Source organism: Apium graveolens, chromosome 2, assembly GCF_009905375.1.
Source record: "Apium graveolens cultivar Ventura chromosome 2, ASM990537v1, whole genome shotgun sequence".
Taxonomy (NCBI): domain Eukaryota; kingdom Viridiplantae; phylum Streptophyta; class Magnoliopsida; order Apiales; family Apiaceae; genus Apium; species Apium graveolens.
This window is the reverse complement of record NC_133648.1, coordinates 285658570-285730658: the sequence shown is the minus strand read 5'-3', so window position 1 is coordinate 285730658 and position 72089 is coordinate 285658570. Positions and strand designations below refer to the sequence as shown.

Here is a 72089-nt window from a genome sequence, read left to right as displayed (position 1 = left end):
GATTGATTATTTTTGCCTCAAGAACATGATGGTCTTGAGATTATTTAGTGTGGTGATGATGATATGTTGATTATTGGTGGTAGTATAAAGATTAAGGCATAAACGAAACTCATATCGTAACCGTAATCTCGTTAAACCGAACAAAACATAACTTTAAGTTTCTGCAGAAATTCCCGAAGATGTAAACTTCAGTTTCTTGAAAAATAACCCTTGATTATGATAGAAAATTTTATAAGGATCTTTTAGGCACTTTAATCGCTTGATTCTGATTTACGGATCAAAAGTTATGGTCGTTTTACTAAAAGTGATTTACGCGACCAAAACTGCTACAAATTACAAATTTTGAAAATATAAAGGATCGACTTAAGAATGTTCATAAATCATGAAATTTTTACAGAGAGTATATATTAAGTTTCCTAACTTCCATAAAAATTTCAAGTGAAAATAATTATTTTTCAATTTTATAAAAATATTGGAGTCGAGACCGCGCGATTAGAAATTGTAAAATCCATAAGCGGAGCCGATAACGAAAATGAAAATGAACTTAAGATACTTTGAAAAAGGAAGCGACCATGATGTGAATAAGGATTTAAAGGAATAATAAGGGTAATATAAGTTGAGAGGGTGCATAATAATTAGCGTATGAGTGCGGGTAGCCGTAAATTAGAACGGGGACTAACGAAACAAATTGTGTTTATGATTATAGATTTCCGAGCGGAACCTAGAGCATCCTCCACCTCGAGATACCCAGGCAAATTTACGAACCCAACTTCATTTACTGTTGTGTTGTGAAATGATTGTTTTATTATCATTGCATAAATATCATGCTTTCCATGATACGTAGTAATTGAACTTTTCGCATAATATAGCGATGTTGTACGATAAGTGAGTATCGTAGAATGTTTAATTCCGCTTTAAGCGTGACGTATAAGTATAAGACCGTGAGTCGGTCGGGATTTTAAGATAAAAACCCGGTGATCATCCCGGTGATATTATAGGATGATTAAAAGTCCATAGTAGTACGGTTTGAAAGGACTCAACGTCCACTTACAAAATACTAAACACCTCTAACTTTTATTAAAATGATTTCTAAAGATCATATTCCCTCAACTATACTTTATCATTAGAATAATAAATATCTATTTACTATTCATTTATTATGGGAGAAGTATTCTCCAGTGAATATTTATTTCAGACTCGATTAAATATTATAGATTATTAAATTACTTAAACATAAATTAGTTGATGAATATTATTTTAAATATTCTTTTAAAAGTATAATTATTCGAGATATAATTATTCAACGATTAATATTTGATTATTAAGTATTAGTTATTTAATGGTTTAATAATGATTTAAAAATCATAGAACTTGATTCAAAATACTTTCTGATTTTCGGAAAATCATGCGAAGTATTATAGATCATCGGAGAATATTATCTGGACTTATTTTAAATATTTGGATTATAGTTTCAAAAGAAACTCCCCCTTATATAACAAATATGTTGACACCGGTGAACTCACATCCCTAGTACTTCCTCCAAAAATTCTCAGAAGTATATATATATACATACAAATCAAAGTGTACCTATCAACAAGTAATATGCTTGAGGAACAATATAAGTTCCAGATTGATGATGAGATTCTTACAAGGACAAGGAGGGGTAGACTCCAGTATTTTGTGGACTGGGGAGACTACCAATTTACTACCACATGAGAAGGTACCTTATATACTGATGAACATGTGGAGTATGTGTATCTAAGAGAGATGGATGCAAAACTGTGTCTTGAGAGGGATAGACACGAAGTGTGTACCTGAGAGGGACGAACACAGAAAAGGCCCAAATATGGCCATGGTGATAACCAATAATAAAAGGGAATCGTCCATCTAATGTAGAAAAGGTTATTATTTCCGTAGTACGAATGATCATCGTATACAGTGGCTCCGGTGAATGTCCTATTCTTCCAATTGGAATTGTGATGCAATATCGTAACCCAAGCCTAGGTGCTGGGTTTACTATTAAGGTATTAATAGGATAATAAAATCCACTAAAGATTTATTTTCATAAGAAGGTGTGTATCACCAAGGAAAACTATTTCCGAATAAAACATAATTATCATATATGATGTTTTACGTGATTTACCATACAGTCATTTTCATACTTTACATTTTTACGCTGGGCATTATAGCTCACACTTGTTTTCTTAAATTGACACAACACAATAGTGAATCAAGATGCCTACCATGAGAACCACAGCCAGGAAATGGGTAGGAAATGGCCAGTGGTTCCGTAGGTTATTTGGTGTTGTACCACAGGTAGTCCGAATAAGCTGGATTGGTTTTCAGTTGTTTTTAGTTCGGCTTATTTATAAGTATGACTTATGTAAGGTAATAAATATAAACGTATATTTGGCCGACGTACTAGCCTTACTTAAAGGTTATTCCCCGGTAAGACTTAATTACTTTTGGGTTGTAATAATTATCACTTTGTGGTTGATCTACTCTAGTAATGAATGGTTCGTTTCCAAGACAATAACCTGTAAGTGTGTGTATGTGATAAGTGTGGGGTCTTAAAGTGTGAGTATTTATATATTATGATGCGAGGTATGTGGTTTATAGTGATTGAGATGGCGTGGCCTCTGAGATCCCAGACCCTGGATTTTGGGGCGCCACATATGTTCTATTGGATGATCATTATGCTCCGGCCGGTGTCAAGGAAGCGGAGAATGGTATTTCATAGTCTTACTCAGAACGGGAACTATCTGCATTGTCGTAATCTCTCAGTAACTAGCCTTTTATTTTTTAAATTTTTTTTTGCTTCTATGATGTCTTTGTTAGGAGTTGTCCCACATCATTTGTGAGAGGGGCAAAATTGCTAGAATATAAGCAGCCAGAAAACTCCATTAGTATGAGGCCTTTTGAGAGTGACCAAAAATAAACCCGTACGTGCTCGGTCTAAAGCGGACAATATCATACTAATGTGGAGTTAAGTCCCTCTTAGCAAGACTGACACATGGTATCAGGGCTTCAGGTTATAACTGGTCCAAAAACAATCTCACGTCAGCTCCAGAATGGACCTAGGAGGAGGCAGATGGGCTACCCAGTATGGGCTAAAGAAAAAACAGGTGGGCATTCTAGTATGGGCCTAGGGGGAGTAGATAGCCAGATGGACTTCCAGTATGGTTCAAGGTGGAGCTATATCACACAATCAGGAGGCAAAATCGACAGGTGTCGGGTCTGATGTGTGAAGGGGAGATTTTTAGGAATTTTCCCTTATCATTTGTGGGAGGGGCAGATTGCTAGAATATAAGCAGCCAGATAACTCCATTAGTACGAGGCCTTTTGGAAGTGACCCAAAAAATAAACCTGTGCGGACTCAACCCAAAGCAGACAATATCATACTAATGTGGAGTTAAGGCCCGCTTAGCAAGCCTAACAGTCTTTAACTTTTTGCAATCATTTTAAAGCTTCACGAAGAGTGTTAGCCCAATAGTGCATTTTAGGTCAATCCCGAGCACACCTTAGATCGCTCTAGTTAATCTATCTGTGTTAGTCTTTGTAGACTTCCTTACTTATTATCCTCTAACTAAGACAGCAAGAATAACTATCACTAGGACATAATTTAGAATTATTTCCTCGTTTATCTTATTTGAGTCGAGCTTCTACTATATTTATTAAACGGTCACAAGGCAAGAAGGTTAGGTTAATGGTGGCATAGAGGTCAGTAGTCGATCCAGGTCTAAAGTCGGAACATTGAATTATGGTACGTAAGTCATAATATTCCATTTTTTTATTTATGCGATTCTTGATTCATGAGTACCAGGTTGTACCCCATGACTCAGTTGTACCAGCAGCTCCTGTAGCTCAAGCTATTGACTCTACTGCTATTGAGTTAGCTCTTTCAAGAAGTGTTAGTGAATCTGTTAATACACCAGCTGCCTTTAAAGTTCTAAATGAAAAGAAGAAAAATATGTTGATGAAGATCTTTCAGGTATAACACATATTAGACCTTCTTAGCTTTCATTTCATCAATAGGGCCCTGGTTGGTCGCTTTTCTTGGTTGAGATTGATGCGTGAAAATCATAAAAAAAGATCTTTCTATTCGCACCTCGGATCAAGAGGATGTATAGCTTGTCAAGCTGACCTATATAATAATAGTAATAATAATAATAATAATAATAGAATCTAAATATATAAATATAAATATTCGTTGTCTTTTAACCAGATGTTCTTCTTTGTCAATGCTACTAAGGACCTTTAGATATCAATTAATTCATATTCATTCAGACAAAGTCTCCACGGCCTTTTCACACTCTTCTAATAAGAGGTGCACCATGCTGATAGGAATCAATAAAGACTTTCTTGTACACATCCTAGAGGGTAGCATTAATGGCAATCATCACTACTTTCTCCCAAGGGCATGGTATGGTTGTGTTCTCACTATTTTTTTATAGATAGATGTGGAGTGCCGGTTTTCCTCATCCGGAAATCTCTAGCTGCTTTAAATGGGTGAGCTAAAATCATTATGCCAGGTTGTTGTTCAAAAGAGTTGTGGTCTGATGGGTACACGAAAGTGAAGAAGTTTCTTTGACTACAAAATCATATCTGTCTGTTGGAGTGAATTGAATGATCGGGTCGAGGGCCCCCTCTTCCCCTCACTCTCTATTCCCTAATATGAACCTTGAGTCATCAAAGCATTTCTAACCTTGAGATTTCTAAAAATAAACTTCGAAGTGGGAGGCTTGGAAGGCTAAGGCTTATAGTCGACGTTGATTCCACATTTTGAACGTATCTAATGCAAAACCGAAAAGCAACTAAAAGAGAATTTATCTGGCAAAGAGCTAACTCAAAAGATAGAACTCAGTCATTGAATCACTAACCAAGGTTGTTTTAGAACCAGATAGATTTGAGTGGAAGGTTTTCATTTCACAATAAAGCTGCTATTGAAGGAATTACCCTTGTTCGCCGTCTCGACGCATTCCTTTCTTTCCCCGGCATCGTCCAACACAGAAAGAAAGAGCGTGGAGCCCCGACCTGACTGCTAAGCCCGCTAACATAAGGCGAAGAGTTGTGCCTGAACTAGAGAACTGAAGTAACTTTCAGAACCGTACTTCCTACAACTAATGAGTAGATAAGTTTATCTTATTCTTATATCGTAGATACGTGTACTCACTTACAATTGTTCATTCACGGATACAAGCTAACACTTTGAGCTAACACTTATCTCTCCGCATACTCAATTTCAGGTATTCGACGAATCCTCCTTAATAGATGAAATATTTTTATTATGTCAATGCCAGTAGAATCAATGTTATTTACTTTGAATTCGAACTTTCTGATATTTTCAGTTTCTTTGAATGATATGATGGGCCAATCATTTGCTTTATTAGTTCCAACGGTGGCAGCCGCAAAATCTACTATTAGACCATTTTCGTTATTATTTTTCGATTCCAAGTGACTATTTCTGTAAAATCTATTAATAGCATTCAAGGTTAAATATATGACTCCTAGAGAGTTACCAAAAATACGAAGTTATCTTCTTCTTTCGTTCTCAAAGGAAGAGTTTGATCCTATTTATTAAATCTGCCGGGAACGACGGGGCTCGAACCCGCAGCTTCCACCTTGACAGGATGGTGCTCGGACCGATTGAACAACTATCTCAGGTGTGAAGCCTAGGAAATATTTTTTCTCTTCATTCGAACTATTTACTTTTGCCGTGTTATAATAGAAACACGAATGATGTACTATATTATAATAGAATTCTATATCTTTCTTTTTAAATGTCATAGTGGGATAATTTATGAATGAAATAATATGGGCCCTTTTTTTACTAAAAATCACGCTCTTTAAACCCCCTAAGCTAAAATAAGAAAGAGGCTTAAGTTAAGTCATTGATTCAAGCAACAGCTTATTTCACTGTCAAAGATTATTCTGCAAACCTTCCTACTTAATGGGGAACTTCACCTGAAACCATTTCCTTCGTAGCTTTCCACTTCTTCAAATCATTGGCTCACACTTAGATGTCAAAGAAGTGGACTTTCTACTTGAGAATTTTCGTTTCCCTAAATTGGATTTATCAATTCACATTGATAGGGGCGATACATATCAATGATTTTTTTAGCTATTAAATTAGGTGATCTGAAAAGATTATTTTTTACTTCCCTCTATCAGGAAACATCACTCAAATTAATGGCCATCGGTTCTTCGTAGGCTTTGGCTATGATTCTCTCGCGCACCTTTTTATAATATAATAGCATAGATAATATATGGTTCTAAGTATTGCAAAGAAACCGTTGTTAGGATGCCAAGAAACTCTACTAAGCTTATATTATTCGTATACCATATATAAGTTAAGTGGTATCTTGACTGGTTGGTTGTGAAAGAAAGAGAAAATTGGCCTATCAATCTTATTTTCTTGATCACTAGCCCGATACAAAGGGTAAATATGGAACGGGATGAATACATAGGTTAAACGAGCATTCCACATCCGAAAGGTACCCCCGCATAGGTCTTCAGCTCCTCTCGCTTATGGCCATAATTTTACGAAGCGTCTAAGCACAGTTCACTTTCCTGCATTTAAAAAATAACCTTAATTTTGTAAATAAAACTCGCTTAAAATTATCTTAATTTAACTTTAGTATCTTTGAGTACTAATATCTTATACCATCTGATGGCACATAATTTATACCGCCTTCCCCTACGGCCAGTTTCCCCTACGGCCTAAGGGATAACAGTAACCATATCATGTTCTAACATACTCGCAGGTACCACATATTATATAGTTGAGGCCCATGACTGAAAATAGCAGGCCCAAGACTAGTTATTGTTAGCCTAGTCCAATTACAACTTACTAATACGTGAAAACTGGATATGAATAGGGGAAAAAGGGAAGCTGCCTGGTGACAAGACAACCACAAGGCTTCTTTATACACTACCACGTAAAAACTCATGAGAGACAGGTGGACACATACAAAAGATTGAGATAAAAAGAAAAGAAAAAGGAAGAAGAGAGGGCAGGACACAGAGACGACAAACAGAGATACCATAATTTTTTTTGATAATGGTTGTGTTATCCTTACAGTTTATTTGGAGGTTTATACAACCATCATTTGGCGCTGCCACCAGGGGCCGAATATTTTTCAGGCGGCTATACTGACACTGTTCTATGACGACAACGAATTAAAATATGAAGTTAGAGTTACTTTTAAGGCACCGATGAGCAGGTTTAGGTTCCAAAGTCTTTTACTTGTCCATTTCTCATGTTTGATATGTGGACCAAAGCTTCAAAAGGTTTAAAAGCTATCATTTGGTGCCCAGATAGAAATTTAGTCAATCTCCTACTCAGGTATGCTGGTCTAAATCAAGGTGTTGTTCTTGAACCCAATCTTAAGCAAGCATAATCGAGTAATATATTTATAAAAGACCTAAAGAATATGTGTGAAAATTTTATGCACATAAGTTGTTTGATGATTTGTTCGCACAGAATTTACTGGGAATATGATTTTGTACTGAGACCTGCCATGAAACAAAGTAAACCTCAAATACCCTATATTTGATAAAAATTTATTGGCTTGTGGAAACGATGCAAAATGATAAGCAAAGTTGTCAACATAGTAACAACTAGGTTTAGTCGTGTTGACTAGGCTTAGTCATGTTGACTGTTTGTTGTTGTTGACAAATAGTTTGGGAGGTTTTCATAAGAAGGAATTATGTAACTACAATGCAAGTGCATTTTCTGCTTTGATGCATGCATTGAAGACACCGTACCTGAGGAATGGTTTGCAGACATATAATCCCAAGTTCCACCTGGAGCTCTCTCACTGATAACAAAATAAAGGGGCCTTTTGTTAGGAGTTTTCCCACATCATTTGTGGAAGGGGCAATTTGCTAGAATATTAGTAGCCAGACAACTCCAATTAGAATGAGGCCTTTTGGGAGGTGCCCAAAACCAAAACCGTGAGGGCTCGGCCCAGAGCGGACAATATCATACTAATGTGGAGTTAGGCTGATTTAGGCCTAGTTTCTTCTCTTATAAATACTCATATAATTGTAAAATCATAACACAACAAATTGTGAGAGATCAATACAAAATTAGTGTGGCTTGTGGAGTAGGAATTTCCGAACCACGTAAATCTTTGTCTTGTGTGATTGTCGTTTATTTTCTTGTTCTTGTTTATTCACTTTGGATTTTGCTTTCGTTGTTGTATACTCAACAACTGGTATCAGAGCTTCAGGTTATAAACGGTCCATAACAATCTCAGATGGGCTCCAGAGTGACCTAGGAAGAGGCAGATGGGCTTGCCCCAGAATGAGCTCAATGAAGAGGCAGACGAGCCTTCCAGTATGGGCCTAGGGGGAGCAGATAGCCAGATGGACTTTTAGTATGGGTCGAGGGGGAGCCTGGTCACACTGAAGGAGGCAGAATCGACAAGTGTCGGGTCCGATGTGTGAAGGAGAGATTGTTAGGAGTTGTCCCATATCATTTGTGGCAGGGGCAGTTTGCTAGAATATTAGTATCCAGACAACTCCAATTAGTATGAGGTCTTTTGGGACGTGTCCAAAAACAAACCCGTGTGGGCTCGGCCCAAAGCGGACAATATCATACTAATATGGAGTTAGGCCTGCTCAGCAAGCCCAACACCTTTATATCAGTGAACTGACACAATTAAAAAGTCTTGATGTTTCCGAAAATCTTCCTACTGGAACAAAGCCTTATGGAGGATGACTATTGTTTTGGTTCTTCCTTATCATTTCTGAATTAGATGCTGCTTTTGTTGATCATAAGACAGAAGAGGGATCTACTTGTAGGTTTAGTTTTCTTGTGGTACAATCATTTAAAGGATCATATTCGTAGGTGGACGATCCAATTACAAGGCATATCCTACAAAGAAAAGCCAGTTGGGACTTTTTTAAACTTTCCATATACAAGTAAGTTTTCTTACATTTTGAAACTTAGTGTTCAATATTCTATCTTTGCATGCATAAAAATGACTTTGAGAAAATATATGCAAAATAAAAAATACATCACCATCTAATATTTTCATATCAAGCAACTCATATTCAAACATTCACCTACTTAAAGTGATGACTTTAATGTCCTATTAACAGAGCATTTCTTATGCTCATTATTTAATGTCTTTTTAGCAGCCTTGATGTATATAAAGATCATTCCCTTCCCCTTTTTAAAGATATATTTAGTTTTATCTTGACCAAAGGTAGAAAAGAACAAGTAATTTTTTCATTAATAAGCTAATATATGTAGCCATCGTCTACGGTGCGGGCTTAGCCCATCCCAATATATATTTGTTAAAAAAACAATATATGCAGCCTAATGCATGCGGCACAAAGAATTCGATTAATAGCTATTTGTTAAAAAGCCAATATATGCAGCCTAATGCCTGCGACACAAATAGTTCGATTAGTAACTGTTTGTTAAAAAACCAATATATGCAGACTAATGTCGGCGACACAAATAGTTCGATTAATAACTATTTGTTAAAAAGCCAATATATGCAGCCTAATGCCTGCGGCACAAATAGTTCGATTAATAACTATTTGTTAAAAAGCCAATATATGCAGCCTAATGCCTGCGGCACAAATAGTTCGATTAATAACTACTTGTCAGAAAACAAGCATAATCAGCCCAATATTTGCGGCACAAATAGTTTGATTAATGACTATGTGTTAAAATAACCTTTAGCCAACATCCTTCAAGCTAATCACCTATGTGATACAACTAAGACTTAAACATAACTCAATTATTTTCATGATCCTACAAAGGCCAATTTACCAAATAGCCTTACGGCTATGATCCTCTAAACTGAGAGACTCTCATTGATTTTAATTACTCGTATTATAATCTTTAGTTGTTACAACTTTAAATTTTAAATCACTAGTCCTGGATTAGTTTGGGATTTTATTTATTTATGCAAACCAAAGCTGATTCGATTGCTGGTACTCCTACAAACATGTGCTCAATTGCTAATGTCGGCATCTACGGCTTGGTAAGCATTTTGACATAGTGAAATGCTTTAATTTTTAAGTTATCTATTATTATAAGTGATAAGCTCTGTTGCTCTACTAAATTTACTTGTCATTACATCCTGAGGATTACACTAGATTCTTTGGGGTATGACAACAAGTTAAATAAAATATAATAGAAATAATTATTATAAGATAAAAGTCTAAACTTACAGCTTATAATATCGTCGTGATCCTATAATCTAAAGTTCGTGAGATTTGCATAACCTTAGTTTTTGAACCCGTAGCTATGGATAAATACCAAGAGTTTAACACAAGGCTCCTCATATCTATCACCAACATGATACAACTAACGCCTCAGCGCGTAATATTTATAATTAATTGTCGTTATATTTTCTGTTTTGCAGTCTCATTTGGCTATAATTACTTTAGTCTCTTGATTAGTTCCTGTATCATATAATGTCTAGCCTTATTCTACCTATTAAGCATTTAGGCAAGTTATAAACTTATGTACATTTATAAATTATTTGACTTTCATGCTACAATCATCAAGTTTTTTATCTGTATTTTATGTATGAATATAAATACCTTGTTATTTAGGCTGATTGTTATATTCCAAAGAAATAATTACCTTAATTTTTCCGTGGTTCATACTTTATTAAACTAACCACGAGGCTAATCTGTTTTATATTTCAACTTTGGACAAACGCATTTCATGACATGAAGGTCCCAAGTTTTCTAATCTTGTGATTTGTGATCACATATGCTCATTCTAAACTCATCATTCATGTGTTTTTTATGTCATGTAATTCAATATTATAAATGTTATTCTTTTTACGTTTCTTTGTATTTTTATTTCTTTATATTTTTATTTCTCCAAACCACTTGGATATCATATTTGCTTACCCAACCATTACAGTTATGATTGTTGGTGCATTTTCCTACGCATTTATAAAATAATTTAAATGCCCGGTGTACTTTTAAGACCAATGTAGCTTCACGAACCCAACTCATACAAAAGTCAATATGTGCAGTCTTTCATCATGGCTGCGACTTGAGTTGGATCGTTCCACGGCTATGGCTTAAGCTCTTGTTTGACGTCAATTCATATTAAAACTAATGTATATGGTCTCTTACGGCTATATTATAATTGATTATTTTTCATAATTCTCATTATAAAGTAATTTAAATCGATCTTTTAGCTTATAATAACTCATTGATGACTAGTGTTCGATTCTGCTAAATAATACCCTTATTGTTTGTTCTGTTCATGATGTCTTCCTAATATTCAAATGAATATGCATGCATCTTCGTATTAGCAAAATACAAAGGACTTTGAATCTACTTTCTTCAAAAGGATTGGAAAGTCTGTATACATTTGCCACCTCCATTTTTCACTTATTTATTTTGCTCATATAACACTCTTCTTTTGTTATTCTAAATGAAACAAACGTTGTCATTTTGAACATTGAAATTGGATTTCATATAACCATTGTCATTTTGATTTGGCGAGCTTTGTACTCCCCCCTTTTTTCGACGATATCCATAATATAATTTCACTACCCTGCAAGGAGGTGTATTTTTCAAGAACCAATAGCTCTGAATTTTCTGGAGCTCACATGTAGCACCTCCTCATAACCAGAGGATAACACATTATCTAGGAGATTGTTTATTTTTTCATAATGTCATCCATACGATCTTCATGAAAGCTGAGTACATCACACCCTAAAAAAAATTCACATCATCATAATATGCCACCCTCCAATCACTTTTGCATCATTTAATCCCCCTCAACTGATTTACATTGCAGCCCTTTCTTAAAGGCTAAAAACCTTTTGCCCAAATTACTATTACTGCCCACGCAAAAGTGAGTAGAATTTGGAGAATTTGTACTCATCACAAACTAGGAAAGCATAAAAGCCTATCCAGATCTGTTACATACTTTCACATATTTTGCTAATGGAGACTTGTTACACCCCATCACAACACAAGGATAGCGCTCTTTCAGCTACACCAACGTCATTCAGCTACCAATTTTGACAATTAATCGTCTTTGTACGCTTAGCACAGCGACAAATTGCTTACACATCACTCATTATACTTGATGAAAGTATCTATCTTCATATGAGAATATTCTCTATTATGTAAATACATGTATCATTTATGTGGCTACGATCCAAATTGGATACAACCTCCTCGCCTCTCTATCTTAGACGTATACCATTAAAGACAACCTATGTTCGGATGTAGCCTGCGACTCGTGATTTTTCTAATCGTATTTCAATAATGTCCTTCTATTACTTTAGTTTTCAAATATTTAGTCCAGGATCAGCTGCGGTTTTTATGCCAGTTAGACTAATTCAGTGGCTAAGCTCTCACAAGCCCGTGCTCAACTGTCATTTGGCGTAAATGACTTGATAAGCTTTGTGAATTTAAATTTAAATAGTCAATTCTTTAACTTCACGAGCTGCACTATTAAAGTAATTTTATCAATCTCACTATGATCTTAAGTTTAAATCTAATTTTAGGGGCAAATGCAACCCCGATCAATATAAAGTATACCATTATTCGTTGTAATAGTATAGAAATATAAATATAAAATTATTATCACTTATAAATTATAATGATATGTTATCATCAACCTTTAGCCTAAGGCTTCTACAGCTATCTCTTAAAATTCCTACAGCTAGGTCTTGAGTTGATTTATTGTCATCAATTTATTAATAAATATATGTCACCACCAACAACTGATCTCTGAGTTTTTGGTTTAGGATTAATTTTCCTTGCATGTTTGAATCAATAACTATCTCTAAATTATTTCTGCTCCACTTGAACATCAAGAGCCTACACTTTATCATGCTATTAACCTTAAAATCGTGTTGGTGAAACATTCATGTGCCTACTACAAATTGGGTTCTGACTTCTGAACTTTTAGTTACAACTAAAAATAATGACTTATCCTCAAGGCTTCTTGTTTCTGGCTTGATTCAATATTGACTTTAAGTTGGATATTTGTTTTATTGATTAGCCAAGATCTATAACTGCTAAAATGTACTCTTTCACTAGAACTTCAGAAGCATCTCTCACATCCAGTTCTTGTGTTTAATCATTTGTGTTATAATACTATACAACCTAAAGATTGCACCTAATTTTAGGGGCAAATAATGGCACATAATTTATAACGCCTTCCCCAACGGCTAGTTTCCTCTACGGCCTAAGGGATAACAGTAACCATATCATGTTCTAACATACTCGCAGGTACCACATATTATATAGTTGAGGCCCATGACAGAAAATAGCTGGCCCAAGACTAGTTATTGTTAGCCCCGTTCAATTACAACTTACTAATACGTGAAAACTGGATATGAACAGGGGAAGAAGGGAAGTTGCCTGGTCACAAGACAACCACGAGGCTTTTTTATACACTGCCACATAAAACTCATGAGAGACAGGTGGACACATAAAAAAGATTGAGATAAAAAAAGGAAGAAGAGAGGGGAGGACACAAATACAACAAATAGAGACACCATAAAATTTTCTGATAATGGTTGTGTGATCCTTACGGTTTATTTCGAGGTTTATAGAACCATCACACAATTAGTTATTAATCGAACTATTTGTCAAAAAACAAGCATAAGCAGCCCAATATTTGCGGCACAAATAGTTTGATTAATGACTATATGTTAAAATAACCTTTAGCCAACATTCTTCAAGCTAATCACCTATGTGATACAACTAAGACTTAAACATAAGTCAATTATTTTCATGATCCTAGAAAGGCCAATTTACCTAATAGCCCTACAGCTACGACCCTCTAAACTGAGAGACTCTCATAGATTTTAATTACTCGTATTATAATCTTTAGTTGTTACAACTTTAAATTTCAAATCACTAGTCCTGGATTAGTTTGGGATTTTATTTATTTATGCAAACCAAAGCTGATTCGATTACTGGTACTTCTACAAACCTGTGCTTAATTGCTAATGTCGGCATCTACGGCTTGGTAAGCACTTTGACATACTGAAATGCTTTAATTTTTAAGTTATCTATTATTACAAGTGATAAGCTCCGTTGCTCTAGTAAATTTACTTGTCATTACATCTTGAGGATTACACTAGATTCTTTGGGGTATGGCAACAAGTTAAATAAAATATAATAGAAATAACTATTATAAGATAGAAGTCTAAACTTACAGCTTATCATATCGTCGTGATCCTATAATCTAAAGTTCGTAAGATTTGCATAACCTTAGTTTTTGAACCTGTAGCTATGGATAAAGACCAAGAGTTTAGCAAAAGGCTCCACATACCTATCACCAACACGATACAACTAACGCCTTAACGCATAATATTCATAACTAATTGTCATTATATTTTTTGTTTTGCGGTCTCATTTGGCTACAATTACTTTAGTCTCTTGATTAGTTCGTGCATCATATAATGTCTAGCCTTATTCTACCTATTTAGTATTTAGGCAAGTTACAAACTTATGTACATTTATAAATTATTTGACTTTCATGTTACAATTATCAAGTTTTTTATCTATATTTTATGTAGGAATATAAATACCTTGTTATTTAGGTTGATTGTTATATTCCAAAGAAACAATTACCTTAATTTTTCCGTGGTTCATACTTTATTAAACTAACCACGAGGCTAATCTGTTTTATATTTCAACTTTGGACAAACGCATTTCATGACATGAAGGTCTCAAGTTCTCTAATCTTGTGATTTGTGATCACATATGCTCAATCTAAACTCATCATTCATGTGCTTTTTATGTCATGTTATTCAACATTTTAAATGTTATTCTTTTTACGTTTCTTTGTATTTTTATTTCTTTGTATTTTTATTTCTCTAAACCACTGGGATATCATATTTGCTTACGCAACCATTACAGTTATGACTGTTGGTGTATTTTCCTACGCATTTATAAAATAATTTAAATGCCCAGTGTCCTTTTAAGACCAATGTAGCTTCACGAACCCAACTCATATAAAAGTCAATATGCGCGGTCTTTCATCATGGCCGCGACTTGAGTTGGATCGTTCCACGGCTATGGCTTAAGCTCTTCTTTGACGTTAATTCATATTAAAACTAATGTATATGGTCTCTTATGGCTATATTGTAGTTGATTATTTTTCATAATTCTCATTATAAAGTAATGTAAATCGATCTTTTAGCTTATAATAACTCATTGACCACCAGTGTTCGATAATTAGAAAGGTACACACCACATCTGCGCATTCTGCTACATAATACCCTTATTGCTTGCTTTGTTCATGATGTCTTCCTGATATTTAGATTAATATTCATGCACCTTCGTATTAGCAAAATACAAAGGACTCTGAATCTACTTTCTTCAAAAGGCTTGGAAAGTCTGTATACATGTGCCACCTCCATTTTTCACTTATTTAATTTGCTCATCTAACACTCTTCTTTTGCTATTCTAAATGAAACAAACGTTGTCACTTTGAACATTAAAATTGGATTTCATATAACCATTGTCATTTTGATTTGGAGAGCTTTGTACACCTCCCCTTTTTTGACGATATCCATAATATAATTTCACTACCCTACAAGGAGGTGTATTTTTCAAAAACCAATAGCTCTGAATTTTCTGGAGCTCACTTGTAGAGCCTCCTCATAACCAGAGGATAACACACTATCTAGGAGATCGTTTATTTTTTCATAATATCGACCATACGATCTTCATGAAAGTTGAGTACATCACATCCTGTAAAAAATTATCACATCATCATAATATGCCACCCTCCAATCACTTCTACACCATTTAATCCCCCTCAACTGATTTACATTGCAGCCCTTTCTTAAAGGCTGAAAACCTTTTGCCCAAATTACTATTACTGCCCACCCAGAAATGAGTAGAATTTGGAGAATTTGTACTCATCACAAACTAGGAAAGCATAAAAGCCTATCCAGATCTGCTCCATACTTTCACATATTTTGCTAATAGAGACTTGTTACGCCTCATCACAACACAAGGGTAACGCTCTTTCAGCTACACCAACGTCATTCAGTTACCAATTTTGACAAATAATCGTCTTTGTACGCTTAGCACAACGACAAATAGCTTACACATCACTCATTATACTGGATGAAAGTATCTCTCTTCATATGAGAATATTCTCAATTATGTAAATATATGTATCATTTCTATGGTTACGATCCATATTGGATACAACCTCCTCGCCTCTCTATCTTGGACGTATACCATTAAAGACAACCTTTGTTCGGATGCAGCTTGCGATTCGTGATTTTACTACTCGTATTTCAATAATGTCATGCTATTACTTTAGTTTTCAAATATTTAGTCCAGGATCAGTTGCGGTTTTTATGCCAGTTAGACTAAATTGGTGGCTAAGCTCCCACAAGCCCGTGCTCAACTGTCATTTGGCGTAAATGACTTGATAAGTTTTGTGAATTTAAATTCTTTAAATAGTCAAATCTTTAACGTCACGAGCTGCACTATTAAAGTAATTTTATCAATCTCACTATGATCTTAAGTTTAAATCTAATTTTAGGGACAAATGCAACCCCGATCAATATAAAGTATATCATTATTCGCTATAATAGAATTAAAATATAAATATAAAATTATTATCACTTATAAATTATAATGATATATTATCATCAACCTTTAGCCTAAGGCTTCTACAGCTATCTTTTAAAATTCCTACAGTTAGGTCCTGAGTTGATTGTTATCATTAATTTATTGATAAATACATGTCACCACCAACAACTGATTTCTAATTTTTTGGTTTATGATTAATTTTCCTTGCATGTTTGAATGAGTAACTAGCTTTAAATTATTTCTGCTCCACTTGAACATCAAGAGCCCACACTTTATCATGCTACTAACCTCAAAATACTGGTGAAACATTCATGTGCCTAATACAAATTGGGTTCTGGCTTCTGAACTTTTAGTTACAATTGAAAATAATGACTTATCCTCAAGACTTCTTGTTTCTGGCTTGATTCAATAATGACTTTAATTTGGATATTTGTTTTATTGATTAGCCAAGATCTATAACTGCTAAAATGTACTCTTTCACTAGAATTTCAAAAACATCTCTCCCATCCGGTTCTTGTGTTTAATCATTTGTGTTATAATATTATGCAACCTAAAGGTTGCATCTAATTTTAGGGGCAAATAATGCACATAATTTATACCGTCTTTCCCTGTAATCAGTTTCCCCTACAGCCTAAAGAATAACAGTAATTATATCATGTTGTAATTCTATATGTATCTATGAAATCGAGTATGGAATTGTAACATACTCGTGAGTAGCACATATTATATAGTTGAGGCCCATAACTGAAAATAGCAGGCCCAAAACTAGTTATTGTTAGCCAGTCCAATTACTAACTTACTAAGTTTTAAAGACATCAACCTGTATCTTCCAAGTTTTACCTTTCATATTAAAACACTTGATCATCACATTTTCAGTATAAATCAAAAAAAGAACTGAAGGCATAAACAAACCAGGTCATAGGGTTGATTCATGGAAAAAAAACAAATTGCAGATTATATACTGAATCTCGTATGCTGCAATTTTCGGAACTTAAATAAATTAATTCAGGTTCAACTTGTACAACAATTATTGATGGGAAGCAAATTACACAATTCATTGGGTTGAATTATAATAAAATTGAGAAACCTTTCTGAACTATCTCAGGATTGTTCAAGGAATATTATCTTAAGTGTTTACTGCAAACCTAGTCCCAGCAAGAACTGGTAAAATACTAGACAAATAAATGTCTTAATATCATTTCTGCCCAAAGCATTTTAACCATCTATCTTCGCGAAGCGACCCTTCACTCTAGCTCTACTTTCTGCGCGAACCTTTCTGGATTCGTACCTGATGTGCTTCTCGTACCTGTTATTGATGAATTGGAAAGATCATCATACGTGATTCTAGAAAAATAAATTATTAAGCAACAAGAAACGATATTTGTAAGTCAATAGCAGTTAAAGAGTAAGTTTCCATTTATATAGCTAGGCCTTTTTATAGGTTAAAGCTTCTAGATTAATACCAGAGCCTATGATCTCATCAGTATGCTTGAATTAATTTGAAATATACTTGCCTCCTTGATTTTCTCTTCTCCTTGTACCGTGTGATCGCAGAGTCTCTATGCTGGCTGCAAAATTCATGCGGGACTTTAGGGAAGATTTGTGAGCCTTCGGTAACAACAGGATTTTGTAATGGTGTCTCATTCTTGTTGTCTCCGTGATGTAACTTAGGATTAATATCTGGATCTTTATCAGGAACTAGACTGTCGGTGTTTAAGTAGCTCTGAAATGAGGCATTAGGCAGAATTACTTCTGCTTCCTTGCCAATATCATTGCACCACTGGAAAGTACTTCCCTGTAAAAAACTTGAAATAAATTGCCTCTTTCTGTTCATATATATAGATCTGATGCTAGCTAGATACACTAAGAAATGAACTCTTTCCTTTTCTTTACCAGGCCTCAAATCCAGTAGTTAAGAGAAGAAGAGCATGCGTATTATTTAATGACCTACATGAAATCAAATCATCAAACTTAATGCTTGACTATTAAAGGTGTACACAACTGGCCTACTCTCCGTTTTACTTTCCAGACTTTCGAGTCAGGACTGCTTTTATTTTTTTCCTGCAGTATTCACTATTCCTAAACATGAAGAAGGCGGGGTGGGGTCTTTAACAAATCATGCAATATTGTTATAAAATTAGGAGTTAAATAAACCAAACAAACAACAAAAAATCTGACATACGAGCTATCACCCTAAACCCTAGGAGTTCCTACCGAAGCTGCGGTGCGGAAGTGTGCTGAAATGGCAAGTCAAAAAAGTAACAGTATTCCAACATCTTTCTTGCACATCAACTGAAATCCAATAAGATGGCTTAATGAAGTGACCTGTTTCTCTAAATTTTGTTTACTATTTAGGAAGTTGAAGTTTTTCCAGAGATGCTTCTGTTGCTGAAGAAACTAAAGCCAAGTTTGGGCTCATTAGATCTACTAGTCATGCTGCTTTATATTGATCCGAAACATTACAAGAATAAGAAGAATCATTAGAACATGAGTATGCGGAGATAGCCTGGTGGTAAAAGATGATCTCCGTCCGACCTTCCCACCTTCATGAGAAGGTTATGGATTTGAATCCTCACAAGGGGTAGGGACCCTCTTTAAAAACCCCACTCTTCTTTAAAAAAAAATTCGAAAGACAGAAAATTTTGAATGATTAGCAAATTGACACATAGTCATACGCCTCCAAAGGGAGAAGTAGGCCTCAACATATTAAAGATCCATGAGCACAAGATTAAGTATCAGACAACTCCAGCTATTTTCCTACCCTACAAGTTATTGGACCAAATAATTAAGCTTAAAGCATTAGACCTATAAAAGTGCACTGATAGTAACTCGTCATCCCCAACTAGTTCTACCAGACTACCAACCATGACTTATCAAACGTATTCTTCCTCGTAATACCCCGGACACCAAGAATTAATTGGTGGTTATAACAGAACTACCCCCGCCCCCTTTCCAGCTGCAAGTAATTTACACACTTTTATTTAGAATTGTGTCTTCTCGATTTATTAAGCCAACACATTATCTTTTACATTGCTAGGGGTAGCAAATCGGCTATTACACATAATTAATTACTGAAATAAATTTTCAACAGAAAAATCTTACTAAGATATGCAAAAATATAAAAGAAGCAATCTATAAACAGGAGCAAAAGGTACTAGACCTCGTGAGAAGAGAAGAAGGTTGCTTCTTTTTTGCTTTCAAAGTTTAAATTCTGCTGCTGGAGGTCATGGTAAGGAAACAGGGACTGGAATCTGGAAGAGGGCTCAAGATCCTGTTTATTTTGGTCAATGCCAGGTTCCATCTTCGCCATTTCACGTAGCTGGAAAAGTATCTCTTCTTTGCGTTGTCCACAAACAGTATTTCGGTTCTGCAAAGTTACTATCACTTCAATCTAAACAGTTTCACTAATTCCAGCAATTTACCACCAACTATTGATGTATGAAAGCATCGAGTGATTTACAAAAAGCAAAATGGTATATTGCTAATCGATATACAACTATTTTGATTCAAATTAATGGAGCCTAGGATGCAATTTTATAAACAATAAAGAACTGCATAAGATAATTGTCAAACAGAAACTAGTAATAAAACTAAGCGGCAAGGAGCCACGGTCTAGAAGAAGGCAGCCATAAAAAAATCACATCGTAACCAATTAACCATAAAGACACAATTCGACATCTTGAATATTGATTCAACTTACTACTACTTTACATTGAAACAAGAATTTCTCAAATCCTCAAAGAACCAAAAAATCTACATCAGAATATGTAAAATTCATATTAAACATACTCGAGGGATATGAGAGGGACTAACCTTAGGCAAAGGAGGAATCCCCGTAACCTGAAAATTATGGTTAGATCCATCTGAAGATATTAGATCATCAAGGCTAACAACAGAAGGAGTTTCCCAAACCAAATAAACCGAAAATCCAAAATTCTCAGACTCCTCGGTCCCGACACTCTTGTTACTCTTCCTCTTCCCTAAATCATCAAACCCAAAATTAGCCAACAACTCCGCCACAGAAGGACACCCATTAAACCCTTCAAGAGGTCTTCTATCATGAACACTTGACTGAGAAATCCTGTGACTTTCCCAATCACAGTTCTGGCAAAGAACAGAACAGTGAGTAGAACAAAAAATGGAAGAAGGGGAGGAATCACACGCGTCGCATAAAACTGATCTGGTGTGCTTAGTAAACAGTTGATTAGTCGAGTGAACTTTCCGATCACATGTCAAACAAAGCTTAGCTGAATCAGCTTTGCAATATAAAACTGCTACAGAATCTCCACAGAAATCACAAAGACATTGTTTTTCTTGAATTTTCCCATCTTGAACCGTTGAAGAACTGGTCATCTTTCTTTCTGTGAAAGGAACATACAAACCAAGAAAGTATTTTTAAAGAAGGGCCAAATCAAATCATACTTGCACTCCAAACATTCAAGTTATTCAAACAAAACAAACTTCTGGTTTAATCATATAGGAGAAAAAGACTGATATAGGACAACCTTATCACTTTTGAAAACAGTGGACCCACATGGATCTTTTGTCATGAAGACATAGTAGTAGGTATAGTTAAGTATAAGTTTGATGACACCACCTTTTTCTCATCAATGACACTTTCATGGTTCATGATTTTGTTACCAAAGAGGTTAGATCTATTACTGTGATAGTAAAAGCAGCTAGTCACATCACATGCCGTTTACATGCTCATTGAATAACCTTAAACAATAACACAAACTAATTAACTTTTTAACGGTTTTACTCTATGCAGTATATACACAACTAAAGGGAAGGCACTTCCAGATCTTTGCTACACATTTCCACCAATATGAATTGAGGTCAAATTAAGTAACATTGAATTTTTTTAATAAATTGATGGTTATGTTTAAACTTTAAAGTTAAATTTCAGAACACATTTATGCATAACTGCAAGTGGAGTCAATTGTACCTTCCCGGCGCCTGCGTAATGTGGCCTATGTCTACCAGAAACTGGCACCATGGTCTCGATTTCTCAGTTTTCTTATCTAGTTATCCGGACAAAGGAGAGATCAACAGCAGGTAGCGTACAAAACTAGTTGATATTACACCACAATTACGAACAAGTGTTAATAAGCAATAAATCCATCTAGTGCAGGGATATAGATAGTAAACTTCAACACTTGACACCTAGATAGTCACAATAGTTGTAAACATCGAACATTAGGTTCTCCTTTCTTGAAAACCAAACATAAGACAATTAATTGCAGTAAGTCAGCTCCTATACTCCTACGCCGTGCTTGTGTTTGACTTTCAGTCGGTGTGTGTTATCCTGTAAAATAAGTTTGCTCGTTCAACCTCTTGTTTTCAGAATAGGAGTCCTGCACAATAATAAATCCTTCTCTCAATAAGCCTCGATAAAGCTTTACTATATCCTCCCACCTCCATAGGTCAATTCCTGGACCAACTTCAAACACCATATCAACAGAAATAGCTCATCCCTAGCATTGACTTGCATCGCACCATTTACAACAACATTATTCTGCCAGACCAGTTTGTCAGAAATAGGAGCTTGATATTGTCTCCAAGAATCAGCTTTTGTGGTAAACACCTGCACTATTGTTACAGAAACATCTAAACGCGTTGTTTTACACGTTCCCTTAAGGACCTTGTAGCCATTGAAAATAGAATCATAACAAAAAGCTATGTTAACAAACTCAGATTTCATTCCATATGGGCTTGCATTGCCCCGGTGATGGATTCTAGATATATTATTTATCAAAATCATTAGCTACAGACTACACAGCTAAACCATTATGAGTAGTAATAGCTGGTAAAACGGACAATCAGAGGTGTTTCTAGATATTTGAATTTAATAAAATAGTGTTCTTTATAAGCACAAGAGCTCTACTATAGAGCCATTTTCCGTGCTTAACTTATAAGCACAAGAGCTCTACCATAGAGCCATTTTCCGGGCTGAAAACAATTGAACAATGAAACTGTATGGTTTTAAGCAGGAGCTTTTTCATTTCATTCTTGGATGATTCTTCTACAAGGATAAGTCCTCTCTTATAATAGAGGTAGTTACAAAGACCCTGGACCACTGTCCTCCTACTGCAAAGCTAAAACAAAAACATTAATTTCCCTCCTAGGACAAAACAAATAAACAGCTACTAAGACAGCTAATTAATCTAGAATCTTCCTTGGATCATGTGCTTCTGAATAGACTGGATAGTTGGGCCTTGAATATTAGGACTTGGGCTTCAATACTCCCCCTCAAGCTAGGTGTGTTGGATGATGAACACCAAGCTTGTTAAGAAGACACTGATGTTGTTCTGTAGTTAGGATCTTAGTAAAGACATCAGCTAGTTGATTAGTAGTGGAGACATAAGTTGGAGTAATCTGACCTTCAGCAGCCTTCTCTCTGATAAAATGGCAATCTATCTCCACATGTTTAGTTTTTTCATGATGAACCGGATTAGCAGAAATTGTCAATGCTGCTTTGTTATCACAAAAAATGGTAGTTGCTCCAAGATGAGTAAGGCCCAGATCCTTGAGAAGTTGCTTGATCCACAGGACTTCACATGTAGCCATTGCTAAAGACCTATATTCTGCTTCAGCTGTGGATCTAGCCACAACTGATTGTTTTTTAGACTTCCAAGCTATAGGGGACTTTCCAAGTAAGAGGCAGAAACCAGAAGTTGATCTCCTAGAGTTAGGACACCCAGCCCAATCACTATCACAATAAGCTTGGAGTTCTGCTGCAGAATCAGAAGCAAGGAGAATACCTTGATCTATTGAACCAGACAAATACCTAAGGACTCTCTTTGCAGCTTGAAAATGAACAGATGTAGGTTTGTGCATAAATTGGCTCAGTACATGCACAGTATATGCAATGTCTGGCCTAGTGATTGTAAGGTAAATTAGTTTACCAACAAGTTTCTGGTACACATCAGGATCAGGCAAGACATCTCCAGCAGTAGAAAGAAGCTTCACATGAGCATCCATTGGTAACCTTAAAGGCTTGCATTTTGTCATTTTGAACTCCTCAAGAATATTCTGCAGATATTTCTTCTGTGATAGAAAAATGCCTTCAGCACTTCTATCAACTTCAATTCCGAGAAAATATCTCAAGTCTCCAAGATCCTTCATTTTGAACTGAGAGCTCAAAAATTTCTTTGCTTCCTCAATTTGAGGCATGTTGTTACCTGTCACAATCAGGTCATCTACATATGCCAGAATTGCAGTGAAGTTTCCATCTCTCTGTTTTGTGAAGAGAGTGCAGTCTGCTTTAGATGGAGTAAAACCATTCTCCTTTAAAACTGAACTCAGCTTATCAAACCACAGTCTTGGTGACTGTCTAAGATCATAAATAGTCTTGAGTAATCTGCAAACTTTAGTTTGAAGCACAGAGTATTTTGCATATTTCTCTGGTGATGTAACATCAAATCTAAAACCAGCACCTTCATAACATGGAGGAAACTTCATGTATACCACCTCCTGCAAATTTCCATGTAAAAACGCATTCTTCACATCCATTTGATGTGTGTACCAACCCTTCAAAGATGCTACTACAAGTAAAGATCTGACTGTAGATAGCTTTGCTACAGGGGTAAAGGTTTGGTCGTAATCAATATCATACCTTTGTTTATTTTCCAACACCACAAGTCTAGACTTGTATCTGGTGCTTTGTCTCTGAGGATCAAACTTGGTTGTGTACACCCACTTGCACCCTATAGCAGTCTTTCCAGCAGGTAAATCAGTAATTTCCCAGGTTTGATTACTCTCCAAAGCATCCAGTTCTTCATTCATGGCTTGGAGCCAATGACTATGACTTGCTGCTTCTTTGAAGCATTTAGGATCAGGTGCTTTACCTACTGTATTCATAAAGCATGAGAATTGAGAGTTGACCTGAGTTTTAGTTACCTTCCTCACACAATTTGCACTGATATGGTAACCATTATGCCAAGCAGGAGGTCTATGCTCTCTGGTTGATCTTCGAATGATTGATTGTTCTGATTGAGGAAGATCATATTCTGATTCTGTTGCATCTTGACTTTCATTTGGAAAATTCTCATACTCATAATCATCACAAGTAATCTGTGTCTCCTTGGTTGCTTCTTGTTGCGCTTCTGAGCCCTTTACCATAGTTGACTGAAATACATGATAAGGGTATATAGATTCATAAAATCTTACATCTCTGGAAACAAATGTAATTCCAGTAAGAAGATTATGCAACCTATATCCTTTTTGTGATGAAGAATAGCCTATAAACACACATGGGACTCCTCTTTCTTGAAACTTATCTTTCTTTCTGCTGGGATTGGAAGCAAATGCCAGACATCCTATAGTTCTTAAATGTCCATAACCTGCCTTCTTTCCATAAAGCACTTCATATGGAGTTTTACCTCTTAAAATAACACTTGGTAGTCTATTAGTAATATGTGTAGCAGCAAGCACACAATCTCCCCAGAACTTGAGTGGCAAAGCACCTTGAAACCTCAGATCTCTAGCCATCTCCAGAATATTTCTATGCTTCCTTTCAGCCCTTCCATTCTGTTGTGGCCTATCTGGACATGAAGTTTGATGGAGTATTCCTAATCTTTCAAAGAAGAGTTTACATTTGTAATCATCAAATTCCAGGGCATTATCAGACCTTATGATCTTTACCCTTTGATCAAATTGAGTCCTTACCATTTTCACAAAGCTATAGATTGCACTATAAGCATCAGACTTGTGCTTGAGTAAGTGTACCCAAGTCACTCTAGAGCAATCATCTACAAAGGTAAGAAAGTAACTATATTTACCTCTGTAATGAACTCTATATGGTCCCCATGTGTCAATGTGCACTAGTTCAAACACATTGCCTGCTCTTGATTGACTCTTAGTGAATGGAAGTTTAGTAAATTTTGCTAGAGGACATGCTAGACATATATCTTGATTACCATCCTTAAGCTCAATTTGATCAATCATCATCATTCTCTTTAAAGGTGTATGACCTAGTCTCTGGTGCCACAACATCTCTTTACTCAACCTAGGAACATCCTTAACTATGGTAGGGAGATTTAGAGCAGTAATAGTGTTGGCAGACATAGCAGCTTTACCATTACTAATATATTCAGTTTTACTGCTGTGATCTATAGTTTGAGCTTTAATATTCCTTAAGGTCTGTTGAAGTGGCTCATTAATTAAATAATAGAGACCATGCTCTCATTTCCCAATTCCTTTAACTTGACTTGTCAGACTATCTTGAATAATGTAGTAATTATCATGGAAGACTATAGTGCACTTCTCATCATGACATAGCTTATTAACATACAGTAAATTGTGTTTAAAAGCAGGAATATAAAGCACATTCTGTAATTTTAGCTTATTAAGCCAACACACATTTCCTCTGTGTGTAATCTGAGATTTTTCACCTGTAGGTAAGTTAATTCGAGCTAGTTTTTCACAGGTCACGACATTTTCTAAAACATCAATCATACCAGACATGTGATCAGACGCACCAGAATCTATAATCCATTCAGCATTTTTAGTGGAATCAGCAAAATAGCATGAGACCATACCTGCATAGCTGCCCTCAATTTCATCATCTGTATCTCCTCCCCCTCTTGAAGAAGCTGGTAGCATCCGCAACAGCTGCTCAAGTTGTTGTGAGGTGATTGTAGCAGTACTACTAGCTATAGATCTAGTATCTTGAGTTGGCCCTTGCACATTAGCAGCAATTCGGGCTCCAGAATTAGATCTTCCCTTGTTCCATTTTTGCTGAGTACCCATGCCATTGCCTCGACCCTTGCTTCTGTGTGGTTGTTGTGTTTGAGGTTTAGCTTTAGCATGCCAACTGGGATAACCCACAACTGTCCAACATTTATCAGTGTTGTGACCATGTTTCCCACAAGCACCACATTGTGTTGTACCTTGAAGATTAGCAGAGATACCCATAGTCCCTTTACTGTACATCACAAGGCCTTCACTTTCGTCTTTGGAATGACTGAGAATCTCCCGTTGTGCTTCTTCTTGTTCGATATAACTACACGCTGTTTCAACCGAGGGAAGAGCAGCCATCATAAGCATTTGGCTTCTCTGAGCAGCATATGTGTCATCCAATCCATTCAAGAATTGGAACAACTTTTGCTCTTCTCTTTGTTGAGCAAGAACATTAATCAGAGTTGTAATTTCTGCAGTTGTTGCATTAATAGTAGGAAGAATGACCAATGATTCCAGCTCCTCCCAAAGTGACCTCATATGAGTGTAGTATTCACTAACTGGCTTTCCTTGTTGTTTGGTTTCATACAACTCCTTATTTATCTTGTATTTCCGAGATCCATTGGTGAGAGCAAAACGTTGCTCAAGATGCTTCCATATATGATGAGCACTGCTCACAAACATAATAGATTTCTTGATAGAATCAGAAACCGACCCTAGAATCCAAGAGATGATCATGTTGTTGCACGTATCCCAGGCGTCCTTCTTGACTTCATCGGTTGTATCTCTAAGTAATGTACCTTCAACAAATCCCAGCTTACGCTTTGAAGATAGGGCGATTTCCATAGATCTTTTCCAAGATCTATAATTAGACGAGCCTTGAAGCTTATCAATGGTCATGAAATTGTTACCATCAGAAGGGTGAAGATACAAAGGGCTCGAGACATCAATAGATGTTCTAGTAGGAACAATATTATCAGTAGTTGCCATTTCGACAATAAAAGATATAGATAAAGTGAAGAATAAGCACACCAATTATATGATGTAATTCATAGCTCTGATACCATGAAAACAATTGAACAATGAAACTGTATGGTTTTAAGTAGGAGCTTTTTCATTTCATTCTTGGATGATTCTTCTACAAGGATAAGTCCTCTCTTATAATAGAGGTAGTTACAAAGACCATGGACCACTGTCCTCCTACTGCAAAGCTAAAACAAAAACAAAACAAATAAACAGCTACTAAGACAGCTAATTAATCTAGAAATAGTTGGGCCTTGAATATTAGGACTTGGGCTTCAATACGGGCTCAACTAGAATGAGTATTTGAATTCTTTAAAAGATTAAGAGCTCTACCCTGCTGCCTGCCGGAAGTGTAGAGGTCAAATAACTAATGTATACAAGATCACTACTACTTTTGGACTAATCTTTGTTACTTCAATTTATATACTTAAATAAAGTCTTCACATGACTCGACGTGGGACTGGCGTTTTAGAGTATAGTGCTACTTCAATTGACAAGAACCAGATTCCATGACAATAAATGTCACTAAAAATTACAACACAAGCATCAACAAACTATATTAACAATTACGCAAACAAAATACTTCTAATATATGCATGCTGCTTTGGTTGCATTTAACATAGCTTGATAAAATAACAAAATTATTCTATAAGAGTATAAGCCAAACAGTCAATTCCAAACTTTATTAGTTTCAGAATTTTGGTTCTTATGAAGAACGTTAAGAGCGTGCACTAATAACCCCTGTCTCTGTGTTCGTGCGTGTGTGCAATGAGTTACATAAAAAATAACTTTTTGTTCAACAATCTATAAAATTCTCATTACATGTTACAGTTTACAGAGACAAGCCTCTTGTTATGTATTACCACTGCACATATTGCATCTCTTACACACACACTAAACAAGAGATAAAACAAGATATTTCTAGCAGACATTAGATACCTAAATTATGTATACGGACAAATGACCATGGTATGCAATGACACGGAGTGCAGGCAACCTGCTAAATCATGGACCCCTCTGCAGAATATCTATAGTCAATCTTTGTTTCCTCTCAAGTGTAGATGTAATTGACATGCCTCATTACCAATGAAGTGATTCATAAATAACCGTGCAAATACGAAATGGAGAAGTGGTACTTTGTTGGCGAGCAGCAAAATAGCATGATAACCTTGAACTCTGGCGGATAGTTCACGTACAAGTGTCCTGTTTTGGTTTTTGATCCTTTTTCGTCCACAGGGCACCCAAATTTGAAAGTTGAGGATATGTAGGCATGGACAAGATTTTCTGAATTTCAACTTAAAAATTTAAAATGAAAGATTAGAAAAAAATTGAGACTTTGAATACAATACAATATAACTAAATAATAATGCAGTGCAATTCAAGTTATTAAGAGTCATAAGCTAAAATCAAGGCTACTCCGACTATTTAGAGGCTTTTGGTTAAGGGTTCAATATACCTAGTCTTGATACCTTTCTAGATACATTTTAATTTTTAGTTATATATTAATAAATATTAACTTTTAATTAACGAGAACTCTTTGCTCATGTTTTTTTGATGCTCTGGACTTTTAGCTCATTCATACTCAATTTCTGTAATTCAAACTTAGGTTGTCCCATAAAATACATTTCAATCAATCATAGTTCATTTCCATGATAACTATAATACCTAGTAAGTGGGCAGCATTACGAAATCCCCCCAAAATGAACTATAAAGTGATGAAAACTTTTCCATGTATTATTCAGGCGATTAATATATGAAAAATATAGTAAAATGAAAGGATTATACTTGGCCAAGAATATGAAGTGAAGGGATCATAGTCCTAAACCTTCATTATTTCCAAATAGCCATATCCTGTAAGTAACAAAAGAAAAGCCTACGGTTCACTTCCATATTTTGACAGTCTTAAAAGACTCTTATATTTTGTGAAAACAGAAAAGTTAATCAATGACCTTCAAAACCACAGTTACAAAATGGGCTAGGATGTGATTTTAGTGGACGGCCCAGTGGGCTTTATCTGTCGGCTGCTAGAAAAATGTCAGCCATATTCACCTCCGAAGTTTTACCCACAGTTTAAAGAGGAGCTAGAGGTAACACTAATAGGTCTGCACATTACATTGTCATGAAAGATGAGAAAGTAGTAAAACATGAAGTGATTACTCACTAGAGGTCTGTACTATTTTCACTTGTCTTTAGAATCAAGGTCAATATTTCTCATAATCATTTTCTAATGACACTGGAGATCATATTATTACATATATAGCAGAAATATGTTTATAAAGACTTGACAGTGTATAATTTATTGTCATCATACCAAGTTCAAGAAATATAAATCAATCTGTATGACCAATGTAATATAAAAAAGAAGGATGCCAATGTCCCATACGGTTCAAATCAAATGTATTAAGAGTGATAAATGTGCACAGAGAAACAATAAATTGTTAAAGAAATATCACTAAACCGGGACCTATTTAATTAACTATGACACAGTCCATACAAGGCAACATATACAAGAATAATAACGAGACTGATATAAAATGGTTGAGCAGGCATGCAATAAAAGCCTTATTATGGAACTACTAACAATAAGCAACTACTAAATTTTTTTACCTGTAGATTGTTTCTACCATGAGACAGAATTAGTTGGCTTTTCACTCCACTTGCTCAAAGCCATCCAGCGAAACAAGTGTCTCGATATATTTAAGAGTCAAGCTACTGGTCTCTTCTCCAAGTTCAAAATATTTGGTTTCTTTCTTCTCGTCACAGTCATACAAGAAGACATTTCCATTCATTAACTTGCGCCCATAAAACAGTCCTGCACCCAAATAGCAATATAGCCATATATTTGTATCCGAATCAACCTCAACACTGAATCTTTTCGTCCAAGACATCTCGCCAGAAACATCATCCAGCGTCCATAGATCAAGTCCTGGTCCATAATCAACAGATTCAAAGACCATAGCAACAAACCCTTCAAAATCCAAAACATCTGACCCCTTTCTTTGAATAAAGCTTGGGAATGAAACTAGTCCAAAAACCTCTTTGTGCAAATCAAATGAGATCAACTCATCCCCACCGTCGAAATACATTACCCCATTTACAACAATACTAGTTTGCTTGTAAATCTTCCAATTCTTCAGAATAGGAGCCCGAAATTCTCTCCAAATATCAGCACTTGTGGAATACACCTGAACTATTGGTACAACATCAAAAATATTTTCATATACAATCCTAAAGACCTTGTATCCATCAGAGATAGAATCATAACCAAATCCTATCTTAACCGGCATCGATCTAGTTGCGTATGGCTGTACAGAAGGAAGTTTCTTGAAGTGCCTGATTGATGGATTCCAGAGGTAGACCGCTCTACCAAAATAGTCTGCTAGACAGATAATGCCATTATAAGAGCTAATAACTCGAGAATAATAAAAAAGATGTGGCATTAAAAGATGATTAAAGTGCACGGGAGAGCTGGAAAAATCTTGTCTGTTCACATTGCTAAGGCACCCTCCTTTAACAGGTTGACATGGGCGTCGCCTTCTCAGTTGCACTTCAGCTGTACATTCGACAAGAGTTGAAAGAATGGACTGAGTGGAGGCAATGAAGTCCTGATCGTCCTCGTCGGGCGGCGAATATTCGATATTGAGTGCTGAGGGATTATTTATTGAAGCACTGATGGCCCGGTGAAGGTGAGATTTTATGATATAAGGATCTGAGATTATGGATAACCACAGCTTGCAGACGGATTTGCATTGGAGCAATGATTTTACAGGAACTCGAAAAAGTATTTCAGTAACTATCCCTTCCGGTAAATCGCCAATGAACTTTGCCATTAAGCTTAGAAAAAAATTATTACTTTTGAATTAGAAAAGCACAATGAAAAGCTGAAATAATAGGGTGCTGGGAGCAGCTTAAACAAAGTTGCACACCTCAATAAAAAACAATTAAAAAATAAGAAAATCAACTGAAATATCTTAACTTAAAAAAAAGATCAAATATAAATAGATAGCAACTTTTATGTTTAACTCAGCACGACGCCTCAACCACAATGTCACCCATAAACCACATATTTTAAAAGTATAAGTTAGAAGTTAGGACCTTTAATTGCATTCAAATTAAAGACAGAGCGACCAACTATTTATTTGCACTAAAAATAAAAGGCTAATACAGGTTGAGGTAATAGTAGTTGGCAATGCCACAGTCAATAAGAAGAGGTAAAAGGGATTGTTTCTAGAAGCCCTGTCAGCTACAAAGGTCCTAGTTTAGCCAAGTCAATCATGGGCATCACGAATGAAATGCTTTAATGAACAATCATGCTTACTAGCCACTTATAATCAGCAACACACAGATAGAACATAGTACTCGACCATATCAAATTTCATCACATGTGTTTTTGAAGTAAATCTCATCGCATGTCACAATTTAGATTGTGTTATATATGAAAATCCCAGTATCAGAGTTTAAAAGCATGGTAAGGTTTCAAAACCACACTAAAAACTACATATGATAATACATATCTATGTCCTAAGGTAACAAGAGCTAATTTAGATTATAATTATACTATAACACAAAAACACAATAAATGAAACAATAAAAGAGATAAATCCATAATGTTGAAAAAAAAGCTAAAAGCTCAAGGGTACATGTACATAATCAAGAATTGAGCATGAAACTTGAAACCCACAATCCTTGTACATTACTAATAATCAATGATCAACACAATAAGTAAACCCAAGATTGAAAGATTAGAAAAGTAGGAGTAGTACTTGTTTATAGATTGCTTGCAAAGCCCAGCATTAAAACACCCGATTTAACACAAGATTTAGAGATGTATTAGTGGATGTATAGATAAATGGACAAGTAAATGGTTGACAATCATACTCCAACACTGAGAATGAGAATAGTAATATACATCCGAGTGTGTGTGTGTTTTGACTTTTCTAAGTTGTAAAGTATTGTCATTCTTCATTAAACATTTTTTGCATAAACATTTGCGTTCAAAGTATCCGGTCTCAACTTTCCCATTTGTTATCCGCGTGGACCATAGCGCTAACGAAATCTTGCTTTGCCAAAACAATATTAAAGTTTTATTTGATAACCGGATTAGTCATATATTCTAATTTTTATTATATCATTTTTTGGAAATTAAATATAAAATAATAATTATATATGATTATTATTTTAATTTCAATGTATATAATTCCAAAATTATATCAAATAGTAGATTTGTATATAATTGAAACTAGAACTATTAACTTTAATTATAATATTATAAATAATATAATTGCTTGTTATGGTATGACATGAGAAACATGGATTTTTTTTGTTGGAACGATTCGAACTTGAAAGTTTGGGGAGTGCATTACTTTCATATTGAATAATGATTGTTGTTGTGAGATTCGAACCTTGAAAATTATCTGTGTTTTTATAAATAATAATATAAATGATTATTGTTGGAGGGATTTGAACCTGTGTTTTTATAAATAATAATATAAATGATTATTGTTGGAGGGATTTGAACCTCTGACCTTGAGTATTGTATTATTTTAATAGTTAACTCTAAATAGTTAACTCTAACAGTTGTAATCATCTGATTAAGAATACCCAACAATCGTGAGATAATATAATTAAAATGGAGATTGAACCAAATTATATCATATTTCGGTTATTATAGTTTAGTACAGATTTTGTACTTTTAGTTTAATAGATAAATTAATAACAGTAATGTGTTCAATTTTAGGGAAAGATTGTCTCTTGTTATATATAACTTATTTTTAGTATAAAATAGATATATGGATATTTGTAAGTTGCTTAATTTTAAGCAGTGAGGGTTATTCGGTGTGTTTATATATATATATAACAGCCCCAAGTGGTTCTAGCAACCACCTGCAGCATTGAAACATTGCGGCAGCGCCTACAGCATTGTTTCATTGCACTAGGTGCAATGAAACATTACTAGAGGACACTGTTATGAAACATTCTTGAAGGACATGTTTGCCCACTTTATTTTTTCTAATTTATTTTTTTGTTAAAAATAAATTTTTTAATATTTTTCGAACTTATATTTTGATAATTTTTAATTAATATTTTAAACTAAAATATTTAAATTTTAATATTGAATTTAAAATTTTTGAATGAAAATGTATTTTTTAATTATTTGTTCGAAACAGTATTTTCGAATTTTTATTATAAGGTAATATTCTGAGTTTTATGTTTTTTTTTAATATTGTGAGTTTTATGTTTTTTTTTATTTTTCTGGTACTTATCCAATTTAATTTATAGTAAACGAATATAATGCTAAAAATTAACAATGTGGAAAACTAAAAAAATGAAATTTTATCGATTTTTCGTTAGCTATAAAAAAATATAAAACAACTCAGCCCCCTGAATGCTAAATATTTTTTCGTAACAAATAAAAAAATACCCTCTACCACCTACAGCAATGAAACATTGCTGGAGGACGTTGTTTTAAATGTAACAGTTTTTGCTCGCTTTATTTTTCTAATTTATTTTTTTGTTAAAAATGAATTTTGAAATATTTTTTCGAACTTATATTTTGATATTTTTGAATTAATATTTTAAACTAAAATATTTAATTTAATATTGAATTTAAATTTTTTGAGTGGAAAAGTATTTTTTAATTATTTGTTCGAAATAGTATTTTTGAATTTTAATTATAACGGAATATTGTGAGTTTTATGTTTTTTAAATATTGTGAGTTTTATGTTTATTTTTTATTTTTCATGTACTTGTCCAATTTAATTTATTAGTTTTTAATTTATAGTAAACGAATATAATGCTAAAAATTGAAAATGTGAAAAATTAAAAAAAACGAAATTTTATCGATTTTCGTTAGCTATAAAAAAAATATAAAACAACTCAGCCCCCGAAATGCTAAATATTTTTTCGTAACAAATAAAAAAAATACCTTCTGCCACCTACAGCATTGTTTCATTGCGGCTAGTGCAATGAAACATTGCTGGAGGACGTTGTTATAAAATTAACGGTTCTTACTCGCTTTATTTTTCTAATTTATTTTTTTTGTTAAAAATGAGTTTTGAAATATTTTTTCGAACTTATATTTTGATATTTTTGAATTAATATTTTAAACTAAAATATTTAAATTTAATATTGAATTTAAAATTTTTGAGTGAAAAAATATTTTTTAATTATTTGTTCGAAATAGTATTTTCGAATTTTTATCATAACGGAATATTGTGAGTTTTATGTTTTTTTTAATATTGTGAGTTTTATGTTTTTTTTATTTTTCTTGTACTTGTCCAATTTAGTTTATCAATTTTTAATTTATAGTAAACGAATATAATGCTAAAAATTGAAAATGTGAAAAACTAAAAAAAATGAAATTTTATCAATTTTTCGTTACCTATAAAAAATATAAAACAATTGAGCCCCCAGAATGCTAAACATTTTTTCGTAACAAATAAAAAAAATAACTTTTGCCACCTGTAGCATTGTTTCATTGCGGCTAGTGCAATGAAACATTGTTGTAGATGGCTCTTTAACCACCAGCCACAATATTTTATATATGTTGGGGCAGGGCTGAACACCTCCCGCAATGACTCATTGCGGGAGGGTTTTTTATTATTATTTTGTTCTCATTTATTTTTTTAAAATTAAAAATTATTTATAAAAAATATTTAATTCATCATAACTTCATTAAGGAGTACAAATGTGTTATTATACATAATTTTGACATATTTAAAATTTAAATTAAAATAGTTTGATTAGAATTTACTCAAAAAAGTTTTAGAGAAGACGACACATTCGATCAATAAACAATCATACTTGCAATACTCCATTCATACATTTCAGTTACTATCTTAGGTTTTTTATTTTTTTCATTAAAACTAATATTTTAATTATTTTTCCGATTATATATCTAATTTATTTTTAAATTTTTAACTCATTATATAATTGATAATAAATGGGAAGTAGTAATAAAATTAGAAAATATAGAACAAATGGTTGTTAAAATTAATTATATATTTTATAACTCCGTTATTATCGGAAAAAAATTAATTCGTTAAAATATATTTTTTTGTTATTTTAGAAATTAAATAAAAACAGTAATCCTGTCGCATTATTTCATTGTGGTAGGTACCTTCCTCAATGTCTCATTGTTGGAGGCCTGTTGCAATGAACCAATGCGGGGCACCAGGTGGTTACTACAACCACCTGGGGTTGTGGACCAAAACCTATATATATATATATGGGAATTATCAAATACAAACTAAAATTAAAATAGAAACTTAGAATTAATCTAAGCCATTAGATTTACCTGATCTAATGGTCCCCCTAAATCACACCACCCACTCTCCCACACACAATTTCACATTTTCCCCTCCGTATTTAATTTGATATTTCCCGTCAAACCGTAATTTTTTTTAAAATTCGATTTCACTGTATTTTTCTACATCTCTCAACGATCGATTTGCATACCATATGTGTTATATTTCGAATTAATTTTAAAAAAAATATTTGGTTTCTAGTTTATATTCTAAATTGGTTTCTATTGGAGTAGCCCCCTATATATATAGGAGAATTTAGATTTATTAGAAATTTTTCCAAAAATTGTTGAAAGAAAGTTACAAAACTGAAAAACGAAGGAAGAAAGAGAATTAATGAGGAGAGAGAAATGTATTATTAATGTTAGCATGTCAACTAAATTAAAATTATATATAAATTAATTGAGAGAATGACAAGTGTCCTATTTTAAAGAGCGAGTGACACTTGACATAACTTGCACTTTATTTTAGTAAGTGTAGATATATTATTTCTGGATGTTGAAATTTTTATTAATGGTCTCCGCTAATGATTCATATTTATCATTTTTATATAATATTAATATATAATCCGTGCGATTTAGAATTATTTTTATCATTATATTTTTATATTAATAATTTAAATATGTTGTTTGTGAGATTCGAACATTATATCCCTTATATTAAAATCTTTAGGATAATATCTAATGATTATCATCAATTTAATCAAAAATATCTAATGGCTCCGGATTGAGTGACCAGAGGACTACTAACAAAACTTTTAATGTTTCGTATTTAATATAAAAATATAGATAGATAACATCATAAAATTTTAACATAAATAATTAAACATTAAAAGTTAATTATTTTGCGTGTATATATTTTTTTAATTAAATTAAATAACCAACCAACCAATCAAACATACTTAGTAAATTCCGGTTATTACAAAGTCCGAACACGGTAAAATTTACGTGACACTAGCCTCATTCAAAAGAATAAAAAGACTATTTTCAAAAAGACCTCATGTGTGTGTGAATATGTGTATGATGCTTAAAAAGTAGAAAGTAACGATACATAAAATATTAAACAAAAATAAAGCAATAATTTCGATACATTTACATAATTTAGAAAATGATCGAGGTGGTGCCTAAGCCCATAATTATATTAGAGGGGACTTAGAGCATCTCCAATGGTATTAGCTATAATTGATTGGCTAAATTGAACATATAGTACAATTTGTAAAATTTGTTGAACATGTAAGGCATTGTACTTCGATGGTATTTGCTATATTGGTTAGCTATATTTTAAAAATAGTATATTATTAAAATTTATGTTGTTATAAATAGAATATATTACTTCAATATGGTAATAAATGATTTTTTTTACAGATTTCTTACAGGTCTGTAGTGGTTCAACAAATATAGTCAATATCAAGAGGTTGGCTATATTTATAAATAAGGGGAATGTACCATTGGAGATGGATTTGTTTTACATAATCTCTATATTTTTTATTTATAGTATGTATTAATAATTTTTAGCTAAGGGTTTTTTGTGGTTGAAGATTCTCTTACCTAAGATCGAACGCAATTTTGAATGCGTTCTTCATTGGATATCTATAAACCTATTCAACGAAATTGATAATGTTAGAAAATGAAAAGTTGGAGGCATATTTTAGACATGTTCTTGATGTAATTTCCTAAAACTAATTGTTGAAAGTTGTTCTTTGTTATGAGGACTTCAACTTTCATGTATGGATCTAAGTCATTTTCTTAGTGTAATTCATAAAACAATTGAGTTGAAGTTAGTAGTTTGAAATGTTTAATTAAAATATTTATTGACTTATTATATTATTTTAATGTGAATATTGAATTTTTAGAACAGTGAGGATTATCCGTTGAAGCTCAATGTGGATTATCCGTTGAAGTTCAATATGGATTATCCGTTGATGCACAATGTGGATTATCCGTTGATGCACAATATGGATTATTCATTGATGGATTTGCTGAGTGCATTATCCATTGATGCTAAGTGCAAATCATGATGGGCCGACTGTTACGTTTCTGGAAATATTCATTAAATGCAATTTAAGTCTGAATATTTATTTTAATTAATGTAATATATTCAGATTCGTTTTGGGTTATATTTATATATATATATATATATACTAAACAAAACGTATGGAATAAGGTGACATATACTGTAATCACAGAATCGTGAAAACCCAAACTGCTGCTTCTTCTTTCTTTCTCTCATGCAAACATACGGAATATAGCATAGGTTTTCTGGACGAACTGAGGTACAGCTCGCTGTTGAGTGCTACGAATCTGGGGACGAAGTACTCTGAGCTGTTGTATCCTGGAAGCGATTTTGCTGCAACCCAACACAGCGTAAGTTTGGCAATAATCTCTTCAATAACATTCTATACTTCTCGAAGCCTAGGCGCCTCAGCTTCTCTGTTTCTTTCAGATCTGTTAAAGCTTCTGATGAAGCTAAGTGTTCTGTCCTTTCTTTGTCAATTTCAGTTACTGATTTATATCTTGTTGTTAACTTTCGTGATTTTGTTTCGTTATTTGGTTAATTGTCTGGTCTTGTTAATTGTGACAATACCATAACGTCTTATAGTCGTAGATCTGTACCATAGCCTTGTCGTCGTCTATGGAGTGTGGCTACACCAAACAGATAAAGATTCAAGGTGAAACATTCCATCTATATCCGGTAGCCATCGAAGTAGGGGATTTAGGAGGGTTCAAACCCGGGAGGGTACCGACTCTGAAAAGCAAGTCATGATAAAATCTGATATGCATTTCTGTATGAATTTGTGGGGGATTGTAAGAAAATGGAAAGTTTGAGGCATGTTTTAGACATGTTCTTGATGTAATTTCCTAAAACTAATTGTTGGAAGTTGTTCCTTGTTATGAGAACCTAAACTTTCATGTTTGGATCTAAGTCATTTTCTTAGTGTAATCCATAAAGAAATTGAGTTGAAGTTAGTAGCTTGAAATGTTTAATTAAAATATTTACTGGCTTATTATATTGTTTTAATGTGAATATTGAATTTGTAGAAGAGTGAAGATTATCCGTTTAAACTCAGTTTGGATTATCCGTTGAAGCTCAAAGTTGATTATCCGTTGAAGCTCAAAGTTGATTATCCATTGATAGAATTATCCGTTGAAGTTCAATGTGGATTATCCGTTGATAGAATTATCCGTTGAAGTTCAATGTGGATTATCCGTTGATGCACAATGTGGATTATCCGTTGATGCACAATGTGGATTATCCGTTGATGGATTTGCTGAGTGCATTATCCATTGATGCTAAGTGCAAATCCTGATGGGCTGACTGTTACATTTCCGGAAATATTCATTAAATGCAATTTAAGTCTAAATATTTATTTTAATAATGTAATATATTCAGATACGTTTTGGGTTATATATTCATATATATATATATATACTAAACAAAACGTATGGAATAGGGTGACATATACTGTAATCACAGAATCGTGAAAACACAATCTGCTACTTCTTCTCTCTTTCTCTCATGCAAAAATACAGAATATAACATAGGTTTTCTGGGCGAACTGAGGTACAAGTCGCTGTTGAGTGCTACGTATTTGTGGACGAAGTACTCTGAGCTGTTGTATTCTGGAAGCGATATTGTTGCAACCCAATACAACATAAGTGGGGCAATAATCTCTTCAAGAACAGTCTAGACTTCTCGAAGCCTAGGCGCCTCAGCTGTTCTGGTTCTTTCAGATTTGTTAAAACTTTTGATAGAGCTAAGTGTTCAGTCCTTTTTTTGTCAATTTCAGTTACTGATTTATATGTTGTTATTTTGTTTCGTTATTTGGTTAATTGTCTGGTCTTGTTAATTGTGATATATATATAACTACCTCATTGTTGCGCGTAGTGTTAGTTCTATTTAGAATTATAGCCAACAGATAGTGATTGTCGTAAATCACTTATATTTCTTCATAAATTCATCCAAGAAAGTTATCTTTGAAGAAATTCCAAATATCAACACAACACCTACTACCCGTTGCTATAATACCAAAAGTAACAATTGTATCAGAAAAGATTAAATTATTTCAAAACTTCGATATTATGATGCCACAAATATAGTACTTTTTCTTGTAGACCAAAGTACCAAAGGAATATGATTGTATAGGAAATTGATCGTAATACACATGAAACTCAATAATTTGGAAAACTCTTTTTGAAAAATCACCCGTAAACTCAAAGATTTTTTGAGTATGTTATGGTAATCAATTAAAATTACAGAAAAAATCATCTCTAAACTCAAGTATGTTCTATTACAATGATCTCATCATTGCTCACATTTTTCCTATTACTCCCTCCGTCCCAAAAAGTTTTTCATATTTTTACTTTTTATACTGTTCATGATAAGTGATTGACTACTAATTTATGTATAATCTATAAGATCAAACATAGTCATGAGTGATTTTGTTGGATTTGTATTTATGAATACTTTAATATAATTAAGTTTTTATATTTAATATTAATACGAAATTAAGATATTAACGATCAAAAGTGTGCATTGGCAAACGTGTAACATAAAAAGAAATCGTTTTTAGAGATGGAGGAAGCATAAGTGTCAAGAGTCGGTACTACACTAGGGCTAACTATACCCATCTCATTTCTACCTCACCTTTTACTAGGTCAGGATAGAGATGCACAAAAAGCCCGAGCCCGAAAATCTGGCCCGGCCCGATCCGGTCAAAACCCGGTCAAGCCCGGCCCGGTCAAGCCCGGCCCGATCAAAGCCCGGCTCGGTCCCGGCCCGGGCTTCGGGCCTCGAAGGACCCTATATTTTTAGGCAAAGTCCGGGCCGACCCGGTTAAAAGATCGGGCCGACCTGGTTAAAAGCCCGGGCTTTGGCCCGGCCCGGCCAGATTAAAAGCACGAAAAAGCCCGGTTATAATCTGATTATTCTAATATATTTTCTTATATATTTATAAATTCACATTTACTATAAATATAAATAATACTTTAAACAATTATATATTTACATATTTGTGATTAATAATATTATTTATATACTTCGTTGCATAAATAATGAAAGAAGATATAATAAGTACACTATATATATTTGGATATCATTGTTATCATAACAATGATAGAACATATTATTCTATAAACATGTTTATTTTTTGCCGAACTTAAATATTTTCAACGAAGTAATGTTTTCATAAAATATTTCATGTAAACTAATATATTTTTATGATGATCTAGTTGCTAACATATGTATTCTTCGGAATCAATAATACTCGATCTGATTTAAATTAGAAAAAAGCTCGGCCCGATCCGATCCGGCCCAAAAAAAAGCCCGGCTAGGACCGCCTCAAGGTCTCAAACGGGCTCTAACATTTTCGAAAAGTCCGGCCCGGTCAAAGTCAAAGCCCGAAAAGTCCGGCCTGGTCAAAGTCTGGGCTTCTAAGACCCGGTCAAAGCCCGGCCCGGTGGGCTTTTTGTGCATCTCTAGGTGAGGAGCATGTCTCTTAAGAATTATTATGTTTTTCTTGAGATATTGATTGGGCTCCCTTTTAGAACAATCACGGTTTAATTAACGTGAACTTAATTTTATTTTAAATTTTTTTTTATTTCCTGTCAGTGACATTTGCAAATCAATAAAATAATATTTACAAATTAGTAAGTTAGAGAGAGATGAAGAATTCTAATTTTTACAACATGATAAATGTAATCTTTATATTTATATTTGGCCGTCAGATATTTTATTGACTTCAACATAATGAATGACAAAAATTAAAAGAATAAGTTAATAAATAGTACAAAGTGCCTCTTTGGGTGTCAAACTTGTTCATTTCATTTTATACAAATGTCAGTTTTGATTCTTACATGCTCTTTGGAAAAATAAGCTAAAGCCCATTTTTACTTCATAAATGGACAAAATGAGAACGTAGATATTACTCATGAGTCATTTGCCAAATTTGAATAATTTATATATGACTGATTATCTGAATGATCAATAATCTAAATTCTGAATGAATAATATTATTTGGTAAAAAGGTTAATGTCTCTGAATAATATTTATTCTTTTAATTTTTACACATTTGTCACATATGTAATATAAAAAATATATTTTAATATTATGAGACCAGATCATACAACACTTATCCAACCGAAACAAACTCCACAAGACATTGTGGTTAGTAGTTAGCCTTTAGTGATAAGGATATAGATAAGATGTTAATTAGTTGAAGTACAAAGATATCGGAAGTTTAGACTTATCTGTATATTATGTAAACACTATATAACAGAAGATATGTAGTAGTCCTGCATATTGAATTTCAGTGGAATAACAAGAATCATTATACTCACTTGGTATCAGGCCAGAACGAACCTATGGCTATTAACGATGAATCCGCCACATCAGGTTCATCTTCCGCCACTCTCTCACCCGCTTCCACCAATCTCCCAAATATCACCTCTATCCATCACCTTATTTCCGTTCGTCTAGACAATAATAATTACCTTCTGTGGCTTACACAGTTTAAGCCATTACTCAAAGGCTATGGGCTTGAAGGGTACGTTGATGGGACTCTCCCATATCCTCCTCGAACCCTCACACCAGAAGCTACCACCGTCAATCCTGCCTATGTCCAGTGGCAGAAACAAGATCAAGTACTCCTAGGTTGGTTATTATCTTCACTTTCTGAGGCTGTTCTTGCACAAGTAGTTGGGCTCACTACAACACGTGACGCGTGGATCGCTCTTGACCGACAGTTTGCCTCCAAATCTCGAGCAAGGATCATGCAACTCCGCCGAGAACTTCAAACTATGCGCAAAGGATCTAAATCCATGCAACAATTTTTTTCTCATGCCAAACAACTGGCTGATAGTTTGGCCGCATCAGGTTACCCTATTGTCACATCTGATCTTCAACAAATTATTTTAGTTGGTCTTGACAGTTCATATGATCCCATTGTCACCGCTTTAACCACCACAGCGGCTGACGCATCAATGGATGATTTCTTTGCACATCTATTAGCTTTTGAAATGCGCATTGATGCTCAGACAGCTCTTCTACAGCAGCAACCAGTTGCCCATGTTGCCTCTCAACAGAGGAACAATCATCACAGGACTGGGTCAGGCAACAACAGGTATCGTTCCCACACTAATCCTGTGAATTGAAATTGCAACTCAGGCAATACGAGTCGCCCAACATCTATGCAACATCCCAGAGGACCATGTCAATTGTGTGGGCGGAAAAATCACACGGTAGCTGATTGTTGGTATCAATTTGATAAAAATTTCCAGCCTCGTCCATCTACTACACCTCAAGCATACATAGCTGCACCAGGGTCTGCTCTTGATTGTAATTGGATTCCGGATACAAGTACTACTCACCATTTTACCTCTGACTTTAACAACTTAAGCATGAGCTCCTCTTATGAAGGTCCTGACTCCATTCGTGTCGGTAATGGCTCTAATCTTCCTATCGAACACATTGGTAATACTTCATTCTTTTCCAATTCCAGAAAATTTTATCTTTAACACACTTTACCATGTCCCAAACATCTCTGCTAACATGTTATTTGTTTCTCAATTTTCCAAGGATAATAATGTCTACTTTGAATTTCATCAAAACTTTTTTGTTGTGAAGGATTGCCGCACAAAGATGGTTCTCTTAAGAGGAACGAATAAGGGAGGCCTTGTTCAATTCGACAATATTAGTGAGATGCATAATCCTGTGACATCCGGTTCTGCTTTTATTTCTCCCTCCATTCCAGTTTGACATCAGCGTCTAGGTCACCCCATGCTTAGCACAGTCAATAAAGTTGTCAAAAATAATTTGTTACCAGTCTCTAGTACCTCTTTTCCAATGTGTAACTCATGTCATATGAGTAAGAGTTGCAAGCTTTCATTTTCCCGAAGTGTCACTACTTGTACTGAACCTCTGAGTTTAATTGTTTCGGATTTATGGGGTCCTTCCCCAGAATTGTCAACGGATGGTTATCGTTATTACATTTTATTTATGTATGTATTTTCTCATTATACATGGATTTATCCATTATCAAAGAAATCTGATGCTTTATATGTGTTTATCACTTTCCAGCTAAAAATTGAAAATCTTCTGAACCACAAAATCAAAGTTTTTCAGTTCAATAATGGGGGCGAATTTAAGAAATTTACTCCATATCTTGCAACTAAATGCATTTCTCATCGTTTTTCATGTCCTCACACCTCAGAACAAAACGACATAGCTGAACGACATCATAGACATATAGCCGAAACGGGTCTAAGTCTGTTATATCATGCATCACTTCCCTTAAAATTCTGGGTTGATAGCTTTCTTACAGCCTGTTATCTTATAAACCGCTTACCTACAAAATCCAATCCACAAGCATCTCCACTTGAAATTTTATTCAAACAAAAACCAGATTATCCTACCTTGCGAGTTTTTGGGTGCCTATGTTATCCAAATCTAAGATCATACACTCCTCACAAATTAGCACCTCGGTCTCTTCCATGTATTTTCATTGGTTATGGTCCAGCTCACAAAGGTTATATGTGTTTACATCCTCCCACCAATAGGATTTACATCTCACGACATGTTCGATTTGAGGAGCAGGTACTTCCTTATTCAAAAAACTCATACTTTAATTTTGTGCAGGCTCTTCATAAATCACCAGGGACAGTTGGTATTTCTCACACTCCTCACTTCCTCACTTCTGCTATACCTATAGTACCTACACCACCTACACAGCCTCAGCATTCCACTCATGGCAATACCACGAACAATATCTTACTCCCTACAAATACACATACATCCTTCTCAAACAATGTTGATCCACCATCTCAAATACAACAATCTGTCCCAGATAAGCCGTCACATGTCATGGTAACACGGGCTAAAAATGGTATCCGAAAACCAGTTCAACGCCTCTGTTTATCAGCCACTAAACATCCTCTTCAGATGGATGAAACCATTGAACCCACCTGTTACAGCCAAGCAGTGTCTCACCCACAATGGAGAACTACAATGGATGATGAGTTTAATGCATTTATGAGAAATGGCACTTGGACATTGGTTCCGCCAAATAAAACCATGAATATTGTAGTATGCAAATGGGTCTTCCATATTAAACGACGAGCAGATGGGTCGATAGAGCGCTACAAAGCCAGACTCGTAGCAAAGGGTTTTAATCAAAAGGAGGGTATCGACTTTGGGGAAACATTTAGTCCTGTTGTCAAGCCATGTACCATCAGAATTATCTTATCCATCGCGCTTATGAATAATTGGTCAATCAGACAACTAGATGTTCAGAACGCCTTCCTACATGGAATTTTGGATGAGGAGGTTTATATGAAACAACCTCTTGGGTTTGTTGATGCCAATTATCCCTCTTATGTATGTCGCCTCCACAAGACTATATATGGTTTGCGGTAAGCTCCTCGCAAATGGTATTCCCGTCTCAGTTCTTATCTTGTGCAATTGGGTTTTTATGTCTCAAAGGCTGACAATTCTCTTCTGATTCGATGTGATCATTGTGGGGTTATATATGTTCTCATATATGTCGATGACATTCTTGTCACTGGTTCTGTCTCAAAACAGATACACACCCTCTTACAGCAACTCGGCTCCGTTTTTGCTATTAAAGATTTAGGTGAGATCAGTTACTTTCTTGGGATTGAGGCGGTTCACTGTGCATCTGGTTTGTTTCTCAACCAATAAAAGTACATAAGAGAAATTCTTAACAGAACACACTTTGACGGAGCCAAGCCCATTCATACACCTCTGGCTGCTAATACACAATTATCAAAAGAAGGGTCTCCAAAATTTTCTGATCCTACACTATATCGTAGTGTTGTAGGTGTTTTGCAGTACCTTACGTTTACTAGGCCAGACATATCAATTGCCGTAAATAAGGTTTGTCAATTCCTGCAAAATCCAACCGAAGATCACTGGGCTACAGTCAAAAGAATTCTGAGATATCTTAAACACACCATCAACCATGGTCTCCTTTTACGACGCCCATCTGCACTTCACATTCAAGCATATTTCGATGCTGATTGGGCTGGATGTCCTGATGATTGTCGTTCCACAAGTGGCTATTGTATATTTCTTGGTGGTAACATAGTCTCGTGGAGTGCACGAAAACAAAAGACAGTTTCGCGCTCTTCCACTGAAGCTGAATATCGCAGCTTAGCCACTGCTACAACTGAGGTTATGTGGATTCAAACTCTCCTCGGTGAACTTGGATATCCTATCTCCAATCCTACTCTATGGTGTGACAACCTGGGTGCTACATATCTTACAGCAAATCATGTGTTTCATGCGCGAACTAAGCACATAGAAATCGACTATCATTTGTCAGAGAAAGGGTTGCTCAAAACAAGCTTCAAGTTCGATTTATCTCTTCCAAAGATCAGATTGCGGATATTTTTACTAAAGGTCTGGGATCCCCTCGCTTCCAGCAACTTCGAGACAAGTTGACCATCTGCTCCCCCATGCTCAACTTGCGGGAGGGTATGAGACCAGATCATACAACACTTATCCAACCGAAACAAACTCCACAAGACATTGTGGTTAGTAGTTAGCCTTTAGTGATAAGGATATAGATAAGATGTTAATTAGTTGAAGTATAGAGATATCAGAAGTTTAGACTTATCTGTATATTATGTAAACACTATATAACAGAAGATATGCAGTAGTCCTGCATATTGAATTTCAGTGGAATAACAAGAATCATTATACTCACTAATATTATAATATCAAATCATAATATTTTAATGATATATAGTATACAAAGTAACTTTAAATTATTTAAAAGATAAAATTAATAATAATTGACAAATAACATATATAGTCCTAAGTGCATAATTTATTCGGCATGTAAAACCTCGTTGTCGTATTTTCTATCAGACCGATTCCATAATTTATGATTTATTCGGCATGTAAAACCTCGTTACCAAATAAAAGGACGATATGATGCATTATCACCGTTAAAGGGTAAATAAATGAGTCCTAAGTGCCTGATTAGCACCCCATATTCCTGTCGCATATGGGCCGAAAGTCCATTATTGGTTTGGACATCCTGTTTGGCAAAAAAATTAAACTGACCATTTACCCTAAAAATGACGAAATTGCCAAAGTTGGTTCAACCCCGCAATCCCATTCTCATTCTGCATTTTTCTTTTTGCCGCCGAATAATTTAATATCATTTCCTTTCCTTAGCAAAATATATCATGATCCGATTTAAATTAGAAAAAAGCCCGGTCCGATTCAATCCGGCCCGAAAAAAACCCGGTAAGGCCTGCCTCGAGAGCCCAAACGGGCTCCGACATTTTCGGAAAGTCCGGCCCGCCCCGCCCCGGTCAAAGTCCGAAAAGTCCGGCCCGGTCAAAATTCGGGTATTTTAAGGCCCGGTCAAAATCCAGCCTTTTTGCATCTCTATTGATGCTAACCTTCTTGTTTCAATTAGTATACTAATATTTTTTTAATTTTGTATGTTTATTTATATATTGACGTATTAAAAATATTATATTAAGATATTTAAAGTTAATTTTAAATTTTATTTTGGTCTTGATGAATAATGTATATTATATAATTTTATTCTAGGGTCATTATTGTTATTTTTAATTTTTTTTAATTCATATATATCAAAATTATTAATTTATGTAATTTGTAATTTACATTTTAATTTTGTTGCAAAAAAGTTACAACTTATAAGTTCTGATTTACCAAACACATTATCAACTTATAATTGACTTATACGTAAAATTATTCAAACACCTAAATAACTTAGAAGAGCAAGTCCAAGATTGCCCTAAATTCATGTCCTAAACTAGAATTTAAGGCATTTTTTTAAATGAGTACTCCAACAATGTACTAGTGGTGCCTTAAAATACTAGGACATTTATCAAATGCCTCATTTTTAAAATATCACTAGCCATACCCTATTTAATTTATATCAATAAAAAATTTATTTCGCTCTCTTTTTACACATCTATTTTCTCTCATCTTTTCTTTCCCTCCAATTGTAATTCAAATATATTATTATACTAATAATAGGGCACCATTATAAGGCATATTGTTGGAGTAAATATGCAAAAATCATGTTTTAAATCACTAATACATTATATTTTATTATATTTATAAGGCATATAGTAGGACATTATTGGATTTACTCTAAATTACCATGTTTATATGACAGTTTTCAACTTTAATTCATAAGTTAGATTTTATAAGTAATACTAATGACCATCGGAATCATTATATATTTTGATACGTATTTAACTTATTTGTTTTGTGGGTATCGGCACATTGTTAACTTTAGGGAGTGCACAGACCTTAATCAAACGAAATTATTTTTATTTTTTTTTAAAATGGTGGCTGACCCTATCTTTTGGAATATTTTGTATGTTATAAGTAGACCCGACAATACTGGTATATGACACGTGAACACGGTATAAAACAATACGAATAATTAGTGTTTGATTTCGAAAAATTGGTACACGAACACGAAAATACACGAATACGAAAAAACACGAAAATATTTAGTGTCGGGTTTGGGTTTTCGATATAAGTATACGATACGGAACGAAAGTACACGAAATAAATAATTAATTAATTATACACCCACATATATAATCTAAATACCAAATGTGAATTACCTATTCTAAATAACAAATATAAAAAGAAATGAGCAACACCAAGTCGTTACTTCATCTTTTTAATTTCATTTGATGTTGAGCAATTTGTAGTTTGTTGTACTTACAAGAACATTTTCACTTGTTTTATTTAATTATATTCGAAACTTTGTTGTTTACGATTCAAGAATATTTATTTATATATTGTATTTTTTAATAATTAATTTTTTTCTTATATAATTCGTATATTTTAGTGTATTAAATCGGGTAAATATGAATATATTAGTTCCGGGTTAGTGTCACAAAATTGATATATGAATGCAAATACTGGTCGAGTTCAGGTTTAAAATTTGATACACGAAAACAACAAATTACACGGAACGTTTGTATACGAAAGAATACGTTGCAAGTCTAGTTGCCAGGTTTGATTTGATTTTAGTTTTTTTTTCAATTTAACCCTGCCCAGTAAATAAGGATTGGTGCGGAAAAGAGGGCGGCTAGGTTCTTCGGATAGATAGCGACTCACTCCGGGTGGAGAAGCCTTCCTGGTAAATAAGAAGCGAAAGTAACGAAGGAAATTTTTTATTAATCTAGCCTGCATGATAAAATTACTTTAACTCTTTAGACATTTCCAAACCACGAATAATGTAGGGACAGACAAAAGAAAGATTCGAATTAGCAGTAATTTGTAGGCATGTTAATGGATTGGGTTTGGATCAGATTAGTTTAAATTTATATTCATATTTATTTATTTTTTCGGATTCGAATCAAATCGGGTCCAGGTTTTTTATAGGCAGATCAATATTCATATTCGTTCGAATCAGGAATTTTGAATCGGATATCCGCTCAATTTATATATATATTTATATTTTAACTTAACTTATTACAAAATCTATTTAAATTGACGATTCCTAAAAATATTAAATTACAAGTAGAATATAACGAAGTTCAAAGATAAATTATAAATTAAAATTCGCCTTTTGAAATAAATACTAACACATTTAGAATACTTAAAGCCTTATCATTAAAATATTGATGTTACGAAATGAAATTATTTTATGAACTGAGACTTGTGTTAAGCGGCTTTAAAAGGTAAAAGATTTAGGATCATAGAAATGGGGTTATGACTCTTGAGACTGAACCGAACGAAATATAGATAATGGAACTTGACTCCAGTATAATACGTTTAAAATTACAATAATTAAAAAATATTTTTATTATAATATATATATATATATATTATATATATTATAAACCGGATGGGTTATTAACGGATCGGATCGGCCTAAATCCATATCCGCTCCATTTATAATCGGATTTTTCTTATCGAATCCGATTCCGGATCGGGTTTTTAATAGGTCGATCCATATCCGCTAAAATAACCTCAAATCGGATCGGATCGGATCAGATTTTCGCCACAGACGAGCCTACTCCACTAGTGCATTATCTAAACAGTTGTATATGGCTGAAGCTCGAGAAAGTGCTACGAACAAGATACTCCAGTTCCAACAGTCTCAACTAACGTAGTTAAATGATTGCATTTAACACATCATACTCTGAAAACTGCTACTATACCACAATCGCCAATCACCATATATAATCAACCCTGGGATCTGCTAATTTCCCGTTCATTTTTTTATTTTTGTGTTTATAGACCGTTAACAGAGGTTAAAGAGCTTTGTTTGTTTATCTTATCAATCATAAAAAACAATATTTGATCATTCTCTAATACCCAAAACACTAGCTTAATGTTATAGCTATTAGCAACAGGTCTTATTATCTGTATATAAGTCTATAAGTGCCGCACCGGTAAAAGATTACATCTTTCTTTCTCATTAAACAGCTATGCAAGCGAAGGGAATATAAACTTTAGTAGGAAGTAGACACTTCAATTTTTGACAAATAGCCATGAAATGCAATTACACTGAATGGAGAACATTGCTGAATCATGGAAGGCCTTGCAGATTTCTTGCTTCAACTCGTGCTCCCCCTGATGTGTTTTTGAATGCTACACCGATAATAAAGTGATTGTTGGACGGCAGCAACATAGCCTTAACTCCAGAGGATAGTGTTCAGTGCATGAGTATGTATCCTGTTCTGACTAATTGTCACTGTTATTGCCTGCAGTGCACCCAAAAGGCCAAATTAACACTTGAGAACACATAGCAAGGCTACAATGTTGAAATTTGACAAGTAAAGATGACAATGGGAAAAGAAGCAAAAATAAGCAGCTCTAAACACAATATAAAATTAAAAAATAAATATATGCAATTATAGAATTAAGAGTCGTGAGCTGAAATCCAGGCCAATCGGCATTTGGACACTTCATAGACGTGGACTGTACAATAAATTTGAAATCCATGCTTTCAATATAATTACAAATTTCAACCTTTTCAATTACAGATCAACTTTTAAGGAAAAAAGTACAAACATACAAGAACTAGACTAGACACATGTTTCCGTCAGAAAATAAAGAGAGTTTTACTACTACTCAAACTTCTTCTGTTATGTATTAAAATAATTGATAAAGAGTTCCCACATAATGCTACTATTGCCACTGTCTATAGGTGTAGGCGTGTAGCAGAAGACGTCTATGAGAAAACACTAGATTGCTTATAATTATACTAGACTAATGCCTTCTGCATTGAAGAAAACTAGGTCACTATTATATACTAATCAATTATCAATTATATTAATAGTTTACTTGAATGCTTTATTATAAAATAATGTATATACTGCATAAGAATTGGCCAACTAGAGTATGGCACTTCTGATATTTAATGCAAGAACAATTCAGATACCGAGTTCATTTATGCACTGATATCACTAATGTGGATCAAGCTTATATAAATTATTATATAATTTTATCTAGCAAGTGCTTACACATAGGTTTTTAGACATGGTTTCATCTATGCTAGCACTAGCTTAATATTTACCTTATAAGGGTTTCATATATGCTAGCACTTGCTTCATCTATTAGGAAAAATTGGGCTTGATTTAGTCTATCCATTGGGCTCACCTTCATGCTTAGGTTATCTTGTACTTACATCTTTCCTGCAGCCACCTCAATAGTCATTAATATTTGATGTCATGAACTACAACAAAACAGGGTGGCTAAAGTGGATAACTACCACAGGGGTACTGGGTGACAAGAAAGTCTGATCGGTGAAAGACAAATTCCACATACCAGCCATCCGACTGCTCAAGAGTGAAAGTTGGAAGGGCAGAGCTTTTTATACACTACTGGGAATCTGAATAATTTTTTGGGAGTATTCTTTTGTGCAATAATTTGTTGACTCTTGCAAATTTTAATTACTTGACAAGATGGAAGAAACGGAAAATTTTAATGAATAATAATCATTTTTGACTCCTAAAATGCAATATTTGAGTATACCGGAGAATCCAGTAAAAAAATCCACCCAACACTATTGTAACTAAAAAGGATGCTAATCAGGTGGTAGGAATGTGTAGACATTCAAAGCCTATTTTGATGCTATCGGTTAGTGGACCTTAAATGTATGGTAAGAATTATAAATTATAGTTACGTGTTAGCTATGTTATCTAATCTAGTGGTGAAGTGATAGACATAACGAAAGTTTGAGTCATTACACAAGTCGAAATAGGGTAAGATCGGGGGAGGGGGAGAGTTGGTACAGTAGCAGAACTTATGTTATTAAGTAGCTTAGGTCTCTAGAAAACAGAAATATACGTGCGGCTGAGAGTAAAAAGGGTTACAAATGCAAGGTAGCTCTAACACTCACTAATGAATCCAAATCGAGGATGACTAATCATATGCACTACTGATATAAATCATGGATTGTAGAGACTAGGGAGCTGTTTTTGAAAGTAAGGTGATACTCTACGTTCAAGTTAAATGGTAATTCCACTGAAGAAGTCATTTGAGGGTTTTATGAATTTACCAGAATCATCTCAATTTACTAATATGAACAAGAAGTTAGCAAAATGATTCAATCTGTAACAAGAGATATGCGGAAGAATGATAAATGAACCAATTGATAATGAGGAATGGGTGTGCAATAAAAGCATACTTTCAAAACTACTGAGTAGCAACTAGTAGAATTCGATAGCTACTGATACAGATATGTTGCTGAATTACCTTGTAGATTGTTCTCCAATTGAAGTTACTTAGAGGCCATGTTTACTCCACTTGTTCAAACCCATCCAGTGAAACAAGTGACTCCACGAATTTGAGAGGAGTTGCATAAATGTTCTCCTCCCGAACCCCATAGAATTTGGTCTCTTTTTTCTCACAATCATACAAGATGTTATGCAAGTACATTCCGTTGATTGATTTACTTCCATAAAATTTTCCTGCACCCAAATAACAAGACAGACATATTTTGGACTCTGAATCAGCATCAGGATCAACACTAAATTTTTTTGTCCAATAGAGCTGCCCGGAAACATCACTAAGCGTCCATAAATCAGTTCCTAGTCCATCACCAATTGACTCAAAGACGACAGCAACAGAACCTTCAAAATCCAGAACATACGACCTCTTTTTATAAATACAGCTAGGGAACGGAACTAGTCCAAGAAGCTCTCTGTGCAAATCAAACGAGATCAGCTCATCTCCACCATCAAAATATAGTACCCCGTTTACAACAACTTTAGTCTGCAAGTGTGAAACAAATTTCCAGTTGTTCAAAATAGGAGCTCGAAATTCTCTCCACAAATCAGCATTTGCAGAATACAACCGCACCACTGGAACAATATCATTCTTTTTTGTAAACACAATCCTTAGCACCTTGTAATCATCCGAGATAGAATCGTAACCAAACCCAATCTTAATCGGAGACTTTATCATCAACAAATCTCCAGGAATGGGAATTTTCCTACACTTGCTAATCCAAGGATTCCAAAGATAAACAACATTACCAAACCTATTAGACAGACAAATAATCCCATTATAAGAACCAACAACTCGACAATACGCAAAAATATGAGGCACATTAAGACAATCAACTTTTCCATTTCCATCAACAACAACCTTGCTATACCACTGGGGTTGGTGCATAACCAATTCCAACGTAGACATAGCAAAAGCCAAGTCACCAGCGGGATTGTGAATAGCGAGTAGTGTAGGATTATTCCGGGAAGCAATGGTGGCACGGTGGAGGTGAGTTTGAACGAAATAAGAGCTCGAAATTATGTTAAGCCATGACTTGCAAACCGACTTACATAATAACAAAGTTTTCACCGGCAGTTTCGAAAGTATCTCAATTAAAACAGCTTCCGGTAAATATTTGACAGACATATTTAACCTCAATTACAATTTGAAGAATTGAAATTATATAAATGAAGTTGCAGTAATAGTTGAATTGAATTTTGAAAAGACTTAAACGATAAGCAAATGAGACGAGGATAAGGATAAGGATAGGGAGGCTATGAGAAGGCTTACGCAAAAGAATATGAAATTGTGAAGGAGGAAGAGTGACCGGAGAGCGGCGGCGATAGGCGGTGGAAGCGACAGAAAGATGTGTGTTGTGTGTATCGGGGGTGAAGAAGTTATTAATTACTCTTACAAGAGACAAGTCACGAGTACACACGTGTGTTGTGTGCGCTCGTGGCTTGTGGTAAGCGTGTGAATGGAACGGGTAATGTATACCTAGTCAAATTCCTAAAATTAAGTTTTTAATTGTTAGTAAATTTTGGATAATTTACAGTCTGTAACTTGACGCGTTTGTCACTGATTGGGGGTTGGGGTCAACATTGTAAATTCCTCTAAAAGATAATCGCAGACATACCCTCTAAAAATTCACTTGGATGTCACACCAAAATTCACCCATAAATTTTTTATTAAAAAAATTTTAATATAAAAGTAAATTGAAATTCATAATATTTACCATATGAAAATTTATAATATTTTTTATAAATTAAAAATTACAAATAACATAAATTTCATGAGTAAAGTAAGAAAAGTAAATAAATCCAAATCCAAATTAATAAAAATATTATTATCAACTTATTTATGATAATTATATTCAATATATAATTGGAGTAAAATACACAAATTAAAATTTAATTATATATGGTATAATAAATTTATTAAGTAAAGAAGTATAAATTTAATGATTTTAAAATTATTATATCCTATATATAATTTGAGGAAAGAGGTTTTGGGAGTAAAATGTGGTCCTCGCATGTGCTAAAGTATATAGGTATAATATAACTATATTTATTTCATTTATTCTATTATTAACTATAATATCTAATAATCTATATAACAAACACAATAGGTAATTAATTAAGAATTTTTACTATAATTATATATTCTTAAATGATATAAATCAATATTAAAAGTATTATCTTATATATATAATACAAGTAACAATTATTCTAATAAAAATAAAATTTAAGTAACAATTAACAAACCAATCATAATCGGGTTAAAATTGTATCATTTTTTTAAAAAACAATGGAGTGGTTAATTTTGATATAAAATATTTTTGAATAGATAATTTTCATCTCTATCTTATAAAATAACGAAAAACATTTATATTATATTTAGGTATAAATATTAAATTATTTTATTTCATTTTGTAAAAATGAAAAATTAGGATTTTATTTTAAAAAATTTAGAGCACATGAATTCTCTAAAACATAAAATGAGGAATACATATAATAAGAATAAATCTATTATAATTCAAATTTAAAATACAGTTTTAATAAAATACATTATAAATTATATTTATTCTTTTATAATATTTAATAATCTATATAACAAACACAATAGGTAATTAACTAAGAAATTGAATTATAATTATATATTCTTAAATGATATAAAATAATGTTAATTAGTGTTATATATAATACAAATAACAATTATCTTAATAAAAATAAATATAAGTAACAATCAACAAATCATTTGTTAATCGGGTTAAAATAGTATCATTTTCTTAAAACAATTTGAAATGGGTAAGTTTAATTTAAAAAAAAAATTGCATAGATAATTTTAATTTTTATCTTATAAAATGAGGAATACATTTAGATTGAATTTAGGTATAAAATATTACATATGTTTTGTTTCATTTTGTAAAATAAGAAAATTACGGATTGTCTTTTAAAAAATTTAGTGTATATGAATCATTAAAATATAAAAACTAGGAAGAAATATAATAATAATAAAAAAATTATTACAATTCAAAATTACAAATATAATAAAATATATTTAAAAGTACTATGACAATTGATTAGTAAAAAAAAGTACTATGACAATTAAATGTAAAATATTTTTTTCAAAATCATTACTAGAATAGAAAAAATTATAAAATATTGTTACAAACACGACATGATAAAATCCCAAACAACTTTTCAATCTTTGATCAAACTCCTGAAAATAAAATATATAAATAAAAGAAAAATAATTACATAAATATATTATGTGATATTATTTAAATATTCTTCTTACAAATTTATAATGTGAAAAAAAATCAGATAAAAAAGAAATAAAATAAATTATAACACATATGTTATATTTAGGTTATCAAAGTCAAATATAAAAATACAATAATAACTAAATATATAAGTACAAAAAGTACAATTTTTTAAAAATATATTACTTACGAAAAACATAAAATGTATTCAAAAAATAAAAATATTATAATAAATTTAATTGAATAAAGTAAAAATATTAATTTTTTTTTATAAAAAATGATGATCATCCCGTGCATCGCACGGGTACAAAACTAGTATTGATAAAGATCAAATCGGTAAAACATGTCCATGCTTCATGTCCAAATTAAAATTTGAAATTCAAAATTTTAATTTCTAAAGTTTTCGTTTGCAAATTCAAGAAATTGAATTTTTTTTTATCGTAGGTAACCCGCAGTCAACCTTCGGGTGTGTACTGGGTAAAACCCTATGGGCTCACGTAATAGCCTGCAAACCACGTTAATCAAGCTAAACCGCATTTAAGCGACAGATTCAGACTCGGGAGACATAATCATAAATCTCCTCCAGTGTGATTCGAACCTTTGACTAAGAGGATATTTATCCCCTCTTTAACCAACTGAGTCAACCCTTATTTTTTTATGTCGAGATTTGAAATAAGTTTTCATCCGAAAAATTCTACCGATAAACAATTTGATCCAAAAAAAGTTTTCACAAAAAAAAAATTTCTGGAAAATATTCCCGAGAAACGTTATCGAGAAAAAAAAATTCCGAGAAATGTGAGAAAAGTTTATCGAAGTGAGCCCATGGAGTTTATACAGTGCAGCACCCGAAAGATAGCGGTTGTGGTTTCCTAAGATAAAACAAATTATCGAGAATTCTCGGGAAATGAATCCCCGAGAAAGGTTTATAGGAGAAAAATTTCCCAAAAAAAGTTCTCGAGAAAAAAAAATCAAGAAAAATTTCTTGCCGAGAAAAGTTTCTCGGAAAAACAATTCCCGAAAAAATGTTCTCAAGAAAAAAAATCCCGAGAAAGAGTTCTCGTAAAAAATTACCCAGAAATGTTTCTCGGAAAAAAAATTTCCGAAAACTTTTTCTCGGGAAATTACCGAGAAAAATTTCTCGGACAAAAAATTTCCTGAAAATAAATTTTCAGGAAAGAATTCCCAAGGAAAAATCTTAGGAAAAATTTATCGAGAAAAAATTCGAGAGAAATTTTTTCGTAGAAAGTTCTCGGAAAAAATTCCTCAGAAAAAATTTTCAAAAAAAATTCCAGAGAAATGTTTCTTTGAAAAAATTTCCCGAGAAAAAGTTTCCAGGAAAAAAATTCCCAAGAAAAGCTTCTCGGAAAAAACTCCCTCCCGAGAATTTTTTTCGATAAGGATTTCTCGGGAAAAATTTTCTCGAGAAAAAAAATCAAGGGAAAAAATTTATGGGAAAAAAAATCTCGGGAAAAAAAATTATGTTATAAAGTTCTTGGGAAAGTATTCTTGAGAAACGTTATCGAGAAAAAAGTTCCCAAGAAAAGTTTCTCATAAAAAAATTTCCGAGAAAATATTTTCGTGAAAAATTTCTCCAAATAATTTTTTCCGCTACTTAGGGAAAAATCCCGATAAAGTTTCTCGGGAAAAAAATTATGAAATAGAATTCGCGAAAATTTATGTGAAAAAATCATAAAAAAAAATTTAAGGAAAATTTTCATTTGAAATGACATTTATTTTATTGTTATTTCAAATTATAATTTTTAAACTTGTTTGTTAATTAGGTTGGATTTGAAATTCCAAATCCAAATTCTGGTTACTTGTCAAATAGGTAATTTGATCAAATTTAAGATTTGAAATGAAATCCATGTATCCAAACAGGACATTATTCAAATTACAATTTTAATTTCAAGTTGTTTAACTATTACATACAATTTCTCAAATTTTGAATTTTAAACATATTAGTTTATATCCCGTGCGATATACAGTTTTTTAAAATTGATTTTTTATATTTTTAATAGTTTTAATGTACTTATACCGTTATTTCTAACGACATTTTTTTTAAATATTAACCTTTTTATTTTTAATATTTTTAAAAATTTTAATATACATATATCGTTATTTCTGACATTGTATTTTTTTTTTAATTTTTATAGTTTGTTGTTAAATTGTTGCAACAAATATGTATATATTTAAATATTTACGGATGAGAAATTAAATTGCAGTTATATATAGTATAATATCTAATCATAGTTTATTTATAGTTGTATCATTATTTACTATTTTGGTGTTTGAATTGTATTAGAACAATGTATTCCTTTTGTATTTATGTTTGGTAAATCTCTGATCACCATTTAAGATTGTATTAGAACATTGTTTCGTAACTGATGTTTGAATAATATTAAAAAAATATAATCATATTTTCAATTTATGATTGTACTAAGAATATATTACTGATAAGATATAATCTTAACCGTCTATTTTTAATTGTATCAGATCAACGGTTGAGATTGTTTTGGCACTACATGATCAAAAAATATAATCAATTTTCTATTAATTTTTGTACTAAGAATATACTTATACTCATAACATATAATCTTCACCGTCTATTTTTAATTATATCATATCAACGGTTGAGATTGTTTGACAGTACATGGCCAAAATTTTGGATAAAAAGTTGCTTACACATATTATATATAAAGGATATAATTATAGACTATTATAATATATTATAAATATAGTATAAATTAAATTGTTTGTGATAGTAAAGATTGTTATAAAATTAATTAAATAAAAATTAAATTAGTAGACTAAGTTGATTTTAGTATCAATTAGAATAATATAGATATCAATATCAATATGAATTATAATTTAAATTTGTAGAAGACTTGACTTTAATATCAAATATAATAATACATAATTCAATATAAATTAGAATTTAATTTGATATAGGAAGTTGACTTCAATATAAATTAGAATTACACTGTGTGTATAAGAAATATTGATGTTCTTGAGAGCTGCTAGGTCGAATGATATTCGAGATCGATACACTAAGTGATGACTTAAACTGTGTTTATATACTACACAACTACAACAAATCAATCTAAGATATGCATTATCAAAAGCTAACTGAAACTGATACATATCTTTAATTGAATAGATAAAGTCCCATAACTCAGACGTAAAAGATATCTGCTCCACATTACAAGGAACTGAATAAATCCTTTAAGCAGACTGGCTTCAAATACTGATGATGTATCAAATTCTGACGATACATCAGATACTGATGCCACCCGAACAGCCAAATGCTGAGCTTCTTCCGATCATTGAGAATTCAATATGTAACAATCTCCCCCAATTTATGCTTAATATAATGAAGCACAAATTTCATTCTCAATGATGCCAAAACCAATCTACAAAATGTACAAGGAGGAAAGCTTACTTCAGTATCTTCAGATAACTGACAGTTGTTCCTAGAAAGTTTTTCAATCTTTCTTCCTCCTTGTCTCATAGGACTTTAACAAGTTTTTTCTTCAACTCTCTCTTCTCTTCAATGTCTTCTCCAAGCTGATAGATAGCTGATCTCAACTTAGAAATTGAGCTTTTGCTTATCTCAAGATCACCAATCAACATGTAGCTTAAACTGACATCTTCATGATCAGGACTGAAGGATAACCGAGGACTGTTGAGAAAAACTTGTAGCACTGCAGCTCCCTTTTTCATCTGCATTTCTTGACCAATATAAGTTCTGTACTCAGGAACATAATCACCATTGTATTTATCATCTTTCGTCATGACTCTTCTTCTGATGACTTCAAGTATCATAGAAGATCAGTTTCTGGTGACACTGTTCTCAATTCTAAGAAGATAGTGAATGTATTTCAATTCTGTCACAGTCTTCATTAAGAGTTGCTGCAATGTAAAGCTTTTTACTTTACCATCCCTGAAAAAGTACAGAATCTCTTCTCTGACATCATTATCATTTATCTTTCTATGAACAGTCTTCACAGCTTCAACTTTCTGAAGATGTGAAGCTGTGAAGGAGAAATTCTTTCACCAAGATTCTCTGTCAGAATATTTGTATCCAGCAGATCAGATCTTAAAATCTCCATATTAGAATGACCAATGCCTCCTCTGGTTCGAGATTTGATATGTTTCAGTTTTTCATTGTATTCTACCCAAGAAAGTTTCTTGATGGATTTATCAACATCTTCTTGTTCTGAAATAGAATCTCTTAACCCAGCTGACACAAATTCAACATGCTTGAACCCTTTAGGATAATCGAATGTATGAATATCTTTCCATCTTCTATCCTTCTTGCTGAGAGGAGCATAACTTGTAGACAGATCACTAATCTTCCCTTTTGTTTTATGCCATAGCTCTCTCTTTGATTTTAAAACTCTTTGCAAATATTTCTTGCATGCTTGATCAGCTTTCCTCCTATCAACTTTTTCTTTTTCATCAACCTCTGAAGTATGAGGAGTGACTACTGGAGTAAGGGCTGAATCATTTAATGATTTGATCACCTTTTCATCAAAGTCAAAATCACCTATCAGGTTCATAGCATCAGGATCTGCTTTTATCTCAGGATTTATGTCTGCATCAGGAGTTACATTCTGATTTGCTGTATCAGCTTGATCAATGTCAGTGGCTGATCTTTTCTTCCTTGGTATAATCAACTCTTCTGGCTTATGAAATTCTTCATTTTCTTTATGTCCTTCATGTCCTTGTACAAGAACATACCCTTCTCTGGATAGAAAATTCAGAAAAGTAGAATTAAATGCAGTCACTTGACTTGGTTTAAAAGTTCTTCCTCCTCTTCCTATTGCTCTTGCAGATCTACCACCTCTTTTTCCTCTTCCCTTAGAAGTGTTAGCTTCAGCTTCATTTTGAGCCAAAAGCTCCTTTTGTTGCATAACCACTTCTTCAGGTGTTAGATCAGGAAATTCTTTAGTTATCAACCCAAGAGCATTTTTGGCATTCTTTTGCTCAAACCACTTATCCTTGTAGTACTGAACAATCTCTTCACCTGTTTTCTTATGCCTATAAGGAAAGAACAACCCTTTAGCATCTTCTAAATTAGAGATTTTAATATCATCATCCTCAGGAGCATCAGCAGTAGCCTTGTGCTCGGCTTTATAAGCACTAATAGACTTTCTTTGTCCTGAAGGATCATTCTTCTTGGAATGTTGAGGTTGTTGAGCAGTAGAAGCAATTTAAACATCTGTAACTGGATTATTCTTATCACCATCATCATCAGTATCTTTATCCTTTGTCTGAATAGAATCTGATGTACATTTTGTAGCAACTATCTTTTCCCCCTTTTTGGCATCAGTATTTGTAAGAAGAGAAAATAGAGCATCCAGTTTGTCACCTATAGAAGAGACCTTTTCTTCTAAAGAGGAAATTCTAGAAGCCATGCTGTGTTGAGATTCAACAACATCTATGATAGTATTTTTCACACTTTTGAATTCAGCTGAGGTAGGTGTGTGAAGCAAAAATCCATCAATTTTCTCCTTGACAGCAGCATGAGACTTCTTCATTTCATCAAGATCAGAGTAAATTCCTTTAATAGAAATGGTTGAGGCCTTAAGATGCAACTTCAGATCAGGAGTTTGAATTTCATCATAGGCACGATGAATATGTTGCAGGCCAACAACATACGAGATAGAAGAATTTGCAAGCCTCCATTTATAATCCTATTTCGTCTGTCTAAAAATGCTCATCATTAGCATTGTAATAAGAAGGATTTTCATTGAATTGCGAAGAAGAACCAACATTGGACTTTTTAGATGCATCAATTGCAGACTTAAGCTGAGCTGAATCAGAATCATCTTCATCACTATCATTATCAGAATCAGACAAGCCATCAGAAGAATTTGCATAGTCAGGCAGAATTGCCTTGCCTTTATCCAGATTCTTTGCAAGAGATGCCTGTGGCTGATGAGATCCTGAAACAGAAACAAGGTAACACCTAAATCTCTCTGTTCTTTTCAAAAGATCTCATCACTTCTCACACAGTATTACTTTTAAGAGTAATATTATTCTCACATAAGAAACTTTATAAGTAAAGAAAAACTTACAAGATTCTTGTCTCAAAACTACCTCTCATTTTGCCAGTACAGGAGACTGCCACTCAATTTTTTTTTTTTTAATTTGATATTTTCATACAGTCTCACAGAAAGGCTCAATCACACATTTAGCAAAGAAATAAGAGATGGCTGAGAAGAGTTATATGCTTGTCATATAAATAGAGGTAACCTCAAAGAAGAGACTATTTATAATCATACAAACATGAGAATATATGAGAAGTTAGCAATACCTGAAGGTGAGTCCTCAAGTGGAAGTGATAAAAGTGGAGGAACAAACAACACATCAGGATACTTTTACAAACTAGTAATTAGTAAGGGATCATCAATTTTAGCTAGTGCAGTTGAAGGATGATTCTCAGTAGGAGCTGTTGTAACATCAGGATTCAATCTGTTAGGAGAAGGTGAAAGACCAACATCAGTACTTTGAACTGATGGTTCTTGTGGAGTCTGAGACATGTGAGCTGCTTCAGCAATGCTTGGTGAAGGTTCTTGTGTGCTCTTCTCAAAAATAGGATCGTTTATGATTGCATCCACCTTTGACAGTATCTCCTGATGAGTTTTCTTTTCCTGTAGTAGTTGAACATAGTCAGCAAGAAGATCACTCTGGAAGATGGTTCTTTTATGACTGGATGTGTTGTAGTTGCTAAATCCCTTTGAGACTTAGGTTCTTGTGTACTGACATCCTTGGCAAGAGGCTGAGTCTTCTTCTTCTTTCTGATGTATTTAACTACTTCTTTACTTTTTCTTTTCAACCGACTCTTTGAATTTTTCTTGTGTTCAGCAGTTGCTTCAATTACTGGAAGCTTGTAAAGCAGAGCACTAGCATCAGTAGTTGGCTCCTTGGTTCCAGTAGTGTCAATCAAGTCATCAGGATGTTGATCAATGGACTTCTTCATTTTTGATAAGGACCCTGTTGACATCTGATCATCTGAGTCAGAATTATTTTGTATGATCAGTCTTCTTTTCCTGATTGGAAAGCAGTCTTCTTTCTTCTCACTCTTACTCAGTGAGGCTTGTTAAGTTTTTGTACAGATGTGACATATTTCTTAAATAACCTTTTCTTTGTTACAACTAAAGTCTTTTGAGAGACAACAGAGGAGGTTAATTTAGAGGCTTGGTGTGTAGGCTGTTTGGAAGAAGAAATGCTTGGGTTAGAAATAAGATGGGTGATTTCTTGATTCTCAGCATCAGGAATTATGACAGAGGTTCCAGCATTAGGATTTGCAGGCACTTGTATAGGAGTAGGTCTATTTCTTAACAGAAATTTCCTGACCTCTCTAGGAAGAAAGGGTGGTCCTGAAAATTTGTTCTTTTCATCCCTTTTAATATGATCAATGATTGCTTTTTCAAAAATTTGAAAAACAGGGAGTAATTCATCATCATCAAACATAGCATTATGGCATAGAAAATTGAAAATCAGTTATAAAAATCTAGTATACCCTATTACTCCCGAAACATCTGCTCTCCTAGCAATTATGAACTGTAATATAGTATTACCATAATCAAAATTACCAGAGTAAAGAAGAGAGAACCCAATTCTCAGAGAAGTGGATGGAAGAGCATCAAAGTTTGTTGTCTTATTCAAGAAACACCTACTGATGCAGTCAAAGAAAAAGTTCCACTCTCTTTTCAGTTTAGTCCCGGCCAGTTTCCAATGGTTATGATTTTCCTTGATACCCTAAAGTCCTTAGCATATCAAACAGCTGCTCAGCGGTATGAGTATCAGGAGCACCATCCAGGGCAGGCAATCTCAAGACTTGAAGCAAAATATCATCATCAACTTCATATCTTTGGCCCTTATATTCAAAGAAGAAGCCAGTGTTTGTTGAATTTACCACTGCTGTATTCCAGACCAGCATGACAGACCTGTATGACACCTTAACAGGATTCGTAAGCGCATACCCAATTGGACATTGAAGTAGAAAATCCTGAATATCATGAAAAGATGATGGTAGCTGCTGATGTGTAAGCAGAGCTAGGTAATTATTAGTGCCAAATGTATTTCCATGAATGATTGTGGTTTGAATGAAGAGTGGTGAAGCTTCAGACGTTATCATGATGTGAATAGCTTATGGGAGAGAGTAACACTATGTGTATGATGAATTGTGTCACATAATTTCTTCTGGTTTTATAGCTTCACTATTCATAAATAGGTATAACACACTTGTATGAAGAAGGTAACTTAGTGAATTTGACTTCGAACAGGGAACAATTACTGAGTAATAGAATTCGACGGTGGAGTAAATTGCGGAAGTAAAGACAAAATACATACTGATATGTCAAGACACAACTGTAGAAATTTATTTATTAGATAATCCACCATTAATCATTAATTAAGTGAGACACTTAATTGTAGCAATAAAACTTACTCAAAGATTAATTAACACTAATAATCTAAATTAGAACATGCTGACCTGTCGTCAGTATTTGAAACCTTTCTTCTGTCAGGATTTGATAATCTCAGGATATGTCGATTCGAATTTAACAGTTGATTATCAAGATAGCACAAATTATTAGCAAACCACAATTTTAATCAAAACAATCATCAAGAAATATAATTTAAGTAGATGATGTGAAGATTAACAGGCTTCAAGAAGAACATTCACATGCATACAATACGAGTTAAGCATAGACTAAATTTGCAATCAAAAAAAATTTCATTAATATTTTAGAAGAGTACATTTCATGAAATTTGTAGATAACATGCAAAAGATTACAAGATAGTCCTAGTCTAAGATGGTGAACATCAACAACCTTGGTCTAAGAACTAAGGTTGTCGATTAGTTCCTCCTACTATTGACAACTAGCACCGCAAGATGGATGATCCGTTCTTGCTGAAGAAGAGCCTCTCTCCGTGCTTCTTCCAAGCGATCGAGATGGAGTTGATAGTCCATATCAAAGAAGAGGAGATTTTTCTGAATCTCTTGTGGAACCAAGTTCCATATCTCATCGAGAATAGCAGTGATGTGCCATTCCTGTTTCCAGTCATCACAACTGAACTCGACATTGAAATTCTCATAGTTCATGAACATGTTTACAAGAACCATTTTTGTGATAGAAGAAATGAGTGAGAAATAAGAGAGAGAGAGAGAGAATCATTTTGTGTGAGAATAGGAGATGATATGACTGAGCTAAAATGACAGTTAAATAGCCAAATGAATATCAAGGGACTAAAGTACTGATTAATTATTAAGTGTAGAGTTAACTTAATGATTTAACCAAAAGATATCTTTTTAAGGCGCGTCTCCCTAGACTGACGTGTAATGATGATAATGATATATTTATTCGTACATGCACATTTAGCAAATAAATTCACTTAATTTATCATGCATATAAAAATAAAATACATCAAATATTTCTGGCTTAATATCGAAAAACACAGCATTTAGGACATATCATAATTTGATCAGTATACATCAGGATTTGATCAAATATAAATTGAAATAAATTTACTTGTCCCAATTAACCATACCAAGTTCATTCACAAGCTTTGTAAATGTTGCTTCAGGTAATGGCTTTGTGAGAATATCAGCCAGCTGTTGATCAGTAGGAACAAAATGAAGTTCTATGGTTCTTTCCATGACATGCTCCCTTATGAAGTGATATCTGATACTGATGTGTTTTGTAAGAGAGTGTTGCACCGGATTTCCTGTCATGGAAATAGCACTTTGATTATCACAATAGATAGGAATTTTTGAAAATGATAATCCATAGTCCATGAGCTGATTCCTCATCTATAACAACTGAGCACAACAACTTCCAGCTGTAATATATTCAGCCTCAACAGTTGAGGTAGAAATAGATTTCTGCTTCTTGCTGAACCATGAGACTAATCTACCTCCCAAGAACTGACAGCTTCCTGATGTACTCTTCTTGTCTATTTTGCATCTAGCAAAATCAACATCTGAATAACCATATAATACAAAATCAGCTTCCCTTGCATACCAAAGTCCAAGTGAGACAGTACCATTGAGGTATCTAAAAATTCTCTTTACTGCAATTAGATGTGGCTCCCTTGGATTTGCCTGAAATCTTACACACAAATAAGTGACAAACATATATCTGGCCTGCTAGCAGTGAGGTATAACAGAGAACCAATCATACCTCTGTAAGTTGTGACATCAACTACTGTACCTTCATTGGGATCAAGTTTTGTAGCAGTTGCCATAGGAGTACTTGCAGTTGCACTTTCTTGCATATTAAACCTTTTCAGTAGATTTCTTGTGTACTTGGATCGATTGATATAGATGCCATTATCAGTCTATTTAATCTGCAAGCCTAGGAAGTAGCTCATCTCTCCCATCATACTCATTTGATATTTTATTACATCAAATTTGAAAACTTATCACACAGTGTTTGATTAGTTGATCCAAAAATGATATCATCCACATAAATTTGGGCTAAAAGCAAATCTTTACCTTTATTCAGATAAAATAAGGTTTTATCTATTGTACCTCTTTTGAATCCACTTTCAAGTAAAAATTGAGCAAGGGTTTCATACCATGCTCTAGGTGATTGCTTCAGTCCATAGAGTGCTTTATCAAGTCTGTAAACATAGTCATGATGTTTAGGATCCACAAATCCTGGTGGTTGTTCAACATAGACTTCCTCTTCAAGTTCTCCATTGAGAAATGCACTCTTGATATCTATCTGGAAGACTTTGAACTTCTTGTGAGCAGCATATGCCAAGAAGATTCTGATTGCTTCCAGCCTAGCAACATGAGCAAATGTCTCATCATAGTCAATACCTTCCTGTTGGGAATATCCTTTAACCACCAACCTTGCCTTGTTTCTGATGATTGTTCCATCAGAATCAGTCTTGTTTCTAAAGACCCACTTTGTGCCTACAATTGACCTGTTCTAAGGTCTAGGCAACAGTTTCCATACTTCATTTCTTTCAAACTCATTCAATTCTTCTTGCATAGCCATGACCCAATCTGCATCCTTAAGTCCATCTTCTACTTTCTTTGGTTCTTTTATTGAAAGTAGATTATGATATAAACATTTATTCTGAGTTGCACTTCTTGTCTTTACACCATCATCAGGATTTCCAATGATCAGATCAGGAGTATGATCCTTAGTCCATTTTTTGGCACTGGGAAGTGTCCTTCTGGAGCTAGATGCTCCCCCTAAATTGTATGCCTCATCAAATGCATTTGAGGCTCCCCCTGAATCTGTTGTGTTATCTCCTGATGAAATATTGGGACATGAATCATGTTCATCTGATGTTGAATCAGCATTAGATTCTGAGAGATTAGACTGAGAAGAATCTTGAGATGATTCTTCAGTGTTAGTACCATCAGTTGACCCTTGCTGTTGCTCCTCCTCAACATGTGCAGGTTCGTTAGTACAATGATTATCTTCAGAATCTGAAGGAGTGTCAAGATTTGGATCGTCAGGATTTGACAATTCATTAGAGTTTGATCCAGATTCCAACAATGCATTTTTATTTGCAAAGATTAAGCTTTCATGAGTGTCTTCTTCAAAACCAGGAATCTTCTTATCATTAAAAGATACATTTATGGAGACTACTACAGTGTATGTTCTCAGATTGAACACTCAGTATGCTTTTGATGGTGAGTATCCAACAAAGATTCCTTCATCAGCCTTTGATTCAAACTTTCCAAGCTGATCAGTATGAGTTCTCAAAACAAAGCACTTACATCCAAATACATGAAGATGTTTGAGACTGGGCTTGTTTTCTTTTAGCATTTGATAAGGAGTAACACCATGTCTGTTTATCAGAGTGATATTCTAAGTATAACATGCTGTGTTTACTGCTTCAACCCAAAAGTAAGTGGGTAGTTTTGCTTCTTCTAGCAGAGTTCTGCCAGCTTCAATCAAGGTTCTGTTCTTCCCCTCAACAACACCATTTTGCTGAGGTGTACCCAGAGCTGAGAATTGTTGTTCTATGCCTTTGTACTTGCAGAATTCCTCCATTTTTGAGTTCTTGAATTCAGTGCCATTATCACTTCTCAGAATTTTCACTTTATGAGTGGATCCATTTTCAATTTGCCTTATGTGGTCCAGAAGAATTTCTGGAGTTTCATCCTTCCTGTGTAGAAAATAAACCCATGTATATCTAGTGAAATTATCAACAATTACAAGTGTGTACCTTTCTTGTTGATGGACATTATGTTCACTTGTCCAAAGAGGTCCAGATGTAACATGTGATGTGACGCCCCCAAATCCGGGGTCAAGGGATTTGGTCGTCACTATGAAACCTCAATCCAAATTAACCTGTTAAATCACTAGATAAATGCCAGCGGAAGATATTTAATATAAATGACCCCAACTAATCCAAGATCTTTTAAGGTTACAGTTCTAAAAACAAGAATTCCAAATTCCACCAATAAATTTTTCACTTTCTTTTAAAACTCTTTGCAACAATTCTCAATCTCAAAACTTAACCCGCTAGTATAACTTCGAAAAGAAGTATACTAGGCCCAACTATAAAATACACAATTATAATATTATATAATATAAACAACTTTATACAATAAAACTTACACTAGTTCGCAAACCCTGGACCAACCACCTTCCAAAAGCTTCTTCTTTGCTTCCTCGAATTACGCAGCTAAACAACGCAAGCTAATCCTCACCGAAGGTTAAATTTGAAAACAGGCAAGTATGAGCGAAAGAAATGCTCAGCAAGATCATTATGACATATATAGGGTCTTTTGATATAAAACCGACATCTGCATTAGAGCAGAACATTTAAAGTCATAATTGTTGAATCATAAAATTTTAGTTGAGGAACCCCAGAATTGGTTCCTTAATTGTATTCAAAACCATTTTGATATTTTTGAGCGAAATGCTTCAGCAATACTTTGAATTTTGACGAGAATAAAACTCATAAAACAGTGTTTACGGAAATATCATAAACAACAATAACATGAAACAATGATTATGGATTGAATCATAAACTTTACTCAAAACCGAACTCTTCAAATTAATACTTATTTTGCTGTCATATCAAATTAGATATCAATACGAACTTTGATGCTCACAATATCCATACTGAAGTCAACATCAATCATCTATACTAATACCACCTTTGATATTTAACAACAACGTAAGTATCATCATAAATCAGAATCTGAATCAAAACCGCAATTCACTTGTAATCCAAAACAGGATCAGTTGATAAATCATTTATTCTATGAATATCAAAAACGATATGATAATTTAGATTGGGATCATCCTCCGACGGACGTACTATCACATGCTGATCAACCCGTGTGATAGCACAAGGTCATGATTCGTGGAAACGTGACCCCAAAAACACGAGTACTCAAACAAAAGGCAATATACCTGCCTGTGGCAAAAATTATGTCATAATATTCCATATGGCACTTAGAAATAGCCCTCCGCTGGACCGTCCGTCCCGATCACTTACGCAATTATGATCCAATCTTAAAACCTTTTATTGAAATGGGGTCATAATAATCGACACCCGAAATAATTTTATTCCCCCAATTCTTGGGTAGGAATATTCGCAACCAAATCACTTTTCTCAAAATCCAAAACATTTATAAATCCGATAATTGGATAAGTAAAATCACTTGACTATTCCGAACGTAGAATATCAGATGAGTATTTGCATAAACAGAATTATTTAATTCAGCGATATGTAAAACATTTATATATTTTGAGCTGAGAATTGGGAAATCAATACTTGCATAATAGGATTCAAGATAAATATCACTTGAACAATAAGTGATGATAGAAATACTTGCCTTTGGGTTTTTAGCAGTTAGTCACACTCGTATAAACATAATGATCTCAGTCTGGCATCTCAATGCATCACCGCTTTTACTTCGCTAAATCTCTGATCTGCTGCTCATGTAGTGCTGCAACCCATTATTCCATACAATTCAACTCTAGACTACATCCATTCCATCTGGTCCTGATCGTCTCGAATGATCCACAACTATAATTAAAAGATATAATTTTAGTCGTCTAAACGATAATTACTCGATGAACTGCGCGTTAAAACCTAATCGTCTACCCATACGATAGCCCACATATAAATGAAACAGTCAAACACAAGACTCTTGACTCATGTATGCACGTAATTCACATCGCACTTAAACACATAACTCACGTATCACATAATTCATACCACACATGACTCGATTCGCTAAAAGACTTGACTCGATACTTTAAGAATTTAAAACGAGTCAAAATATGATTTATAGATCAATAAACGACTCAGAATGATTTGCGAAAACAATCGAGTCCCCGAAACAAAAGAATTTAGGTCTAGAAAGTATTTTTAAAGAAAGCAAAATATTTTTCTGAGTCTATACGCGTTCGTTTCGTAATAAAAGGATGAACAGTTTATTTAATACGAATAAAATAAGAATAAATCATTTAATAATATTTATCGAGCTTTAATAATATTTTAAAGCTCGAAACTATTTTTCGGAATTTTTAAATCATAAGAAATAATTAACTCTAATTAAATAATCAATTAAATTTCATTAACTAAATAGTTTGGATTTATTTTCGAATAATAATAAAAATAATAATCTTCAGAACTAAAAATAATATTTTCTTGGAAATCGGATGGCACCTCCTCTATTTCTCGGACTTCCAGTCGATATCATATCGACACAACCAACAACAATCAACACAATAATTCATATTTACGCGTATAAACACTCCAGAAATGAATAAAACGGTCAAAATGACTTCTACAACCAATTCTAAAATTACGAAATAAATATATAAACACTAACCTGCTATAATATACCCAAAATATAAAAGCAGAATCTCGGAATCCTTACCCAAAATAAATTCTGGTCACCCCGAGGAGAATATCTGATGTCCGGAAAATATATTCAGAAAAATCCGAAATTAATAGTCATAGACATATACACGTTGAGATGCTATGTGGAGTAATCACCGCCTCCAAACTCTTTTTCTATGCCCCGAAAATAAATTAAGACGGAAAATATGATCCGCAAATTTTCTTCTCAAAACCTTGCAATATATATACCTATACGTAGGTATCGAAGCGCTGATCATTTATATATATAATAATTGAAATTTGGACGGACGGTTGAGAAGATATAAATTTTTGAAAATTGAAAACATATAAAACAGGGAGAGAGAGAGGAGAGACAGAGAGGGTCTGTGAACATAAAACTAAAGGAAAGGGGATGGGGTATACTCGGGGGTGGCGTGGCGGGAAGGGGATGGGGTATACTCGGGGGGTGGCGTGGCGGGAGGTGGGGAGGGGCTGACACATTTTCTATTTTTTTTATTTTGTTTTGTTTTTTTAACAGAGCACAGCAACACATATATCCTTATTTATACCTAAAAATTTTGTTTTGCCCCGCATTTCTCAACTTATCGAATAAACGCGCCGGTAAATAAAACCAGAAAAATTACCAAACAAATTCTAAAATTCTCAGAATAATTAGAAAACTAGTAAAATAAAAATTTCATAATTTTTAAAATATTTTTGAGTTTAACATCAAACCCGCATCTTGCGATTTAACGAACACAGGTGCGGGTAAATATAATCTGAAAAATCATCAAAATAATTCTAAAATTCTTGGAAGAATTAAAGTAATAAAAATAAAATTTTCATAATTTTTAAACTATTTTTGACTTGCGCACTATACCCGCATTTTAAAATTAACGAACCGAGCTGCACTTGAAACAAATTCAGAAAATCACGAAAATAGTCTTAAAATGTTACAAATATCCTGAAGTTTATAAAAACATAAATTTCGTAATTTTAAAACAATTTTTGATACGTAATTTATACCCGCTTTTAACAATTAAACGATTCAACGCGCGGGTAAAATTAATCCCAAAAATTCCCAAAATAATTTTAAAATTCTTAGAATATTCCAAACTTCAATAAATATGAGTTTCGTAATTTTTGAAGAATTTTGGAATTAAATACGGATTTACAAATAAATGAAATCAGAAAATCATACATGGCTAAATAATTGATGAAATATTGATTTCTAATTTTTATAAAATTACAAAAATAATTATTGTAATTATAAAAGTCATAAAAATAATTTTAAAGATAATTTAAATATTTATGAAATTAAATTTTCAATAAAATCACTTTTAAAGACAAAAACAAAACGATACGACTCAGTAATTAATAATACAAATAATCCTCAATCACAATTGAGTCCCACATAATTAATATTACATACAACACATAGCAGACATAATATCCATCTAATCCCTAATATTACTAAACGAACTCAATTTAACGATATCAATAAAATGATCGGTTTCAAATAAACTCTTGAAAATAATACATTTAAGTAAATATTTTTAGAAATTAACAAGGATCGATATAACAGTTAACAATTAGCACGTTACCATTTAATAACACCAACTCGTCAAACAAGAATAAAATATCCACAATATTAT

The 72089-nt window shown here is 33.6% G+C and overlaps 5 protein-coding genes across 6 annotated transcripts; 1 reads left to right on the top strand and 4 right to left on the bottom strand.

Annotated features, from left to right (window-relative positions):
* Nucleotides 1-17509: 17509 nt before the first annotated feature.
* LOC141708574 (zinc finger protein CONSTANS-LIKE 13-like) lies at nucleotides 17510-21142 on the bottom strand. Its single transcript, XM_074512267.1, has 4 exons — nucleotides 20389-21142; nucleotides 19736-19942; nucleotides 18090-18370; nucleotides 17510-17881 (listed from the first exon to the last, which is right to left on the bottom strand). Exons 1-4 carry the CDS (start codon nucleotides 20926-20928, stop codon nucleotides 17791-17793), a joined length of 1119 nt encoding a protein of 372 aa, XP_074368368.1. The 5' UTR covers nucleotides 20929-21142; the 3' UTR covers nucleotides 17510-17790.
* A 4619-nt stretch (nucleotides 21143-25761) lies between these two features.
* On the bottom strand, nucleotides 25762-27246 carry LOC141701694 (uncharacterized). The gene has a single exon (XM_074505328.1). The coding sequence runs from the start codon at nucleotides 27244-27246 to the stop codon at nucleotides 25762-25764; it is 1485 nt and encodes a 494-aa protein (XP_074361429.1).
* Nucleotides 27247-28052: 806 nt separating this feature from the next.
* On the bottom strand, nucleotides 28053-32245 carry LOC141708573 (F-box/kelch-repeat protein At3g23880-like). 2 transcript variants are annotated; one of them, XM_074512266.1, is made up of 3 exons: nucleotides 32043-32245; nucleotides 29887-31113; nucleotides 28053-28563 (listed from the first exon to the last, which is right to left on the bottom strand). In XM_074512266.1, exon 2 carries the CDS (start codon nucleotides 31107-31109, stop codon nucleotides 29928-29930), a length of 1182 nt encoding a protein of 393 aa, XP_074368367.1. In that variant the 5' UTR covers nucleotides 31110-31113; nucleotides 32043-32245; the 3' UTR covers nucleotides 28053-28563; nucleotides 29887-29927. The 2 variants fall into 2 exon arrangements, with proteins under 2 accessions (XP_074368367.1, XP_074368366.1); XM_074512265.1 differs by having other exon boundaries at nucleotides 28053-28574; nucleotides 32043-32243.
* A 9696-nt stretch (nucleotides 32246-41941) lies between these two features.
* LOC141701687 (uncharacterized) lies at nucleotides 41942-46037 on the top strand. The gene is made up of 6 exons (XM_074505323.1): nucleotides 41942-42721; nucleotides 42857-43049; nucleotides 44095-44171; nucleotides 44214-44951; nucleotides 45057-45255; nucleotides 45415-46037. Exons 1-6 carry the CDS (start codon nucleotides 41942-41944, stop codon nucleotides 46035-46037), a joined length of 2610 nt encoding a protein of 869 aa, XP_074361424.1.
* A 3751-nt stretch (nucleotides 46038-49788) lies between these two features.
* Nucleotides 49789-53789, bottom strand: LOC141708572 (F-box/kelch-repeat protein At3g23880-like). The gene is made up of 2 exons (XM_074512264.1): nucleotides 52311-53789; nucleotides 49789-50314 (listed from the first exon to the last, which is right to left on the bottom strand). The coding sequence occupies exon 1, from the start codon at nucleotides 53469-53471 to the stop codon at nucleotides 52353-52355; it is 1119 nt and encodes a 372-aa protein (XP_074368365.1). The 5' UTR covers nucleotides 53472-53789; the 3' UTR covers nucleotides 49789-50314; nucleotides 52311-52352.
* Between the last annotated feature and the right edge of the window lie 18300 nt (nucleotides 53790-72089).

What these genes read in the sequence shown, in the direction of transcription:
- LOC141708574 (XM_074512267.1), bottom strand. Translation starts at nt 20,928, where the DNA reads ATGACCAGTTCTTCAACGGTTCAAGATGGGAAAATTCAAGAAAAACAA. An exon ending in GGATTCCTCCTTTGCCTAAG is followed by an intron (nt 19,943 to 20,388) that starts GTTAGTCCCTCT and finishes GTAACTTTGCAG; the next exon opens with AACCGAAATACTGTTTGTGG. An exon ending in CCTTCTTCTCTTCTCACGAG is followed by an intron (nt 18,371 to 19,735) that starts GTCTAGTACCTT and finishes AGTTTTTTACAG; the next exon opens with GGAAGTACTTTCCAGTGGTG.
- LOC141701694 (XM_074505328.1), bottom strand. Translation starts at nt 27,246, where the DNA reads ATGGCAACTACTGATAATATTGTTCCTACTAGAACATCTATTGATGTC.
- LOC141708573 (XM_074512266.1), bottom strand. Translation starts at nt 31,109, where the DNA reads ATGGCAAAGTTCATTGGCGATTTACCGGAAGGGATAGTTACTGAAATA.
- LOC141701687 (XM_074505323.1), top strand. Translation starts at nt 41,942, where the DNA reads ATGGCTATTAACGATGAATCCGCCACATCAGGTTCATCTTCCGCCACT. An exon ending in ATGTTCGATTTGAGGAGCAG is followed by an intron (nt 44,172 to 44,213) that starts GTACTTCCTTAT and finishes AATTTTGTGCAG; the next exon opens with GCTCTTCATAAATCACCAGG. An exon ending in GGCGGTTCACTGTGCATCTG is followed by an intron (nt 45,256 to 45,414) that starts GTTTGTTTCTCA and finishes GTAGTGTTGTAG; the next exon opens with GTGTTTTGCAGTACCTTACG.
- LOC141708572 (XM_074512264.1), bottom strand. Translation starts at nt 53,471, where the DNA reads ATGTCTGTCAAATATTTACCGGAAGCTGTTTTAATTGAGATACTTTCG.